This window comes from Amborella trichopoda, chromosome 8 (assembly GCF_054954075.1).
Source record: "Amborella trichopoda isolate Santa Cruz 75 chromosome 8, AtrichopodaSantaCruz75HAP2 v2.0, whole genome shotgun sequence".
NCBI lineage: Eukaryota > Viridiplantae > Streptophyta > Magnoliopsida > Amborellales > Amborellaceae > Amborella > Amborella trichopoda.
This window is the reverse complement of record NC_142343.1, coordinates 37,271,032-37,343,120: the sequence shown is the minus strand read 5'-3', so window position 1 is coordinate 37,343,120 and position 72,089 is coordinate 37,271,032. Positions and strand designations below refer to the sequence as shown.

Sequence of the window (72,089 nt, the reverse complement as noted above, 5' to 3'; positions counted from 1 at the left end):
TAAGAGGGAGGGCCTTCACCAAAACATTCATCAGCTTAAATACATGTCCCAAATATTACTTACGAGGAATAGTTTTAGAAAATTTACATGCCTCCCTCAAATCAGGATCTCCCTCAATTCAACCCTCACCAAAACATTCATAAGCTTAAATACATGTCCCAAACATTACCTATGAGGAATAGTTTTAGGGAAATTTACATGCCTCCCTCAAATCATATCACGGAGGACATCCACTCAAATCATAGCATGATCTACAAGGAAGCCCCAACCTTTTTTTTGTGTTTTTTTTTTTGTAGCTGATTAGTGGGAATGCCTTTATCTGAGGTAGAAATAGAATTCAAGACATCATGTTAGGACATCTACCACCTGATCATCTATACCTAAAGTCCATTCCTAAGCCTCAACCACCCTTCACGGATATTAAGGTAATGCTCAATTAGATTGGGGTCCAGCCACCCTTCATGGATATTAAGGTAATCCTCAGTTAGATTGGGGTCCAGTCCGCATGTCATTGTATGATCATACAAAAACATTCTGATACTCCATGAGAAAAGTCCGTATGTCATTGTATGATCATACAAAAACATTCTGATACTCCATGAGAAAATTCACCATATTCTCCGGTTCCTTGAGTGATAGGGAAGTCCTAATTTTGGTTATCTACAGGTCCTCCTTTGTACCTAGGTTAACATCCAATGTCTCTTTGGAAGTTAGCTCTATATGGGCTTTGAGTTCTTCTAATTCAAGATCACTTTTGGCTTCGGCCTCCTACTGGTCCGAGAAGGAATGGTCCGATTCATTATTATTGATTAAGTGTTCTCTTGTCGAGTTTTCTTGATTTGTTGAGTCTTTTATGTTTTCAATTAATTTTCCCTTAACAAAATTCGGGTTTTTACTAGATTTGTTACGGTTATTACTAGTTTTAGAGATGGTGCCCCATGAGGGAGTGTTGGAGGAGCATAGAGACATGAGAGTCCAAGGTGTATCTTTGGGGACACCCGCGCCTACTCATTTTTTTGGCACCCACATTTGATGGTACCGCTGGAAGCCTTCTAGCGAATTGGCAGGTAGCTGAGCGAAAGACCAATGCTGCCCCTGCCTTCTCGAGGGACCATGGTTGGGGCCCACTATTATACTTCCCAGGCCTAGCCGAGCAAAATGGTCTGCAATTCGAGGGTGATCGTGATCATAGAAATTTTTCTTAGCCATTCCTCTCGAGAGAGAAACCCTCCTGCCCTCTTCTCTAGAGTTGGAAAACTTTCTTGTACCCAAATTACCTCGCTTTAGAATTCAAAATACCCCAATACCCTGGGAAATAACCTAAAAATTTCTAAACAATTTTAAAAATTTCCATAAACCCTAGGGCATCCAAATTACCAAATTACATTACATGTAGAAAAGCTCAAAATTCATAAACACCCAAAGGGAGAACTAAATTGGGAGATCGGAGCGTAGCCCAAGTTCGACCCCTGTCGGATCCCTGGTTATCGCGTCAAGATGCATTTCCTTCCCACTTAAAACGAGCAAGGCGGGGCTAAATTCCGCGCTAGAAAAAAAGTGTTGAATACTTAACCAGATCTCCCAGTAGATTTATCCATCATTGTTTGGAGTCGAGAAAATAACAAAGTGCATGCACGAGCCATGCACTCTCGCGCCGGCAAAAGAGCGAAACAAGTGTAATTAAGATGAGTAATAGGACTTTAATAGATATGGTTAGGTCTATGATGTGTCATACCAACCTAGCTCTAAAATTTTGGGGTAAAGATATCAGTACTTTGAATAGTATTAACGATTTCAAATTCAAAGTTAGAATATACCCATTCAAAATGGGATGATTTCGAATTCAAATTCAAAATTAAAAAACCCATTCAAATTGAGATCTTGTTATTGTTATAACTATTTGTTGTTATCTCATCATTTCAAATTGAGAGTTATTTGTATCTATCTTTTATCTTGTGCAGCTATAAGTGGGACGTTTTGTTCATAATGAATATAACCCTTTCACATTTTAATATGGTATCAAAGCAAATTCGGTTTGCTCAGGAATTCCAAGTTTCTTTTAGCAAACAATTCCAACTCTCCATTTGCTCAATAGGTGCAAGATCTAAGGAACCTTGGAATTGCTCAGTTTGCTGGAATTGCAATTCAAGTCTGCCATTATCACAATTGCTTGGACCTGAATTGCAAAATGGCTTTATAAGTTTCCATTTGCTTTGAGGCTCACGTTTATCCCACTTGGTCTCTCTTTTTGTTGCTTATCTCTTGGGGTATTGGACTAGAGAGAGCCACTTGGTCTTTCATTTTGTTCCTCATCTCTTAGGGTATTGGACTAGAGAGAGAAAGGGCAGCAGATTCAAACCCAAATTTCAGCAGCGGAAACGTAGGCTTGAACTTCTCTCATAGCGTCTAACTACCTCAATAGTAATCAATAAGACAACGACTCTACGTCTGACTTGACAATTGACAGGATTGGAGGAAGTTTTGCCATCAATTACTCCTCACCATACTACCTGCATCTTTCGGATAATCAAGGTATCGTCTTAGTCTCTCAACGACTTACTGGCGATAACTATCACACTTGGAAATGACACTTGCAACAAAGAATAAGCTATGTTTCGTTGATGGAAGTTCGGAGAAACCAGATTCTCCAACTTCCATAGTTATGGCTTGGGAACATTGTAGCAACATGATGATTTAATGGCTGCTCAACAGTGTTTCCATTGACATTGACAACAGCGTGATTTACGTTGATTCTGCCGATGAGATATGGTTAGACCTTGAAAATAGGTTCTCTCTAGGGATTGGTCAGAGAATCTATGAATTGAAAAGATCTAGCAAGAACAATTGCCAGTCTGTGCTCCCTATACATCATTAAAGATGTTGTGGGATCAGTTGACTTCTTATACAAAGAAGTCATCTTGTTCATGTGGAGCAAACAAAGAAGTGCAGGCCCATCTACAATCTGAACATGTATATCACTTTCTTGTACGGCTAAATGAAACTTTTAGAACTCTAAAGGCCCAGATTCTGACCATGGAACTTATGTTAAACATCAATAAGGTTTATTTTTTGGTCCAACAAGAAGAAAGGCAAAGAAATCTCCAAGTTATTAATGCTTCTGCAGGAGAAGCTGCTGCTCTAGCAACTTCGCGTGCTCATCCACCTCAAAACCCATGTATATCTGGTCGTAGAAAACAAAAATCTACTGGTGCTCACTGTGATGGAATAGGCCATGACCGCAATAAATGTTTTGAATCGCATGGGTACCCATCATGGCATCCAAAATCTTGTATGGTCGTTGCTTCACGTGCTGCTGGAGCCTCCAAAGCAACTGTTGTTACAACACCTTCTACTAATTTTGCTGCTTCTTCTTCAAGTGGGGCTGTAACTCCACTTTCACAACTTACCACCAGTCAATATCAGGAACTTTTGTCACTCTTGAACACTGATGGACAACCCTCTGCAGCAAACTTTGCAGATATACAACATTGTAACTCTTCAGTCCACTCTCCACTTACCTCTTGGGTCATTGATTCAGGTGATTCCAGCCACTTTACACCCAACTTATCCTTGCTTTTTCATGCTAAACTTGTACGTCTTCCAAATGGTGCTAGCATGTATGTTACTCATACTGGAGAGTCCATTATTTCTTCCACTATTACGTTAGATGGTGTTCTGTGTACCATCTTTCAATTTTAACCTTCTTTTCATCAGTAAGTTAACTGATTTATTGAACTGTGTTGTCATTTTTTTTTTTAACATTTTGTGCTTTTCAGGACCTGAAAACGAAGAAGCTGATTGGATTGGGGGAGATAAGAGATGGGTTGTATCACTATGTTCAACCACCAAGAAATAAACAAGTTGCTCTTCCTGCACATCGTGGTTCAAACTCTGAACTTTGGCATCGAAGACTCGAACATCCATCCCGATATAGTTTGGCTAGTTTACTTTCATCTCATTTAGATATTTTTTCATGTTCTGTTGCACTTTGTGATGTTTGCATTTTGGCTAAACATACCCATTTCCCATTTACTTCTAGTTTGAATAAATGCTCTTCTCCTTTTGAACTTATGCATTGTGACATTTGGAGAGGTTATCCAACCCCTTCTCAGTCAGGTGCTCATTATTTTTTTAGCATTGTGGATGACTTCTCTAGATGTACTTGGATATACTTAATGAAAGTCAAATCTGAAACGTATTATTTTATGAAAAACTTTCTTGCCATGGTAAGAGCTCAGTTCCATTGTCATGTCAAAATAGTTAGAATAGAAAATGGCACTGAATTCTTATCTAATTCATGCAAACTCTTTTTCATGAGCAAGGCATATTATACCAACAACTTGTGTGTACACCCCACAACAAAATGGTGTTATGGAATGCAAGCACCGCCACCATCTAGAGGTAGCACGTGCCTTGCGTTTCCAAGCTAATTTACCAATTGCTTTTTGGGGAAAATGTGTTCTAACGGCTGCATACTTAATAAACCAAATGCTTACTCGTGTTCTTTTTGGAAAAGCTCTGCATTAAATGCTTCTTCCATGCAAACCCAAATATGACCACCTTCGCGTTTTTGGATGTCTATGCTATGCCCATAACAATGACATTCAAAGATGCAAGTTTGACCGTCGGGCAAAACGTTGCATTTTTGTTGCTTACCCACTTTGACAATGAGGCTACCAGGTATATGATCTTAGTTCTAAGAAGATTTATACTAGCAGGGACATGATATTCTATGAAAATACTTTCCCTTTTCCAACCACTTATACCATCTACCACCACCCCTCCCTCATTTATCCTTGAAACCCAATATGATGAAATTATTGATGATCTTGTTCTACCTAAACACCACCCATCTCCATCAACACAAACCACACTCCCTACACACTCTAATCCATCTCCCTTTGATGACCAACAACCAACTGATAATGGTGTTCCCTTGCCTACCCCCTCACCATCATCCCCCAATAACTTGCCGCCTTCCATACGATGCTCCCAACGAACATCTCACAAACCACCATATCTTAATGACTATATCTATAGTTCAGCATGGGACAGTGTGCCTACTTTCTCATCTCACGCATCCAAATAGTCTTTTTCAAGGCTCGTTGCCCCAGCTAAACCCTATCCTATTGCCCCCTACCTTTCTGATTATGTTTATTATGCTCTCCATCAAACTTTTTTTACTACTATATCTTCTCATAATGAACCTTCTAGTTTTAAACTGACCATCAAACATCGTCATTAGAGAGATGTCATGGTCGCAGAACGTCAGGCTCTTGAAGAAAACAACACCTAGACCCTACAACCCTTACCACCTAAAAGCACCCCATCGGCTGCAAATAGGTTTATAAGATTATGTAACAATCTTAAATTTTAAATATATATATATATATACATATATAATAATAATAATATTAATGGTGTTAACAGAAATAAATACAAAAATAAAAATAAAAATAAATAAATAAATAAATAAAATAATAAGTATATATTAGTAATGATAATAATAATAATAATACTAATATACCGTTAGGATATTGTTGCTTTTATATTAACAATAATATATATTAACAATAAATAAATGATATTATTGTTAATATACTTGAGGGTTCAATTATACTTGGGTGGACCTTAGGTCTACCACTTAAAGTTTTATAAAAACACCTCTTTAAGGTACACCTTGCATATGAGGTGTATCGTTTTTATTAGCCTGTCTCTCTCTTTCTCTCTCTCTGCGTTTTTGGGTCAAGGGGCTTCTTTTTTTTTCTCTCATTAACAGCTCCTCGACCCTCCCTCAAGAAGCATCCTCTGCTTCAACAAGAAAGGAGATTCTTTCGCTTATCTCCTCTACCCAACCACAACTCACTGTACTGGACCTTCTCCATTTATAACCTCTCTCTTTAACCATGGTCTATGAACCATACACACGAGACTACGATAACACATATGATAAGCCCACATCCAAAACGGATGCTCCCTCAATTTCAGAATTAAGGTAAGTGACATCGTCTTCCTGAAAAATAGTTTGTTTTTAATAAATAGTGATATTTCTATCCAGGATCTTTATTTTATAAGTTTTGTGTGTAAGTGATTTCATTATCTTGAAAAATAATCTGTTCTTTTTAAAAATGAAATGAAATAATTATTTCTGCTTATTATCATGAAATTTTAAATGCTGTAAAATTATTAGAAATAAATATGATATTTCTGCTGTTAGTAAAATTGTAAGATTTCTTTCTACTGTTTTTTAATATTTAGACATTGTAAATTTCATGTGTAAATGACTGCCTTATTACTTAAAAATTGATATTTTTGCAATTGATTATAGCATTGTTGTGAAATGTTCATTTGTAAATTGATATCCCATAAATTGTGATAATTCCGTATTATTGAATTTCTATAAGAGTTTTTCTATACATATTAAATTGGCAATCATGCTAGCATATCTTTACAAACTGCTACCTTTCTAAATTTGAGCCCAAAATATTTGATTGGTTATTTTTGAAATGTTATTGAAAGTGACTGTTATTAATGGTTTCAGTGAAATTCATCTTAATGATTTTAGTGATATGTGAGTACATGATAATTGCTGCTTTCGAATGTTTAAAGAGATTTAGAAATAATTTAAGTATGCAAGTGGACTCATTCGGTACGTCAGTGAGGTATAAGTGGACCTGCAGGGATTAAGTGGACCTATCTGAGACGCCGATAGGGATTAAGTGGACCTATCAGGACGCTGAAGGGGTATATAGGTGACCTACTTGGGACGCCAGTAGGGTATTTTGTGAAATCTTTTTAATTATGCATTGACGCTAAAATGTGATATGTATTTCAATTATTCGGATTATACTTAATTATTCATTTTTTAAAGTGAAATTGTTAATGCATTTCTGTTAATAGATCTTCTTTTTGAAAATATTGATATCTTTCAACCATGATTATTTTTAGGATTATGATGATCACTTACTGAGTAGCCAAACTCATCAAACTATGGTAAACATTTTTTCAGGATAACTGCGGATTCATTTTGAGTGCTAGTCAAGATCAACCTTGGAAGATACTGTTGTTGTGCTAGCTTTCTTTATTTACTTTGTAAGACCTTGCCACTGTAAATTTGTCCTATCAAGAGATGTATATATGTTTTGGACTGTCACATCTCAGGAATAACAATATTGTAAATTCTTGGGGAGTGACAGATTAAGTTTCACGCTGATGGATCCATAGAAATATACAAGGCATGTTTGGTTGCCAAAGGGTATACCTAAATCGTAAGACTTGATTATCATGAGACTTTTGCACCAGTTGTCAAGCTAGTTATCGTGTGATGTTTACTTGCCATTGCCTTGCAAGGAATTGGCCCTTACACCAATTAGATGCCAACAATGCTTTCCTACATTGAGACTTACATGGGGAAGTCTACATGACTCCTTTACTGGTTATACTCGAAAGGGGAAGAACCTTGTTTGTCGACTTCACAAATCTTTATATGACCTCAAATAGGCATCTCGTCAATGGTTTGACAAGTTCTCCACCGCTCTCAAGGCAGCCGGTTTCAAGCAATCCATTACAGATTATTCTTTATTTACACACTCCAATGGTCACCACTTTACTGCAATACTTATTTATGTGGATGATGCCATTGTTACTGGAAATGACACCCACTCAATTAATCATTTGAAAGCCTATCTGGATACAAAATTTCACATCAAGGATTTCGGGCGGCTCAAATATTTTCTTGGTATCGAGGATGCCCAACAAAGGGCATCTTCCTTAGCCAACAAAAATATATCTTGGAAATTTTGAAAGAAACTAGTTTTCTTCGATCCAAACCTGTCTGATTCCCAATGGAGCAAAATCTTCGGTTAAAGGTGGATGATGGAGTTGTTTTAGATGACCCTAGTTCTTTTAGACGTATTGTGGGAAGACTCGTTTATTTGACGATTACATGCCATGATATCACTTACTCAGTGCATGTGCTTAGCCAATTCATGCAGACACCTCGCAAGCCCCCATCTTGATGTCGCTCAACGAATTCTAGGGCATTTGAAGGTCGCTCCAAGGCATGGCATTTTGTTTCCATCTGCAAGTGACTTAAAGATCACGGCCTACTCTGACTTAGATTGGGCAAGTTGTCCAATGACTCGTCTTTCTACTAGTGCACTAAGAAGCAATCTCTTAGTGCACTAAGAAGCAAAACATTGTGGCACGCTTTTCAGTTGAGGCTGAGTATCGGTCCATGATCTTGGAGTTTCTCACTCTCGGCCTATGCATCTCTATTGTGATAACCAAGCTGCTCTCCACATTGCGGTCAATCTTGTCTTCCATGAACATACCAAACACATAGAATTGGACTGCCATCTTATCCGAGAAAATATACAATCCGACCTCATGTCCACTTCTTATGTGCCATTACGATTTCAACTTGCAGATATCTTCACTAAGCCCCTTAGATGTGCACAGTTTCACTTGTTGTTGTCCAAGCTGTTGCTGTGCACAATTTCACTTGTTGTTGTCCAAGTTGCACAGTTTCACGCGTCTTCACGCGAAATTCAAAGTTAGAAGACCGATTCAAAATGAGACGATTTCGAAAATCAAATTCAAAATTAGAAGACCCATTCAAAATGGGGTCTTGTTATTGTTATAACTATTTGTTGTTATCTTATCCTTTGAATCATGGGTTTGAGAGCTATTTGTATTTATATTCTATCTTGTACATCTATAAGTGGGACGTTTTGTCCATAATTAATATAAGCCTTTCACATTTTAACAAATAGAGTAACTAAGGCTCTAAAATTGATCCTTATTAACTATGGATAGGAAGAAAACTAGACCTAAATATATTAAAATTCGATGATCACCTGCGATATGTTCATCCCACATTAATAAAGTTATAAATTCTATAGTAAAATAAGTAAATGTTCATTTATTAGGCATTGCGATAACTCTAACCGATATAAGTCTCGTGATCATAACAACAAAAGCTTATTTGAGAGTAGGGATGCCCATTTTTCGAATAATTTAGTGAGAGAAAAATAAATAAAAAGGTTGACCTATTTGAAGAACACAATAAAGATCCATGCGACCCCATGGAATTTATACCAACAACTAGTGAGTTTGATGCCATTGAGTCCCCCAATCTAAATAGAATTTAGATATCTAGAGCTTTTCCTTTCCATTTAGATGTATGTTATGTATTCTTAAATGATGACATGATAGATGACCTATTTATTAAAGCAATCACCTCATGTAAATCATCTGAATGGATCAATGCAACGAATGATGAAGTTAACTCTATTGAAATAAACCAAGTATAGGAACTTATAGATCTACCTGAAGATAGGAAGGCTATGGGATATAAATGGATCCTCAATACGACATTTAAAACTAATTGAACTATTGACAAATACAAAGTTAGATTAGAAGCCAACAAGTTTACTTAGAAAGAAGAAGTGGATTATGTGAAGACATATTGTTTTGTAGTAAAATTTACATCTATAAGGATAATATGAGCATTAGTAGTATATTATGACTTGGAATTATTTTAAATAGATGTTAAGACAATTTTCCTAAATGGATAATTAAAAAACTATATTTATAAGAAACAACTAGAGGGATATATTGTTAAAGGTCAAGAAAAAAAATATAAATTAAAAAACATTGTATGGTCTAAAATAATCATCTAGGAAGTGATATTTAACTTTTCATAAGACCATTGCCCAAATTGGCTATGTAGCTAATAGATTGGATCATTGCGTTTATGTCTAGAATAGTGATCGTAAATTTGTGATTTTATCTCTATATGTAGATGATATATTTGTAGCTTAAAATGATACAAAAATGATAGATAAGACTAAATATTCGCTTATAGGGGAGGAGCCATATGTTTTATACATAAAGATTATAGAGGAATTTTAGGCTTCTCTACTTAACTCATAAAGAATATCTAGATAATAATCTTAAGGAATTTAAGATGGAAAACTAGAAACCAATGAACGCTTCTATTTGTAAGGGCATGAATGAGTATAAGGCTAATATGGAACATATTTCATATAAACAATCCAAGGAACCAAACAGTATAAATTTTGTTATCAGGCTAATAACCTGAAAATTTTAGGAATCTCTGATGAAGACTTTGCGGGAGATCCTTATGATAGGAAATTCACTTCTGGACATATTTTTCTCTTTGTAGGAATAGTAAGAGACATGGATGTGTTGCCCATTGCACAATGAAAGCACAATACATCACTTGTAGTATAGCCTCTAATTTCGTCGTCTCTATAAGCCGTTTTATTAATTATTTAAAGCTAGGAGTAACTAACATGTTCAAATATTTTGTGAGAACCCTGTTGCAATATCATTAATTAGAAGTGGAGCAATCGGCTCCAATGGCAAACACATAGAAGTTGATTATCACCATATCCAAGACAAAATAGAAAAAAAAAATGATTATAGTAAGTTAATTGCTTTCTAGTGATATGATAGTAGACCCCTTAACTAAGGACTTGACTACTAAAATATTCTCTAAGGGCATGTTTGTTTTTCTGAAAAATTTCTTTCAAAAAGAAATCTTTCTAATTTTCAAAAATTGTGCGTTTGACACACGGTTTCATCTAAAAGTTCAAAAAGTAATTTTCCAACAAAGTTCTCATTCATTTGTTAAAACATGAAAGATTAAATTACTAGGGGCGGGGGAAGAACTTACTCTTTCAGAATATTTTTGTTGATCACTATTCATTATGCATAATATAAATACTTAATATTAGTATTATTAACATAATATAATATTGCTACAACATAATATCATATAATATTATATTGTTGCAATATTATAGTATATTATATATTTATTTTATTAATGTAATTTATATAATATAGTATATATATATATGTGTGTGTGTGTGTATGTGTGTGTGTGTGTACATGTGTGTGTGTTACCAAACACAGTACCCATAACTTATTTAAACATTCTAGAACAAAACATTCAATATTTTAGGAGATCTAAAAATATTTAATTTTTCAGAAGATATTTTCAAAAAAACAAACGCACCCTAAACATGTAACAATTATTGGGATTTACAAAAATATAAAATTTCCTCCCAAGAGACAATTTAACTACAAAAGATCTAAGTCATGTGGATGGACATACCGTATACTAGGTCATGTCACAATGAGTAACAACTTTATATCAACAAAACTTTGTGGCCAAAGAACATTCATGCATTCAGCATTTTTGGACAAGTGGGAGGTGTTGGAGTATGACCATCAAGGCCTCATGACTACCATTTACTATCATGGTCCTTCACTTTTTTTTCTTTCTTGATAAATTAATGTTATTATTTGGTATCTAGATAATCCTTTTTTTTCTGCAATTGCTTTGACCATCTCTTGTGGAATGTGAGATTTTTTTTTCTCTTTTTCCTACATCTCAATAATAAGCCCAAACAGTTATTTTTTAGAGAGAGAGGGAGAGAGAAAATTATGGAAACCAAAAGGCCCAAGCATAGATCCAATTATGGAGAAATTAAGTATTAGATGTAAAAACATGCCATGTATTGCAATGGGTTAGACTAGCTAACCCATTGCCATATACAAGACCTTTTGCTTTGGTTGTTTTATGCTTAATAGCCTATTTCTTTCTCTAAATCTTCTTTCACCCTCTCTCTCTCCCCTATTTTTGAAAAACTATCATCAATAAGTTCAAATTACCAGCTCTTAAGCGAAATAACTGTCCGGACAAGATCAAATTGTACATTGATTTATCAAATGAATTCATCATCCTTGGCAAGGTAAAAGGAGCACAACATTTCCATCAACAAAACAAATTGACTCTCGTTAGCTTAATTCCATAAACTGTAATTATTGCAAATATTTTCTTAGATAAAAAAGGTAGTCAGTTTCATAGCCATGTCTTTAGTAATCTTATGCATATCTCCCTTTCTCGAAAGAATTCAAGGGGTAAGGTTACAGCATTACAATCGTTATATCTAGCGGGTCCATCACCACATACACATATATAGATGTGTGTAAGTATTAGTAATTACTAGTAAACACACCCGCTTTCTTGTTTAACATAGCCAATATAAAACTACCTCAAGACCATGACATTAGTATGGGAAAACAACATAAAGGAAAATTATCCAAAACCACCTTGTATATAAATTAATTGGCAAAGTTTATATAAGGTTTAGGCCCTAATCAATCAAATTAAGGTGCACTTCAAAAATCCAATAGAAGAAGTTGTTTCAATGCGGGAAAACCCTCAAATCCAATCATCTTGACCTTGAGATTATGGACATAAAAAAAAAAAAGTGGACTCCATGTTTTGAAAATAGTGCATCTTGTAATGCATTATCTATGCCGTCAATTTTCAAGATATTTAAGTGTTAATAGATTTGCTTGATCTAGTCTATTTTTTAAGCTTAAAATTTCATAATTAGATATGAAAGTAAATTTTCAGGCCATAAAAAAAAAATGGTGTTGAAACGACATCTTTTGATACCATTTGAAGGTTCGCCTTGCTTTGATTATTTAGGGCCTCTGCTGAATACAAACCACACCCTAAACTAATACCTCGCACTTTTTTTTTTGGGTTTCAAATACCCATCTAAAGATAGAATGATGAAGAAGTCACTGTAATGATGTCTATGAATAGTTGATGTTTTAAATGTGTTTTGATAAATAGGTAACATATTGAACTGTTGATATTTAGGCATATTCTAATCAATTTTCTTAACAAAAATTAATGACCTTGATTTTCTCTCAGGGCAATAAACATCCATCTAGATGGATCTTAAAGAATGGTGGCCCAACCGATATTTAAAACTAATGGTGTTAAAATTATATTAAAAATATATTTTTTTTTATTTTTTATTTTTTTTCTTTTCAGGTTCATGCTTATCTTGATTCAGATTTTCTACTTTTAAATTTTAAATCCAAAATCTATCTCCAAATTAGATTTTTGAGAATGGACTCATTTAAATAGATGAGGTGGGGACTCATAAAACCTTATCCTATAAATAATGGTCACTTTAAAAAAATAAAAACCTTTATTTACTGATTTAAAAGGAAACTTATAAAACAAAACTACGTGGAATATCGACTATTAAGCAATCCACTCATCTACCGATTAAGACCTATAATACCAACTAGTGTTTTAGAGGACTTATAGTCCAGGTAGATCAGCCCTCCATCATACCGATATAGAGTGCCCACGTCGAGGATCCATATTGGCTGAATCGACAATCTAGCCAAATATTAATAAATAAATAAATAACTTTTACATAGAGCACCTTCCTATTGATGGAAAAAGCTCTTGTCAGCTCATGGGCTCATGGAACAGTGTAAGCCTAACGATCCATATTGAATCTGGACTGATCCAATGATCATAATTGTATTTTGTAATTGAATTTTAATTTTTTTTTTACAAATCTAAATTACTTGAAATTTGGAGCATATATTCTTCAAGAACATTCGAATCTAATAAAAATATCAAAAAAATAATTCGTATAAATTAAATTGACCAAAATACTCTTAAAATGTTATGAGAGTATTTTGGTCAATTTATTTTATATAAATTGTCATTTTTAATATTTTATTAAGTGCGCATTGATGAGAAGAGTATATGTTCCAAATTTCATGCTATTTGGATTTATATAAAAAATATTAAAATTATATTATCAATATACAGTCATGACCGTCAAATCGGCCCAGATTCAATTTGGGCCATTGGGCTTACACTGTTCCATGAGCCCATGAGCTCACCCTAGCATCTTCCCCATCGATAATGCATTTTATGATTTAAATCATCAAACAAACATGTTATAGTACGGGAATAATGCATTTCAGAGAGAATATGGCCTATTTCTAATTCTAACTCATGATTATCTATCATTTCATGAGTTTTTGGAGTTAAATCAAAAGAATTGAGTAAGATTTTAAATTGTCCATATCTTAGGTAATTTTTAGTTCTCCCCCACTGACTTACCTAAAAAAAAGGTAACTTCTAATAAATTTCCCTACTTTAAATAAGAGTGTGGTTTGCATAAGGTTGCAACTTTAAACAATATAATTTTGGTGTCCAAACAATCTTTGGATGGTTCAAGAATCGAGTTTCATCTATAATTATAAAATTATAAACTCCATAAACAGTTCAAATCAAGTAAATCTATAAACACATGAAAATCTTGAAAATGGATGATCCGGAGCATGATAAACCATTTTGGGACCCAAAATGTATTTTCCTCTTCATATTCATCCATCTCAATGTCGTGATGATCAATTAGAGGGGTTTCCAACATCAAAACTACCATTTATGATAGATTTTTAAGATGGACCTTAATTTTTACATTTTTAAGGTTGTAGCATTATATAAATTTTCTTCTTTAAATAATCAAGCTTCAAATAGTTTTAGTAATATTTTCACTTTACAAGTTATTTTTATTTTTGTCCTCTATATGTTCATTTTTACTTTTTCTCAATTTTGTTTTTTTTGAGAAAATTATGGATACCCCCAATTCACTTTACAAGTTATTTTTATTTTTGTCTGCTCTATGTTCATTTTTACTTTTTCTCTTCTTCTTTTTTTTTGAGAAAATTATGATCACCCCCAAATTGTATTTTCTACGCATATCCCCGCAGCCCCCCCATCCCCCCCCCCCCTCCTTCCCACCCTCTTTTCTTCTTTTCCCAACCAAAAAAACAATTTTGAGGCCATACTATTTAAGGAAAGCTTTCTATGCTCCCCCTGCTGCATAAAACTTAATATGCTTCCCCCTATCCAACCATCCATTATAAGTGGATGGCTGACATGGTCCCAATCACAATATCATGCCCCTACACTATTTTATTTTTATTTATTGTTTTACAAACTATTTTGATACCAAAATTTAGGCACCCACTCCTTTATTAAATTCACATCTGCAAAAAATATAAAAAATATTCTCAATAAAATTAAATAACTAAAATACCCCTGAAAGATTCAAAGGGTATTTTGATAATTATATTTTATCGAAAATTTATTTTTAACTTTTTTTGAGGTGCAATCCATTGAGATGATGGCATGTACCAAATTTCATATTCATATATTTTGTAGAAAAAAATTAAAAATAAAAAACTCTGAGGCATTGGATCTAAGATCAAACGATCAGTAGCTCACTTGATCCAAATTGAACGGCTAGATGGGGAGGGAAGCATATATCTTCTATGCAATATGGGAAGTATGAATACCTTTCCCTATAATTAGGAAACGTTTCTATACTTCCCCTGCTGCATAGAAGATATATGCTTTCCTCCCATCTAACCGTCAAATTTTGAACCTCAACACTATTTATTCTTACATTTCTCACTCTCACAAGCCAAAAAGTTGATTTTTATTTAACCAAAGGCACCTCGACACATTTTGTGCTGGACCGTCAAAATTTTAATATTAGAAGCTTGTTTGGCACCTTTTTTTTTTTTTTTTTTTTTTCGTATAGGCACATTTTGTCAGAAACAGATTTGGCACATTTTATGCCAGACCATCACATTTTGAAGACAAAAGCCGGTCTCACAAATTTTGGGATAGGATTTTGGACTTGATTTTTAGGACATGTAATATCTAACACGTAGATGATGAATATGACTAAATAAATAAAATTTGAAAATTAAACTAATATTTTTGTTAAAAAAAAATTTTTGACCATTAATTTCAATTATTTTTAGATGTTCCACCTATTTGTATCCATCTTTAAGATGGATGCTTTAAACATTGGGAACTGCAAATGTAGAAATGCGGTCCCCGCCGCATGAAATAATTTTCCTTTTAATTTTACCTTTTTTTAACTACGATATTTTCATCTTTGTAGAATGCCAACTTCCCCTATATAACAGCTGTTACGTTATAAAAGAGAAATGGAACAGCACGGCCCAGTCCGTTATACAAATTTTTTGAACCATGCTCGCTTTCTAGGGAGAGATACTCTAACTTGGATGCATGGGTTTCATTAATGAAACATGTGTGTGATGCTGCATGATAACTAGCCACTGGGAAATAATGTACTCATTTCAGTTATTTTACTATTCATTGCCAATTTTATTATCCCCGTTATGATTTCTCTTAATGACATGCACGACCTCATGTGTATATCTCTGGGTCAATTCATGCTCAATAAATTACAAAATTCTACAGTAGAACTTATCAAATGGATGGATTGTGTTAACATGGTTTAGAAAACTATATTGAAAGCCCATTAGATGTAGGGGTGGCAAAGGGTCCAGACGGACCCAGGTCGACCTGGAACCAACTTGGGTTTAAGGTTTTGAACTCGGACCCAACCTATCGGGTCTAAAACCTAAACCCAAACCCAACTCGGTTTGGATCTGGGTCTAGAACCTAATAAAAACAAATTAATAGATATAGATATATATATTCATGTCTATGTGTATAGTTGGCTTTGGGTCAGATCAACTTGGACTTTGACCTGACCCAGATCTAACTCTGGTCTAGGGCTTTGGACCTAAACCCAACTCATCGAGTCCAAAACTTAGACTTGGACCCAACCTGGCCCGAATTGCCACCCCCAAAATTTAGATGCCCTCCTTTTGGCCATCAATAGTAAATGGTGAGGTTTGTATAGAGCCGAGGCTCTAAACAATCAAAGTAAAGCCCACCTTCAAATAGTATCGAGAAATATAGTTTTAATACTATAAATCTTTGTAATAGCCTTAAAATATATTTTTATATTTATTTATAAAATTTAAAGCTTAAGAAATAATGTAGATCCAACAAAACTATGAAAACTCGACAATATAGAAAATTTACGGTCTAAAAATGCTTTACAAGATGCACTATCAAACTTGAAATCTATTTTATTTTCTCATGTCTATATATCTTGATGTCGAGATGATCAATTTGAAGATATTTGGACATCAAAACAACTTTTTCTAGTGAAATTTTGAGGTGGGCTCTAATTTGATTGTTTAGAGCTTCGGCTCTATATAATTTTTTTCTAGAATGAATTAATAACTATTAGGACAAAATGCGTTCATGCGAGAGAAAAACGCAAAAAAAAAGAAAGTATAGAGAGAGAAAGGGCGGAGAGAAAAACAGAGGAAGTAGAGAGAGAGAGAGTGAAGTCAACATTAAGAAGCAGGTCTAAGGGTCTAAGTGAAGGGGAGCCAGGCGCAAAGGAGCCTTGAAAAGATGTCTTCCTCTGAGAAACAAAACAATGGGCTGTTACGGAACGGATTTTGCTGCTTTTTCACCTTCCCCGTCATCAATTTCACATGAGCCTCTCTCTCTCTCTCTCTCATGAGCCTCTCTCCTCCTTATGACTCTTTCTCTCTCTATGGGCTTTCTCCTATAAACTCTCACACTCTCACTCCCCTGTGAACCACCACCCCTCAAAGCCCCACTCCCTTCCTCTCTCTCTCTCTTCCCACCTTTCTCTCTCTAAAACTTTTCTCTCCATGGGAAAGAGCCCGGTCTTCCTCCCATCGTGGTCCCTCACAGGAAAGAGAGGCAGGAAAGAGCAGCAGGACCACGATTCTCTCTCTCCTCAAGACCACGAAACTGCCCACCTCCTCTTCATGCTCTCATGCTCCTCCCCTTCTCACTCCTCCACCAGGCCATCCCCCACCTCTTCCACCACCACCACCACCACCACCACCAGCGAACCGCACACGCACTCTCGGCCATACACAACCGCGTCATCATGTATAAAAGAAGACAACGAGTCGACAGGGACCATGAAGCTACAACACCTTTGCACAAAGTGTGGAAAGGGCTTCGCTTCACACCAAGCTTTGGGTGGTCATAGAGCGAGTCACCGTCGAGTCAAAGGGTGCTTCGCTTCTGAAGAAGAGAGAGAAAGTCCGGTACAAAATGCTCAAGAGAAGGACTCGGAAAAGCATCGGTGCTCTGTTTGCTTTAAGCTTTTCGCTTCTGGTCAGGCTTTGGGAGGTCACAAGAGGTGCCATTGGGATCGGAATCGGGTTCGAGAGAGGGAAGGAGGGTTCGAAAGTGAGGGTAGAGAGAGAGAGGATGGGTTTGAAATGGAAGGGGAAGGTAGAGAGAGAGTGGGGGAGTTTGAGATGGAAGGGGAAGGTAGAGAGAGAGGGAGTGGCTTCTTTTTGGATCTCAATCAGCCACCACCGATTGAAGACCTCCAAGACTGCTTCAGCTAAGTCTTTCTCTCTCTACAACTGCTCAATCAGCTTTGAACCCAGTTTCTCTCTCTTGATTCTCAGTGACTAATCTTCAGCTTTCTCTCTCCATGTTTCTTTCTCTCTCTTGTGGGTCTTTTTATTATACTTTTCATTGTCGAAGTGTGAAGACTGAGGACTGATACTGTGGTTCCCTGTCATGATTTTGGGTCACAACTGAAAAGTTTAGAGAGAGAAAGAAAGAGAGGATTTTCTTTTTAAGTGGCAGCAGCAGATAGAACTAAGTAACAGCAGAGCCGAGCTTTTTCCTGCGGGATACGGAATTTGCGTGTTTATCTTGTTCTTGCTCATTTTCTTTCTTTAATCCTAAGCATATCTATCGTGCATCTCTTTCCAACACTCTTTCTCTCTCTAAAAAAATACTCTTTCTCTCTCTAAGAAAGTTCCTCTTTGGTTTGGCCCTCTGTTCTCCAGTCTCGTGTTTGGACAGTCTTCATACTCTCTCTCTCTCTCTGCATCTCTCTTTCTCTCTCTACATCTCTCTCATAGTGGCAGTGTACTTTTTATTCTCTTGTTTTGTTGGGCTTTCTTCCAGTTTTCTGTTTGTTTTTCTTCGTCTAGAGAGAGAAAGAATGTGGGTGGATTGTTCTTCGCTCTGTTGTTTTTGGTCTCAGAGTTTGAGGAGGAGTGCATTGGAGTGTGAGGAGGGAGAGTTTATCTCTCTTCCTGCGCTTAGAGAGAGAAAGTAGGTTGGACTGTGAGAAGTGAGAGTTGGGGTTAGAGAGAGAAAGTGTGTTGCAGGGCGATTTGACGCATGACTGAGGAGTGTGTCTCACTCCTGAGTAACACCAACCATAGCAGTGCGGTGGACAACTCTAGTCAGTCAGTGATGAATGGGACGACGGACTAACTCGGGTTAAGCGATATATAAGCAAATATTAACCCGCACGCCTCTCTCTCTTCTCATAACCGAAGGAAACCGATCATAAGAATAGGAGGTGCTTTTCCTGCATGCACGCCCGCTCCGCCCATACATTCTTCATTCCCCCTTATTTATTTCTCTCTCTCTCTCTTCTCTCTTACGCCTCCCTTGTTTCCTTCATATCTACTTCTCTCTCTTCACATCTACTCACTCTGATCGCCCAAGGCCCAGGCCCACTTATTACAACCAAGCTGGGTCGGGCTAGGCAATTTTTTTAAAAAAATTAAATAAATAATTCAGCCGGGCCAAATCGGGCCTGTACTCGTTTTGCCATGGCTTTCGAGCCACATTTTGTAGCTCAAACCCTAATTTTATCGGGGTGAGCCCAGCAACCCTACTCTAATTCCTTTCTTACTTCCATGTCACTCTCTCTATCTCGTCGTTTCTCTCTCTCTCTCTCTCTAAATGTCCATTTTCCTTTCATTTATCTCCCCATTGCAAATTTTGTGATTTTTCTTTCCTAATGCCATTTGCCCCTGTCAATGATTTTCTCTCTCTACATTTTTCTCACTCTCTCTCTCTCTATCTATGGAGACGTAACTTACGACCAACCTTTATTCCCCGTCCTTATAACTGCGATCTCCCATTTCCGTTACTGAATCACGCGATCTCCACTAATGCTGATTGCCACTTGGCGACCGATCATAGGCTCTTAATTATTTAGAAAGAGAGGCAGAAAGAGGTATAGTACATGGGCATATGATATACATGTGGCGCGGATACCAGTCTCTTAAGTGCCATTTATTTTCGGTATTATCTAGGCTTTAAATTTCGAATTTTAAAACCAAAGCTTGAAAAATAAAAGAAGAAGCTTATATATTTTTGGAAAGAATTACAAAAAAACCCCCGAAGTATACTATTTATGGAGTTTACCCTTAGCTAACATTTCTTCTCACTTTTTTCCCTACAATCACATTTCCTCGCAAAACCCCCCAAAGGTAAAAAGTTATTTTTTAGAAAGAAATGCCCTTCCCTAAAAAAGAAAAAAAAGTTAATTGACGGTCCCATGTAGCGTATTGCCGGAGTGACCAATTCGACCGTCGGAACGATATAGCTCTAGTAGGTGTACTGCCGGAGCGCTTGTCTTTATTGTCAGAGCGACCTATTCAACCATCGGAGAGTTGTGGCATCAGAAAGTGTACTGTCGGAGAGCGTCTTTGTACTGTCGTAATGACCCATTCAACGGCCGAAGTACTATAGCTCCAGAAGGTGTACTGCCGGAGTGAGTCTTTGCAATGCCAGAGCACCTGTCTTCATTGCTGGAACGTTTAAATGGCCTGCAGGGGCACATGGAGAGATAGTCATGGGTAAAGGCCACGAGGAGAGAGAGGGGGGTAGTTTTATCTTTTTTTTTTTATTTTGTTTTGGATTGGGGTTTTTGAGAAGAAAGATAGTTGTGGGGAAAAAAGTGAGAGGAAAAGCTAGCTGGGAGTAAGTTGCATAGATAGTATACTTAGGGGGGTCTTGTAATATTCTCTATCTTTTTTCTAACGCCTATAGTAAAGCGTTTGTATAAGGTTGCAACCCTAAAATGTAGAATTACAAATGCACCTCAAAAATCCATTGGAAAAAGTTCATTTAATGTTGAAAAACCCTCTCTGGATAACAAGATGTATGGATATAAAAATAAAAAAGATTTTAATTCTCAGAAATAGTGCATCTTGCAACACATTATCTAGACAGTTAATTTTCAATATTTTCATATGTTTATAAATCTGCTTGATTTTAAGAGTTTAAAATTTTATAATTAAATATGAAAATATATTTTGGGATAATCCTAAGAATTTTTTATACCAAAATTACATGTTGTGATAAACTTTGGAGTGCGCCTTAATTGGATTGTTTAAAGTTGCAACCTAAAACCACACCTTTTTTTATGTACGGTTGCAACTTAAAATGTAGAATTAAAGTACACCTTAAAAATCCATCAAAGGTTGTTTGGATAATGGAAAACCTTCTAATTGATTATCTCAACATCCTGATATATAAGTATGAAGAGATAAAAAGATTTTGAGTCTTCAAAATATTGCATCTCGCAACATATTATCTAGACATACATTTTCAAGATTTTCAAATATTTATAGATCTATTTGATTTGAATCATATTTAAAGTTCAATATTTTATAAGGGATTGTCTACAAAGAGACCATTTATCTTTGGAAAATTGTTTCATACGAGCTGGACTGCATTTCTACAAACATTTGTAACTGGTGGTCCAAATGATTTCTTAATATAATTATTATTTCTAGTTTTCAAATTATTATTTTTTCAATGTCCATGATTTCCATGTTAAAGATTATATAGTCTCTAAAAATTAGGATCAAATTATATTTAAAAAATATATTTATTACCAAGCCCATATTTCTACAATGTACGGGCTCGTCATATAGAAACAGTGTCGTTTACCTTTTACATAAGGAGGTCACAATCATTATTGTCTCTTAAGTTTCAAGCCATTTAAATTGACGTCTAATGAACGGAAATAATTGTGACATAAAAAAAAAAAAAAACAATTGTTTCATGTGGGGCTGGACCGCATTTGTACAAATATGCGGTCCGAAGGTATAAAGCATCCATCATGGATGCCAATAATAAGTAGTCCTGAAACTACCAATCCAAATACTTTTCAATAAAATTATTATTTTTAATTTTTAAAATTTATTTATTTATTCATATTCATGATGGCTATGTTAGATATTTTATTAAGGGGCCCACATTTAACCGCGTCCCTTTATTAAAATCGGAGGCTACAACTCCTGAACGGAAAGTCTGGACATGGAGCATGGATTGAGAATTTGGTTGGGCACCCAAAAATTATGACATTTTCTGCCCAAATTTTAATCTTTTTTGGGGTAATATTTGGAGGGAGGTGGCAGATATGCCTCATTGAGGCAACGACACTCCTGCAGGAATTAGGGCTCGCAATGGGAGTGGGCCACAAGCTGCGGTCCAAGTGCCAGGTTAGGGCACTGCGTGCCCGTTTAAGCCTGGCCCGGCCCTTTTTTCTTCTAGGTGTTCCTTTGGTTTCTCTTCATTTGTTTTGGGCCCTGCTCAGCCCTAACAAGGTTAGTTGCACGGCCCGCATTGCCACCTTTAGTAGGAACAAATTGTCCATTACTCAATGGGGTATATCTCAAAAGATTTTCGGATCTGAGAATTGGGAAAGGCTTTTATGTTTCCCTTGCCGCATAGAAGTTCTATCCTCCCCCTATCATCCAGCCGTCCAATTTTGATCAAGAGAGCCACTCACTGTTTGATCTTAGATCCGATGTCTCAAAGTATTTTATTTTTAATTTCCTTATGCAAATTGTATGAATATAAAATTTGGTAGGTGTCATCTTCTCATTGGGGCGCAGCTATAAAAAATATTAAAAATAATTTTTCGATAAAATATAATAATCAAAACCCCTTGAAACTTTCAAGGGTATTTTGTCATTTTATTTTATTGAAAATGTTTTTTTTTATATTTTTCTCTAGTGCAAGTTTAATAGAGGAATGAACGTTCAAAATTTGGTGGCAAAATAGTTTATAGAAAAAATTAAAAATTAATTAGTGTAGAAACGTGACATTGTGATTGAGGCAATCTTTGCCTTCCATTTAGAATGGACGGTTGGATAAGGGGGATGATAAAACTTATATGTTGTAGGGGAAGCATAGAAAGCTTGCCCTCGAGAATTTAAGATCTATTTAAAACTCATCTCATGATTATTTCAAAAAAAAAAAAAAAGATTTTGAGCTCTTTATGGTTATTATTTCTAAGGTGGATTTGGAGGAGGAGGAGGAGGAGGTTGGTGTTGAGGTAGTTTTGTGCAATTCTATGAAAAAGTTTAGATCAAAATTACCAATTAAGATCAAAATCAGATGGTCAGGCTAAACTATATAATCTTTTTCACTTTCCCACAAGTTCAAGTTATTTGACTCAAAATTGATTTAGAGCTCAAAACAGGTCAAAATCTATTCTAGCCAAGTCATTACTATTACTTTTTCTAATTTATCATTATTAGGAACTTGATGGTCCCTTGTTGTAGTGAACTCCTTGTTACAACAAATTCAACACCTTAAAACCAACTCGTCTATTACTGGATTAATTTCAAGAAACCAAAATAGCAAAGAACAGAGCATAGTGCAATTAATTCAGGAGATATTTTATAAAACCAAGAGAAAAGAAAAACTCAAAATCCCAATCCAAGCACCATCAACATAACCCTAATTAGGCTAATATAATGTAAATGGGCAATTGGTAAGAAATATATTTTATTATCATAGAAGAATTATAAGATTCGATAAATACATGTGTTCAAAACAACGGAACAAGCCAGCTAGTTGGTCCTGGCCCAATCCGATTAGTCCGACCAATTCCGACAAAATCGGCCGATTAGTGCCCCGAATTTTTTTGAAAAATGCAATTTTGGTAAAAAAATCCTTAAAACTCAAACAAATCCCAAAATTTTATAAAAAATTTTAAAAAAATTGTTAAAATTTACATGTATTGTTTTTTTATATTGTCACATAAAAAAGTTTAAAAAATAAATATTATAAGCATAATTGGGTTTCGGAGAAAATGATTAGGTACCTAAAGCGATAGTTTTTTAGTAATCAATATATATTAATATTATATACTATATATAATATGTAATCTATATATACTATACAATATAAAATACTAATAAAATAAATATAAATATATAATATAATATTATAATATTTCAACTTAAGACCATGTTTGTTTTTTTTGGATATTTTGGAATTTGATTAAAAATGTAGGGTAGAATATAAAATTCGTCTCTTAGTGACAATTTTGATAAATTTCCATCTCTATCTCATATTTGTATCTATGTGTATGCCTATGTGCCCCTCAAGAGGTTGTTGCTATAGTTATTAAATTAAAGATCCAATCAGATGAACAACGAATAAATTTTATATCCCCCGAGTTAAGGGACCTACGGGCTTGGCACCCTGTCGGGCCTGACCAACTATGGTGTGTTTGAGTCTACTAACCAAAGCGACAAACCTTGCAGTTAGGGAATAAAAAGTTTGCAATAATATATAAAGTTTTAAGTAGAAAAATAAAAGAAAGAAAATTGTTTCATGCGGGCCAGAGATATAAGGCATTTATCTTAAAGATGGATGCAAATAGGTAGTCCATTAAAAATAAGTTTAACTAACAGTCTAAAATTTTTTTAATATAATTTTTATTTTTAGTTTCAAATTATTTTTAGTTTTTTCATATTCACGATATCTATGTTAAAGATTATATATTCTCTAAAAATTAGGATGAAATTATATTTAAAAAATATATTTATTTCCAAGCCTGCATTTTTACAATATGCGGGCTGGCCGCATAGAAACTGTGTCCATAGAAAATTAGAATGAAATTATATTTAAAAAATATATTTATTGCCAAGCGCGCATTTCTACAATATGCAGGCTGGCCGCATAGAAACCGTGTCCATAGAAAAATAGGCAAAAGAAAAAAAAAAAAGGAGAAATATATAAAAAAAATGTTGTAATGACAGCTTTGCAAATTTTACACTGTGACAATGCACTTATTGGCCGATTTGTGGAACAAATCGTTGATTAGTGCCAATTAGTCGGCCGATTAGTGCATTGCAAAAAATTCATGCATATATGACCATTAGAATCGAGCCAAATAAGAATCGACCAGTAACCAATTCTAAATTAATTGGCCGATTTTAAAAAAATCGGCCGATATTTTAAACACTTATGATTACAAGGATGATCTCACAAGCGAAAAAGTAAAAACACTGATGAATACAAGGATTATCTTACAAGCGACAAAGCACAACTGATTCTCCTTTCTACTACCATAAAACAACCACTAAACAAACCTTAATTGTCTACACCTTTACCATGGCGCTATCTATAATGAAATCACCTATAAAACCTTCCAAAATAAGGTACAATGGTAGCTAGGATTTTGCTTTAACCCCAATCACAACCCCAACAGCTACTTTCCCTCGGAGGCACATGTTTTTCTATCTACAAAATGAATTATCAAGCCCATCACAAGTGGTTTTTATAAAGGAAAATTATAGGTACCCCCAATTTCAACTTTCTGCATTATTTATCTCGATACTTTTTGTATTATATTGTAAACTCCAACATTATTTTTTGTTGTATTTATCTCTCAGTAAAATCCTCAAACCATTTTAAGATCAAAATGCCCTTTACCTCTTTCTTCCCACTTCCATTTTGTTTGTCTTTGTCCTTTTAGACATGTGACCCTATGTCTTTCCACCCATCCTCTCTCTTTCTATCTCTACCCATTACTCTTTCTCTCTCTACCCTCCTTCACTTTCTCTCTTTATCTCTCCTTCTCTTTCGACCCTCCCTTATATTTCTCTCTCCACTCACTCCTATCTCTCTATCTCTCTCTACACTCTCTCTCTCTACCCCTCTATTTGCAAGTGGCTACAGGGGCTATGCAGACCTCTTCCAGCTGAGCCACCACCTCAAGAGATGCACCAACCTACAAAGAGCCGAGTGTGCCCCGTACATGAATAAAGCCATAACAAAAACCAAAATAATGAATTTCACTTCTATCTCTTTCTCTAACAAAATCCATATCATCATAAACTAGAATTCCATCTCCCCTATCTCTCTCTAAATCCTAAACGAGATTTACGTCTCTCCCCCTCCACTATAAAAAAAAGGAAAACTTTTGTATAGAAACTTAATTTTTTGTATCATTTTATGGGCGACTCTCCAACTTTTATCTTTTTCTTTTGTTGATTTTTTATTATAAAAATTAACCACAATAAATTTTTTTATACCATTTCAATTCAAACACCTTTTTAATGGATGGAAAGGGAAAAACGATGGTTAAAAATGTTTTTGAGATAATGAAATCTTTAGGGTTTTCTTGTTCTGCTTAAAAGAAAAAAAGAAAGAAGATCTACTATGAAATAATATGACCAAGTAAGATTCTTTACGAAATTTTCACTAAATAAAACCCATATCAAAAATGAAAATTCCACCGCTTTATCTCTCTAAACAAAACCCATACTTCCAATACTCTCTCTAAATACAACCTATATCAAAATCATAATTCCATCTCTCCCTTTTCAATACTCTCTCTCTAAAAATCCCAAACCCAAATCAAAAACATGAATTCCACCTCACTAAAAAAACCCAAACCCAATATAGTGGTCAGACGCAATAGGCCAAAAACTCAGCAGAAAAATTCTCCTGTGAGTTCCAGGGTATGAGAACCCATGATCAGCTACGAACTACTGAAAATTCAAAAACCATAAGAATGGCCACTTTCAATGCTGCTATGTTTCAATGGCACAAGCAATTCCAAAGTCTCTCTCATCAAAGGAGAGCATTAGAGAGATGGATCTCAAGGGGAAGTCTTTGAAAGATAGGCCAAAGAGCTTTTTAAAGCAAAATTTTGAATGATCCTAATGAGTTCTCTCTTTCTCAGCTATACAAGTCCCAGGGTTCGACATTACGGATCTTATTGAGGAAGGGTAGAGAGAAAGAATGAAGGTGGGTAGAGAGAGAATGAGGGAGGGTAAAGAGGGAAAAAGAGAGAGGGGGAAACGGGTGAGAGAGAAAGACGGAGGATGGGTGAGAGTTTTTCTTTTTTTTTTTTTGCTAAGTAGAGAGAGAGTTTGAGAGAGAAATATAAAAAAGTATGTTTGAAAAGGTTAAGAGAGAAGGAAAAATAGCTTTTTGGTCTCAAAATGTGTTTTTTACAATTTGAACAGGGTATAAATATAACAAAAAAGGAGTCTTGGGGTTTAACGTATATAAAAAAGGTACTTGGGGTAGGACGTGTAGAATATTAAAATTGAGGGTATCTGTAGTTCCCTTTTTTATAATGACAAGGAATCCTTTCACAAAAAGAGAAATCCATTAGGGTTGATTTGGTGTCACCTACTAAATAATTTTATGTTGTTTGAAACTTATTTTAGAAATGGAAAAGTATACCAAGAGATCATTTATTTTGGTACAAAGAGATGACAATTACTCTTGTCACGCAGATTTTTTAATATGGTGGTTGTAAGGGTACAATTAAATTCTAAATTCAAAATTCAAAAAAAATATTGAACTTCATTACACATCTTAAACCATCTAATTTAACATCTAATGGCTATAAGTAATTGTAACCTCCTTGTAATAAATATAAATATCTCATAATATACAATCCCCTTTACAAATTTTTAAGTTATAGATCCCTAAATTTGTATTTGTCCTTCGGACCACGGTATAGTTTGGTTCCATTAGGACAACCACTTACGTGGCATACAAAACAAGCATATAACATGTGTATCTCGTGTACACGTCAATGGATCCTAATTCATATCTTCCTTCTTCAATGACTATTCCTAACGAACCCCACACCAACCTTCCTACAAAGGCCTAAAGCAACAATGGCTGAAACAAAACCTTCACCTAGGCCAGAATTATGTAACGTCTAGCATAGAAAACACAATTATATCAATTAATAAAATTCCACGAAAGAAAAAAAACCGTGCCGAGATATAAAAAAGGTGCTTGAGAAATCATTGTAAGCAAAGTGGTTTGGGTCTTAGAGAAAGTAGGCTTTCAAGCCTCCTTCCCAGTTTTTGTGATAATCAAAATCATGAAACCAATATTTTCTTTAAAAGATTAAAGGTATTATTGTGGAAACAAAAATGGTCTATTGGGAAGCAAAAAAGAAGCCTAAGTGATCTCAGTAAAAGATAATTAATAAAAATATAATGCTCATCGTTTTTGGAAGTCATGGGAAGAGATCTCCAAGAAGGAGATGGGCCTCTTAAATAGAGAGGCATGGCCTCTTAGAGAGAGTCAGTATTGCCACAGGAATTTGGGTTTATTAAACTTTCATTTTTATAGAGAAAAAATCTTTTAGTTGCTCTCAAAGTTAACTTTCCGGTAGCAATGTTGTTGTAGGAAATAAGATGTTGATCTATGGGTTTGTCCGCTCGAGAGAACAGGTTTAGAAGGTAAGATTGATGAAGTTTCTTATTGATGAGAGAAATGTATATCTCTTAGAACCGAAAACTGTAATTTTCATTGAGATAGTGGATTTCCACTTGTTGAGGTCGTGAACGTAACCCTACAGGGTGAACTGCATAAATTGTTTGTTTTTGTAGTGTGATTTTGGTTTTGCCTTATTTATTGCACTCGATTTATAGTTGTATTCATTTATTTCGCATCTTGTCAATTATGTATACGATCTTGGGTAGGATCCTAATTTTGGTATTCCTAGTTCTGTAAGTGAGAAGCTGTCGAGGACCCTACAATTGGTATTAGAGTATAAGGTGCATACAATGCTAAGATTTAATTTTTTTGGTGAAGAAAAGATGAATAGAAAAGTTAGATAGACACATGGTTTTGGGTGTAGAAATATATAGGCAACATGTTTGTAAGAATTCTATAATAAAGGTTAGAAAGAAGAAATCAAAAAATATATTCAATTAAGGTCAGCAAGGCAATTTTGGTGATTTTACTTTCAAGGTAGAGGTTGTTAAGTTTGGTGATAGTAAAAATCACCATACCTTATATTTCCTCCAAAAAATTAAGAACATAATTGTAAAAATTAAAAATATTATTGTAAAAAGAAAAAGGAGCTTTTTTGAGAACCAAGAAAGAAACAATAGTGATCAATATAAAAGAGGATCAAAGAAAACACGATGCTTATTCATTTAATTGTCACTCTTTTGAGATTCATGAAAAGGAATATCCAAGAAAGAGATGGGTCCTTAAGAGAGAGAGGGACATATAACCTCTTAGAGAAATGCAGTGTTCCTATAGGGTTTTTGGTTGGTTTAGTTTCCACTTCTAGAGAGAGAAAATATCTCGATAGCTCACAAGGTACTTTTTCCAATAGCAATATAGCAGTGGGAAGATGAGGTTGAACGATGGCATTGTTAGGTCGGGAAATGGATTGAAAAGGTAAGATCAATGAGGTTTTTATATCTAGATAGGTATATCTCTTGTAATCTAAAATTATAATCTTTATTGAAATAGTGAATTTCTACTTATCGAGGCCGTAGATGAGTCTTTTGAGGTGAACCATATAAATTGTGTATCTTTATCATGTATTTTTTGTTTTGTTTTATTTTCCGCACTCAATTTATTATTGTATCTACCTATTTTGCATTTATCCATGTATACAATCTTGGGCGAGATCCCAATAATAGGGGTAGGGGTTCCCAGTTCTACAAGCGAGGAATTCTAGAGGACCCTACACTACTCTTTAAATTTGTACAACAGAAGTTATAGGTTAGGGGTTTTGTATCTTGCTGGATCAGAAGATTTCGTCATGTACTTAACACGCAAAAACAGAATCAACAAAAATGTGTTTTATCTTGCCTCTTATGAAGTCCACAATGCAAAATAAAAAAAACTCTCTCTAGAGTGAGTGGTCTAGGTTTGTGACTAAAGAGATTTATAGTGAGCTATCTGATTGTGGTTTAGATTCCAATGATTTTTTTATTGCGGGTTACATTATGGTGAGGAGTCGTATTATTTATTTTGTGAACATGAAATTTGCTAACTAGTCAAGCCTAAGCCCGATTCTTAAGTCCTATTGTTTGTTACAGTGTTTAAAAAACCGTCGAGTCGAACCAGACTCGTCCGGTTTGACTCGAGAATCGACAGTAGCATCTCGAATCGTTCAAAAAACCGAGAATCGCCCGGTTCTAGAGAGAACCGGGCGAGTCTGTACAGTGAGTCGCCGATTCATTGTACGTAATCGGCGAGTCCCGTGAAGAACACGGGCTGCACAGTGTTCTTCATGGGATTCTTCAAAATTTGTTATTTTTTTTATCATTTTTCTTATTTTTTTTGGCATGTGATCTAATATGCAGGCTTTAAACAGCTTTTTTACGGATTAAATGGTTGAGAAATTTTGTGTTTTTGGATCACGAAAGTTACATTTTTAGGGTTTCCGCCTTTCCTTGTGTTTCAAGCCAAATAGGGTATGAATCTGTCAAAATTTGTAGGCATTTTGATCGTAAAGTTATTCATCAAAACCTTCTGTTACGAATTTGTGATAATCGTTGAGAAAAACATAGTTATTTGGAGATGGAAGGTTCGGGTTCACAAAACCAGGTAAGAAGTTTGGGTTTTTTTTTTTTTCCGCCATATGATTAATTTCACTACATATTTTGAAGATAATGAGTTCAATTTGTAGGGTTTTAAATCTTTATTGTGTCTATTATGATTTAACATATTCAATTTATGTAATTTGGTCAATTACAACATGAATTTTTAGATGAAACATTTCTGCTGTTTTTTTTTTTTTTTTTTTTTTTTTTTCCGCCTTTCGATTTTTTGCTCATGATATATTACAAATAATATGTTAGATTTCTAGCGTTTTTAATTGTTATAGTGTTGTTTATAATTAGATGTATTCAATTTGATCTGATTTATTCAATTTGAGCGTCATTTTTTAGATTCAACGACTGATGTCTGTGAAGAAAAGAATTGCATTTTTTTTTTTTGCTCAATTTAATCGATTTGATTTGATTTATTGATGATAATGTGTTCAAAATTTAGGGTTTTGATTCATTATATTATTGTTTATCAGAAAATGTACTCAATTGGATGTAATTTATTCACTTAAACGTGGATTTTTGAGTTAAAATGGCTTATGTAAGATGGCTCTGTGAATAACATAATTTTTTTTTTTTTTTTTTTTTTTTGTAATCCATGATCGAATTTTTTGTAATACATGAGCGAATTTTTTGTAATCCATGATCGAATTGTTTTTTTTTTTTTTTTTTGTAATCCATGATCGAATTTTTTGTTTCTTTTTTTTTTTTGTTTTTGTAACCCATGATAGAATTTTTTGTAATCCATGATCGAATTTTTTGGTTTTTTTTTTTTTTGTAACCCATGATATAGTTTTTTGTAATCCATGATCGAATTTTTTGTAATCCACGATCGAATTGTTTTTTTCTTTTTTTGTAATCCATGATCAAATTTTTTGTTTTTTTTTGTTTTTTTTTGTTTTTTTTTGTTTTTTTTTGTTTTTTTTTTTTTTTGTAATCCATGATCGAATTTTATCTAATCCATGATCGAATTTTTTGTAATCCATGATCGAATTTTTTGTAATCCATGATCGAATTTTTTGTAATCCACGATTGAATTTTTTGAAAATTTGTGATTCTATTTTTTAATCCATGATCAAATTTTTTTTGGTAATCTATGATCGAATTTTTTGAAAATTTGTGATTTTTTTTTTGAATCCACGATCGAATTATTTGAAAATTTGTGATTTTTTTTTTAATCCATGATCGATTTTTTTGAAAATTTGTGATTTTTTTTTTAAATCCGTGATCGAATTTTATTTTGTAATCAATGATCGAATTTTTTGAAAATTTGTGATTTTTTTTTTTAATCCATGATCGAATTTTTTGAAAATTTGTGATTTTTTTTTTTTAATCCATGTTCAAATTTTTTTTTGTAATCTATGATCAAATTTTTTGAAAATTTGTGATTTTTTTTTTTAATCCATGATCAAATTTTTTTTTGTAATCTTTTATCAAATTTTTTGAAAATTTGTGATTTTTTTTTTTTAATCCGTGATCGAATTTTTTTTTGTAATCAATGATAGAATTTTTTGAAAATTTGTTAGTTTTTTTTTTTAATCAATGATCAAATTTTTTGAAAATTTGTTAATTTTTGTTTTTTAATCCATGATCGAATGTTTTTTTGTAATCCAGGATCGAATTTTTTGAAAATTTGCTGTACTTTTTTATTTATTTATTTTTTATCCATGATCGAATTTTTTGTAAAATGAAGATTTTTCAAAAGGATGTGAAAATCGTGATAAGGTTTTGATTATCATGATGTATTAAACCCAATTTTTAATTTTTATTGTTTGAGTTAGCTGTACTTTTTTTTTTTTTTCCATGATCGAATTTTTTGAAAAATGATGATTTTTTGAAAAGATGTGAAAATCGTGACAAGGTTTTAATTATCATGAGGTATTAAACCATATTTAAAATTTTTATTGTTAAAGTTTTTGTTGAAAAAATTGTATGTTGATGGATTATTTATGCAAAAAAATGCATGTTATTATATTTTTAATGCAAAACTGTATTTTTTTAATCTGTTGTTAATGCATTTTTTAGTTGAAATGACTGTTGTTAGGTGGCTCTGTGAAGAATTGTTTTTATTATTAATTTTTTAATGCAAAAAATGTATGTTCTTGATAATTGAGTTGTAGCCATGTTTGGAGCTTGCACTTTGTATTATATTATCCTGAATGTTTGTAATTGATATGTACGAAAATATTATTGTCAATAGAGGTATTTTGCAATAACAAATAACAACAAATATGACTACATGAACTACCCCAACATATTATCACTACACATGGTGATTATTTTTCTTGTTGAACTGTCAGGTTAATTTTTAGCTTTTTACATCTTAAAACAGTTAAATCATGTCAAGATCTGTAGAAGACCCTGCATGGCAATATGGGGTCAAACTTGATCCCAACAAAAAAGACAAAATTATTTGTAATTACTGTCAAAGAGTGATAAGTAGTGGGGTACATAGGTTCAAGCAACACATGGCAGAGGTTAAGGGAGATGTTTCTGCATGCACTAGTGTCCCTAGTAATGTAAAAAAATAGATGGCGACAATTCTTAATGCTAACAGAGGTAAAAAAAATTGCCAAACATAAGATGAATGAGGAGATAGCTAGTTTATATACGCCATCAAGCAGGAATGATACAGAAGAGCAAATATAATAATGACCTACAAGAGCAATATAATAATGACTTGGATTGGCCACAAGATTAAGTCGTATGTAGCATGAACAAGTGCACGATATTCAACTTCGGCACTTGAATGAGCAACAACATCCAGCTTCTAACTTTACCAAGATATAAGTGAATTGCTAAGAAAAATAAGAAACCCACTCCTGGAACAACAATCTATAACCTCACACTCTCAATCAGCATCTGAATAAACATGCAATTCCAAACAAGTAGATTAAAAAGAAGACCTTGAAATAAAGTGTCACAAAGATACTGCAAGATATGAAGTACTACAACATAATGAGCAGAATGGGGTGCAGGTATTAACTGACTAACTATGTGAACATCATGATTAATATCAAGCCGAGTAACTGTTAAATAGTTAAGATTGTCAACCAATTGCCAATACTGCGTAAGATCAGATACAAGTTCACCATTAGTGGGCCATAGTTTTAGTGTTAGTTAATCCTCCCTTATAGAAAATTTGAAATACATACTGGACCTGAGATAAAACATAGCCACGTGGGGAAGAGTCCACCTCTATTCCCAAAAATAATGGAGCTAACGAAGATCATTCATTTCAAAACTATTACTGAGATTAAGTTTGTCACAAATGCTATCAAGATGTTGCATGTGATAATCATATCATCAAAATATAATAAGAATAGAACAACGCCCTTAGATGGGCGTCAACAACCATGGCTGAATCATGGTAGCTTTGAACAAAACTACGATGGATAATAACATAAGTGAATCTCTCAAATCAAGCGCGAGGTGCTTGTTTGAGTCTATAAAGGGCTCGTCAAAACCCGTATACTTGATGAGACTGATGAGGTATTCCAGGAGGATGCTTCATATAGACTTTTTCATGCAAATCTTCATGGAGGAAGGCACTTTTAACATCCACGTGATACATGGACCAACCACGAATAGAAGCAACAACAATTAAGTTCTGAACTGAGGTCCTACGAGTTATAGGTGTAAATGTTTCTTTATAGTGAATCCCATATTCTTGAGTAAATATTTTTGCCACTAAGTGAGATTTATATCGATCAACGAATCCATCAGGGCAGATTTTAACTTTATAGACCCATCTGCATACAATTACATATTTGCCAGGAGGAAGATCAACAAGATCTCAAGTATTAGTTTTATGTACTCATCTTCCGTAACTTGCTTCCATTTTGGATCCGAAAAAGCACCACGATAAGATTGAAGCTCATGAAATGCAAGAACTAATGATAAGAAACAATGGAAATCTTGAAGATATTTGGTTGCAAAATGTGAGCGCTTAGGGTAACGTCGCTTATGTTGACGAGTGGGATCACTTTCAGGAGAGACATATTCAGGACCAGCCACTGTTGGTATTGAAACAATAGATTAAATTTTTTGAGTGTCTAGAAGGGAAACAAGTGATCCAGTGTTTGGACTTTCAATAGTCTCTAAATGTTCATAAAATATATCAAAGAATTGAATTGAATTAGTTGATGAAAGGATTGTAGGACGAAACTTAAGAAGATAATAAAGTGGAAGGTGTTCCCAAAAGGCTACATGACGACAGATACGAAGCTTTCATGAAAGAGGATCATAACATTGAAAATCTTTTTGCTGAAAATCATAACCTAAAAAAATGGACAAACTTATTTTGTTTAACTTGTGGAAGAAGAACAAAACACGTTAAAACGAAGACGCAAAATAATAATAGTTAGGAGGAGAAGAGTACAATGCTCATAAAGAGATATACCCCATACAATAAAAAAAGGAATCATATTGATGATATATGTAGAGATATGAACAACCTCTCCCCAAAATACTTTTGGAACAAAGGAGGAGAGAAGAAGGGTTCTTATAATTTCTATAATTTGGTATCTCATGGAAAAATAACTACGCAATGGTTCCATGAGACGTCAAAAGACTTTTAAATGATTTAGAGTAATATTCCCCACCAAAGTCAATGAAATATTTTAATATTTTTGAAATACTGAGTTTTAACCATAATGGAAAACTCACAATAAGCTTGACACAAATCAAATCTATTGTGTAACAAATAAATCTAAATATATAGAGAAAAATCGTCAATAAAACACATATAGTAGCGAACAGCACCCATTGAAGGAATACGGGCAGCGCCCCACACATCAAAATGTATAAGTTCAAAGGTTGAGGTGGTAAGAGTCTCTAGCAGAGAAAGGCAGTGCAATATGTTTTGTCAATTTACAAATACCACAATTATGAAAACTATCAATATGTACTAACCCTAATTTTCCAAAAATATAAAAAACTTGAAACGACAAAAAGAAATATGTCCTAACATGCTATGCCAAAGACAGAAAACCGATGTAGGACGATCAGTTGAGGAAGCATCAACAAAATGTGAAGCACCAGGTTAGCAAGGAATATGTAGGTATTCCAAGACAAATAAATGACCACATTTATGGCTTGTTCCAACTTGCTTCTCCTTTAAGTGATCCGGCACAATACAACCAGATGAGGAAAACAAGATGTATAACCTTGTTCATCTAACTGAGCAGCAGAAATCAAATTCATGGAAAGAGTGGGAACCAAGTTTACATTGAAACAAGAAATTAAAGGTTTTAACAGTACCACCATGACTTACCGACATCATAGAGTTATTAGCAGTGCAAATGGGAGAATGATTGTTAACAGAAATAGGAGAATATAAGAGACGTTGAATAAATGCCATATGATTTGATACACCAGAATCAATATACCAAATAGAAAAATATGTGTTTGGTTACCTGAAGCATGAGATAGGGTAGAAGCCGCAACAAATCAGTGAGTTACACCATAGATAACTTGTTTGATCATTTCCTAGACATCTTATATAGTAAGACATGTGACAGATGTGGAGGTCTGAGTTGAAAGAGTACATCAAGGAGTTGCAAAAGCATGTGCTGCTCTAAAACCATGTGAAGGAACCTTCTTCTTGAGTTTAATAGGCAAGTTGTAATTTATATGCCCAAGTCCTTTGCAATACTTGCATTGGACTTGAGACATATCATTGAAGGGTTTTCTAGTTGCAATAGAAGACTTCATTCCAAATTGGAGGTAGCATTGTGAAGAGGAGGAGCTAAAACATAGTCACTCACATCAATGGAGATATCACCAGTTCCTTTATGCATTTCTTCTACCTTGAGTTCAACAAATATTGCATCAATAGTCAGAAGAGGAGTCTGGTAAAAAATATAATCTCGTACTGATTCAAATTCATCTTGTAATGCCATCAGAAACTGTACAAAATGAGATTCATCACGATATTTATAATAGATCTCAGCATCAGCTATCCACTGAGGTTCCATAAGTGCCAATTGATCCCAAATAAATAGTGATTTTAGAGTGAAAATCCGAAATTGATTGTCCCTTTGATGCCAGTTTCGTCTGTCCATTTCAACTTTAGCTGTCTCAAATTTTCCCAATTGCATACTTATAGAGGAAATGACAAAATTGACAATCGAACCTTATGATTATTAACTTCCCACTCATCCAGTTTATATTCAAGTTCATCTTCTCGTAAATTTTCTAATGCTTTAAGGCATTGTTTTACACCAATTACATATGCGAAAAGTTTCAATGCTTCCCCAACAACATAGAAGTTCTATCCTCCCCCTACCATCCAGCCATCCAATTTTGATCAAGAGAGCCACTCACTGTTTGATCTTAGATCCGACATATCAAAATATTTATTTTTATTTTATTTTATACAAATTGTATGAATATGAAAATTAATACATGCCATATTCTCATTGGGACGTACCTATACAAAATATTAAAAATAATTTTTCGATCAAATATAATGACCAAAATACCTTTTGAAACTTTCAAAGGTATTTAGATCATTTTATTTTATTAAAAATATTCTTTTTATAATTTTCGTTAGTGCGAGTTTAATAGAAAGAGAATAAACGTCCAAAATTTGGTGTCAAAATAGTTTATAAAAAAAAATTAAAAATAAAATAATATAAATACGTGGCATTATGATTGGAGCAATCTCAGCCCTCAATTTAAAATGAACGGTTGGATAAGAGAGAAGATAGAACTTGTAGGGAAAAGCATGCCCATCACATATTTTTAGAGCACCTTTCTTTAAGAAAACTAAACATCAAATACAACCAATTATTATAGTTTGACCCATTCAGCTTGACAATAATGGGTTGAACCATGTCCGATGATGCCATGGGGGTAAGAAGAAAATCAAGGAAAAGATGAATTAACTTAGAACTTAGGGTATGTTACCGATGGGTCTGAAGAAAAAAAACAAAAAACAAAAAACAAAACAAAACATAGAAAGACGGGAAGAGCAGCGTTCAACAAAGTATGATATTAATGGCCCTTGTGAGACGTCAGACAACAAAAATATACATAAAAAAAAAGAAAAAGTTTATATACCTTCTAATGCAGAACTACAAATGCCCCTCAAAAATCCATCGAAAAAGGTAGTTTTAATGTTGAAAAATCCTTTGATTGATCATCTCGACATCGAGATGTATGACTATAAAAAATAAAAAAAAATTAATATCATAAATAATGTATTTTACAACATATCATCTACACCGTCCATTTTCAAGATTTTCATAAGTTTATAAATCTATTTTAACCATTTTTGAAATTTAAAATTTTATAAGTAGATATAAAAATAGATTTTGAAATAATCTTAATAACATTTTGAAAAATAATCCTATAAAACTTTCTCTCACTCATTTATGTGTGTAAGACCCTAAAAGATCACCATTAAATTTGACACGGATTTTTAAAAAAATCAAATTTTGTATCCAATAAATTTTTTCAAGATTCGTGCCAAATTTAACGTTGATCATTTATCCTAAATTTAACGATGATCATTTAAAATCCAACACACATGGATGAAAAAAAATCCTAACATTTTCGATCAAAAGTATATACCACGATATAATTTGAAAAATACCGTACTATATCTACGATGATAAAATTTTGAAAAACACCGTACCACACCTAAGGAGGCGTCCGCATGCCAACTACACCCAAAAAAACCATAGAGCCAAAAGGTTCTACAAAGCATGATATTAATGACCCATATGATATTAATGGCCTTGTGAGACGTGAGACTCAAGAGATAGTGAGACGTGAGACTTAAGAGATAATGAGACGGCTTTGCGAAACGTGAAACTCACAGAGAATGGGACAAAAGAAGAAAAAAAAATTAGTTGAAAAGATAACTGTCCATATGAGAGAGAGAGAGAGAGAGAGAGGGTTATGGGTGCAGCGTCTGAGAGAGAAGGTGTGGATTTGTCGATAAGCCCGATAAGCCGAAAAATTGAAATCCTATTAATGTTTTATTTAGATGGCAATTCAGCATCAATATGATACGTTTCTTAATTTGCATCCAAAATGCAACCAAAAATCCAAATCTACCCAAATCCTTGGAAAATTCCATTCAATTGTCATCCTCAAAATTTGTGGAACCACGGTGACGTTTAGGTATTTTGATGGTTTATCCCATGAAACAAGTGGCACCAAATTATAAAAAATACCTCTTATTCAACTTTATTTTGATGAAGAATCACATGTACTAGATTTGGAACCGGAACAAGTAGTAATAATTTTATCATCTGGCTCATCAAAATACCTTTGCTGGTTTAAGTCCACATCAAGTTCAAAATTTTCAGTAGAAAAAGCTGATTTTGGACTTGGAATCGGGGTATTTTCATCCATTAACCCAAGACAAATAAGTGAGATAAAATACCAAAGAGAGCATCTCTCTATGTTTATTGCGGGGTTCTCGGTAATCTTAGCTTGCGGAATCATTGAAAAATTCGAATACCCAAATCTCACTCAAAATTATGTACGTAATGGACTAAATACAAAATATATGAATAGAACTATAAATCAAGCACATGAAATAAAACAAATATAAAAAACACACCACCCTAGAAATCCACTATCTTAAATTCGATCACATCTCTCCATCATTATTTTAATGAAGAAATCCACTACCTTCCAACAATGATACCTAAAAAAAGTTGATTATGAGTTTATAAATGTTTACATATCAAATTTCACCAAACACGGTGTGAATTCGTTATTGGAAGGTATCATTTTTTACGATATCTCAGGCACAAACAAACCGACATGAACTCACTTCCAAATATATAGATCGTGAAAAACGGGTAGGGGGGGCTACTCCCCCCTCTGATTTACCCCAAACAAACAAAATAAATAAATAAATACAAACCCTCAATCTTCTTATTGCTTAATATTAGTACCTATAAATGTCTGGTAAATGCGAGAGCTGATATATATGAATGGTTATCCACTGGAAATCCATCGAGAGCACGACACCTTAGATTTGCATAATCGCTACCGTGTCAAAAATACAGAGAAATTCTTTTGTCAGTTACATCCATATCCTCCCAAAATGAATATATACATAAATGTGAAATCCAATAAACAGCATCAATGCAGGCCCATTAAAATAACACCAAGAAAAATACGGGACCCAACCAAAAGAAGTGTAAAAAATGAGGAAAAATCATCATGAGCAGTTAAGATCGACTGCATGAATCTTGTTCTGTAAATCTGCTAGAAGAAAAATAAGGAGGGAGGAAAGAAAGGAGATGAGCCTAGTCATGTACAATGGAGATGAGAAGCAATGCCTCATCTGTGTCCGGCGCCGCTTCTTCCGCATTGCCTAGTAAAATATACAGTAACATTAACACAATGGGAGAGAGAGTGTGAGTGAAAGAGAGGTTTTCTTACTGGAAAGAGAGACGGGCAAGTGAGACATTATCTGATTGATGAGCCCACCACCACCACCACCACCTCCACTCGACTCAATTGCTTCGGTCCCGGTCGCTGCCACCGCCGCCTCCTCATTTTCTTCTATTTCTCTCACTGCTCGTTTCATTTCTTTGCTTTCTTGTGCCATTTCTCTCTCTCTCTCCCTCTCCCTCTCCCTCTCTCTTGTTTCCTCTTCACTTTCTCTCTCCTCCAAATCCATTTCTCTCCTCTCTTCTTCACATTCTCTCTCCTGCACATCCATGGATCTCTACTCCTCATTGTTGAACCACAAGCAGCACACAAGTTTATATGCACCAAAACGAAAAATTACTAAAGTGCCCCCAGTGACGCCGCAATCAATGTGGCGTCACTAAAACGAAATTTCGGTCCGAAATCTGCATGCCCTAAACAGAGAGGGGGTGACAAAATTTATGAATTCCCCACCCCAATGTAACACGAAATTTCAGTCCCTAATCCTACATTTATGTGTGAATTAATAGCACGAGATCACCGACCCCCCCCACGTGTTGGCACTCGATTCTCGAAAATGTCGGCCCCACGGATATATTCTTTTTAGCGAGTTTCAAATGTCGGCCGGCAAATACATTGTTTTAGCGAGTTTCAAAATGTCGGCCCGAGATATACCCTCGTTAGCAAACATATTCGAGTAGGAATAGGGATAATATTGTAATTTTAAATCCCAAGCCTTAACAAAAAAAAATAATGCCGCTTGTCCTCGAATTACACCAATCTTTATACGTGTTGGCATTTAGTAGTGACGCGTGTCATACAGGATTTGGACACCAGATTTCGACAAGCGGAGCACATGGCCTCTAATTTGTAGATTGGAAGATTTTCGGTAGCGGTCTTTTACCTTAATGGCTTCATAATCGTTTGAGGTATTTTCAAGTGAGACAGTCACCGTGTGTTTGTTTTTCTTTTTTTTTTTCTTTTTCTATGTTTTTTTTTTTTTTTTTTTTTTTTTTTTTCAATCATGTTTTGTTATATTTTTAAATTTATTTATTTATTTTTTTGAATAGCTCCATATATTAATAAACTCAAATTTTGAATAAAAACTTATTATGTCAAACTTTGATTATATCAAAACCTGGTTAATCGAAATAACATAGAAATTCTAATTTGTAGAGAGCCAAAATTTTATTTTAAGAAACCAAATCAATGGACACACATAATTGTTCATGCACCAAACTCGAATTATATGACTAAACTTTTACAGTGATATTGGGAAATGCCATTCAATTCCCAGAGTGATACAAGCACACAGATCAGTCTATTAGGCCCTTCTGTTTCTCTAGGAGGGAGATGAAACCAAGGTCCATTGCAAACAGGCTCATGTGAGAGAATAAAGGAAACCATTTAAGTCAAAACTGCCAAACTTTGATGGGGCTCACGTTTTTTGAGAACATGTTACAGCTCTGCTCGCTCACCGGACTTTGATTTTTCATCCCCCTTGAGAAAGACGAGCCTACTGAAAAACCTTATGAATTTACATGCAATGGAACAGATTTCTGTTGTCTCCACCCTTGCATTGCAGATCAAATTGAAGCTATGCTTAAGATGGGGATCAACAACTTTCTCCTGAAACAACATGAACATGTATTTGTGAAAAAAGGAATGACCAGTTTGTACGAATATTCATTCTGAAAATGAACAGACGTACCTTGAAAATGTCAAAAGGACACAAGTAGTTATTCCCACAGCCCTGGCCATAAATCACCACATCAGTTCTCATTAGCACCTCATCACCATACAACTAAATTCACATACTAAATTACTGTTTAAAAAACCAGATCAAGTGGCCGAACCAGTCACCCACTGGTTCCTGGTCGACCCGGTGAACCAGTTGACTAGGATTGGTCAACCCTTCCGGCCACATCTAGCTAACAAAAATTTTGAAAAAAATTTAAAATTTTAAATCAAAATAAGTTGATTTATAACAAAAAATTGACGAATTTGTTACGCATTTTGACCAAATTCTCCAAAAAGGTGTGAATATCGTTCCCATTTGAGTACCACACAGCCTAAAATGCAGTAAATCTCAAAAAAATAAGAATAAAAAGAAAAAAATAAAATCTAAAACCCAACAAAAATACAATAAAAATAAAATCTTAACCCCAACTAACCACAAAATAACATAATATTAATTGAAAATTTCAGATTGTCTCAAAGTTATCCAAGAAAAAACTAAACAAAAGACAACTAAAAATATTATTAGAAAAATAACTACACCCTAATAAGAGAGATTAGAAAAAAAAATGAATCACAATATTTATACAAAATTCAGATTTCCTCTAACATTTTCAGGGAAGCCCTAATCGACAAAAAAAAAATAAATAAATATATCTAAAATCCCATGCAACAACCAAGAACATACCCACCCCCACCTCCACAACCAGAAACAACACACACACATAAAATTTCTAATTTTTTTGAATTCTTCATGAAATAAAATCAAGGCATATATTACTAACAATTGTCTAAACCACACATAAGAGAACCTACAAGAAAATTAAATTAAATTAAATTAAAAAGTATTGCAAAAAAATTGATTTCCTTGAATTTTTTTAGGTATTCCCTAAATCACACAAAAAGGAATACAAAGATTATTAAAACTCATCTAAACCTACATAAGACAAGAACAAATTATACCAAGGAACATTTTCTAAGAAAACAAACGTAAAAATATAGAAAAATACATAAGACCAAGTATTCGAAATAAAAAAAATGATCTGATATATGATGTATAAATCAAAGTTAAAATCAAAACATTCAAATCAAAAAACCTTTGGAAGGATAGATGGAAGAAAAAAATAACAAAAAATCAATTTTCAATATTTTTGGTTTTTATTCAAAAACGTTTGTTAAGACCTCTTTGTACATCGATGTGTTAGAAACAATTTGAGACAATTTTTCAGGACCATGGTTTAAAAATGAGAAGAGAAATCAAAGACTATCGATTTTGGATTCAAACAAGCACAAAATTTGGGTTCTTAATTTCTTTTATTTTGCAATTGATGAAACAACTTGCTATGGAGGTTCAATAGAGAGGCCACAGATGAAAAAAATGATGATTTTCCGTAAAATAAATCTCTGCCAAAGTCAAAACTCAACAAATATTACTGTGATCGGGATTAATAGGAACAAATTGAAAATCGATCGAAACATGGCTAATTCTAGCCTTAGATGAATAATCAATCAAAACACTTCTAAAATCGAGCTAAAACAAAAATATTTCAAAAAACTTTTACCTTGAAAAAAGGGTACCATGGGACTTGCCCAATTCCATGCAAGACTTGGACCTGTACCCTCCATTCCGGTTTGACTAAGCCAGTACCAAGTCGAACCGGCTATTTCTTAATCACAGTACTAACTCATTAAAAACCAATCTTCATGTTCAAATGCAACTCAATTACACCATGCTAGAACCTAAAAGGGCAGATCAGAAACACATAACGATCACATAATTTACAAGAAAAAAAAGAGAACATAGCAGATTTCTTATTAATTATTATTTGAATAAGTACCGGCATCAAAGTTGGTTTCTCATTGTGCAAAACTTGCACAAAATACTTGCCACTGCTGTCGACAAATTCTCTTGTGCTTTGAGAACTGTTGCCTTTACACTCATACAGCACAAGCATGTTGTTTCCGGCAAATGGCGCAACTATGCTTCCCCTCCATTTTCTTTCTTTGGGAGGTTTTGGAGGTAGCTCCAATGGCTCCTCTTTCTGTATTTTCTCAAACTCTAGGAAAAACCCAACATGTAATAATATCATGAGAAGAACTAGAGTAATATCAATGTTACAAAATCCTATTTTTGACAGGCAATAGAAAAAGGTGGGGCATTCCAGATGACAAAATTATTTAGGAAAATCAAACCATAATCCAATAGACTTTGGAAAATCAGAGTCCACTAAGTCATCATTGTCCATTGAAATGATGGGGAAGTGAGGAAGAAAGAGGGGTCCTGAACATTGGATCTCATGCCCTTTTCTAGTGGTACCACCCTCTCTTCATCTCCATCTTGGGAATGAACCAATGAATAAGGGTTTCCCCATGGTTTGCTGGATTATAAAATATTTCTCACTTAACTCACCTAAGCCTTCTAGAAATAGTCCAAGCAGACATGTGAATGGTATCACAGTCTCCGCATGAGCAAATCTTAGTCTTGCTTTTTCATAAGTGCCCAAAGGACAATTCTCTGTAAAAGGAAATACTACATTATCAGGGAGATGACTCAAAAAGGAGAGCTGTTTTACAAAAGCAAAAAAAAAAAAAATCCAAGGATTATTATTGCCACAATTAATCCAAGTGCTATTTTTCACTCAATATTTGGTTTCTTTTCAAGATGTGGTCATTGAACAGACAATGCAGAGTCAACAGTATAATACATCCTAGTAAGGAACAGCCAATGTATCCACTGCTGAAGTGATAGGAAATACATAAACAGAGATCTAATACAACCACCCTATGCCCAATAGTAATCTGGCCATTTTTTTGTTGCTTTCAGTTTGCTTGTTACGTGTGCACAAGCAAGCTAGTCTCCAGGTTATAGGACCGCACTTGTCTTAGGGTTTTTAACTGCATATTAATGAGAACACAATAAATTCTCTATCGCAACCACCTGGCACAAAATATGAGCAACTCCATCATGGGAGATGTTTTTTTATCAGCAATTTGATCAGCACCATCCATTGCAATCCAAAATCTTCATTCTAGTAAATATTTGCCTACAACAATTTGTCCCATAGTTATCCGAAGCGATTCGGAAACCGAATCATTTTAAAATCAGAAGCCCAGAATCGCCGGTTGGAAGATTCCTGCTTTTGGAATCGACATCCATACAAGAGGAATTGTAGGGGATGAGATTCTTATTTTTAAAAATTGAGACTCAATTAAAATAGAATCTCGATCCCTACATAGATGGAATTGAGATTCCTAGCTCTTTGGAATCGAATTTCCAACCTAGTTAGAATCGACTGCTATGGAATCGAGATCCATTCATTAATAGAATCGAGATTTCAAACATGAATCGAGAGGGAACTGAGAGGGAAACAATACATGACTCAATGCCATTCATTGACCAACATGCCATACATATATGTTTACATTATTTGTATTACATTATTTATTATATCTTGGAGTTGCAATCTCTCCATTGGATCAATACAATGCATAATTAATAATTAAGTAGAGAATATGGACCACCACTTTGGTTTCTATTGGTGATTTCATGCCAAAAATGATGACTACATCTTGTAACTTGAGACTAGAGTGTCTAGCTCTAGTAGTTTGATGTCTTGAAAACTTCTAAACATCGCATCTCATAAAAAGGAAAAAAAAAAAGGGAGGGGAGTGATAGAATTCCGATAAATGTGGAAACTATTTTCAACAAGAGGAGAATTGAGATTCACCAATTGCCGAATCGAGAATCAGTAAATATTGGAAACGAGATTCTATTAGTGCTGGAATCAAGATTCCTAAGAATGAGGAATTGAGATTCTAGATTTCTGTAAAGAGTCCTAATCGAAATCATCGAATCGGGGTTTTGAGTCGGAATCGTACCTTCGGTGAGAGATTTGGGTAACTATGATATGTCCCAAGCACCCATCATCATCACGATTTCAAGAGAAGACCCTCACTCAAGAGAAACTTTGAAGATCATCAGAAATGATGTGAGCAAGAAGATGACTCAAAGAATCCACAATCTGCTTGTAGAATTTGATACCGAAATAAGTAAAGGAAAATGGTGAAAAGATTGGGACTGGGGCATAACAGCACAAGTCCCAAATTGAATGTCCAAGCGCGTTTCCAGGAAAGACGTTGAAAGAGGAAACTTAGTTCAACAACTGAACCAACAAAGAGTTTAAAGGGAAGTTAGGGGCAAGAAGATATCAAAGAATCTAAAGGGAAGAGAGTTACAGGGGATGTTGAGTTATCCAACTCAACCTGATTTCATGTCATAACTATAACCAAACACTGTGTTACATAACACATTGGAGAATGTTGTGATGCAGAATCCTCCTCCCACAAGGAGCTTGGAGTCCCTTCATCAACAGGCATGAGTCCAAAACTCAGATGTCACATTTGGGGCAGGCTCCAGGTCCAGACTTTTGTATAAAGGAAATATGTATTTATTAGTCCACTTGCCAAGTTTCTATGTGCTTGCATTTGTGCACTGATCTTGTTTTAGTACCTAAAGATACTTTCCTGCTTTGAATAGGTACTCACAAGATGTAGGCGACTGTAAGTAAAAGAACACTAAGAATCTCTTGTTTACAGTGAGTTCTCCTTGCCCAATATTTTGAATATCAAGATCATCAAAGAAGGTTTGGTTCTAGCCATCCAGTATGCATTTCAGTAGCTTGCTACCAAGAGCAATTATTTCTATATAAGCAGATTCCTCTAAATGCCTTAGATGCTTGTGCATACTATTGCTATGGCCATAAGTTCACAATGTGTCTATTCCAGTAAGTATTTAATGTGTCCGCAACTTTCAAACATACAATAGAAAGCACACCCTGCTATCATCAATCTATTTGCGCATGTGGTGCATTAAATTACTGCACTCCTGAACTGACCGACGCCAACCGAAATCTTAGTATTAAATAAGCTTTCGGTTTCCAAGAATAAGATAAACTTTGTTGGACCTAAGTGGAAATGATGCAAAATCCTCAGTAATAAAAAAGTTAAAAAAATTAGAACATATCATAAATTGAGGAGGGCCTCTTTTTCAAATTCTCCATACCTTCCCTAGCCACAATGGCTTGTTCCATGGAATAGAAAACATCCCGGAGCAATGGTACTCCCATGCGATAGTTCAGTGATTTACCATAACCCTTCAATATGAATATCTCCAGATCATCTGTCCACTCAAGTAATGCAACCTAAATATGTCAAGCGTTCAACAACCCAGTCAGGGCATGTTCAGGATTACTAATCCAACAACAATAATGCAATAAAAACAACAAATACCAAACATCTACCTTACAGGTGTAAAATTCATCTCACCTCAGTGGGGCTGAAAAGGGCACAAGCTTGATCAGTTTTGTCAAGCAGAGAAGCTTCCTGCAATTTTCACTTTATTATTTTGTGGTTAGAAACACTTGCTACATAAGACAAAAGAATTTCAACCATTTTTGTGCAGGAGGATTAATTTATTTCAAAGGAATGCAAAAGCAGGTTTTCTGGGACTTCCCCAATTTCTTTAATTCATTCTCAGAAGAAAAAATAAAATAAACCATGCGTTCCCCAGCAAGTTCTGAGACATCAAGATCTTAATGGAACATTAAGATGGTGCTACATACGAAAGTTGATAGGGCAGAATTAAACCATGCCTTCCCCAGCAAGTTCAAAGGAACATTAAAATGGTGCTACATTCGCAACTTACCTGCTTACAGAGAAACCAAAGGGAACAAATATCCTGTACGGTGAAGTTTAGGTGGTAGCGTTTCTTTAAGGCAGAGGAAACCTCCAACAAAGTAGGTTCTTTAAGCTTCTGCACAGAAGGCTCCTGACTTTCTCTGTATTGCTATTCCAATGCCAAGAAATTAAAAATACAAAATAAAAAATAAAAATAAAAATACGTGACAACATATAAGGAAAACGCCACCATAAGACGAATAAACTAAACTGGAATCCTTTATAAAGATTTCCACGCAAGCTCAAGGAAATTAGTCTCAAGGTCATAAGTTCCAAACGTTACTCCATTGATCAGACTATTTATTTTTATTTTGAAAATGAATAGGAAAACCTCAAACAAGATGGCTGTGTATGTCATCCTTCCATTCAACAGATGAAGGAGCAAACATTTCTGAACCATAAAAACGACTAGGTTTCTTGCACTGAAATAATTTAAATCCTGCATGAACGTAGAGATGCACTAATACCCATTTCATGCAGCAATGGCCTGCCCATGTTCAAAAACTTTTAAAAGTCAAGAGGTAGTTGGCACTCAATTAATAAGACCATATTTACAACTTTGAAAACAAAATGACCAAATCAATTAATGCTGCATCTAAACTTTGAAACTGAATGAAATTACAAACTCATCAGTTTTAGATCCAAAAATTTCATCACCCAACTGAATGATTTGATATCCTCACCTTGTATGTTGTACAAGTATCATAGAATCTCAGATGAATGTCACTAGCCCGACTCTCACTTGTAACTACAAAGGCACGATGGCGTCCTGGCCCAAGACTTCCCCTTTCGGAAAACAGACCTATGCCAAATGCCACAGCACTAGCAGATGCTCGAGGGACCTGTTAACTTTCACTTGAAGCATGAGCATCCAAATAGAGTATCATGTACACTGAAAGATATAAATAAAAAACTAATATGTCAAGCCAAATAGAATATCATGTACCCATAGGAAAAATGAACATTTTCTTCAGTAATAAAGTACAAAAAGATTTATATTATATTAAACACCCGCATTTGCACCCTAAAAATTTCTACGCGCAAGAGAAAATATAAATGGTGATGGGTATGCGCCACCTTCATTAAAAGAATGGCCACTCAAAAATTCAAAGAATTCAAGACCCCACAAATGAAAAATGAACTTATTTCAAAATAATTGGATTTTAAGTTATTTAAATTAATTTTATAATGATTGGTATTTCAAAATCATTTGATTAAATATTTATTAGTACAAAGGTTTTTTATTTTATACAATTTGGTATTTGGTAAAAAATTTGAATTTATTTAATATTCTATTAAGGACAAGTATATAAAGAGTCCATTTACTTTTAGCATAAGGAGGTCACGATAACTTTTGTCCTTAAAATTTCAAATCGGGTGGTGGTTGTGAACATGTCATTGACTAGACTTATAAAGTTTAAAAAAAGATTTCTCGAATTTCGTGACAACCCCCAGCCATCCAATTTGACATCTAATGGCTAGGAGTAATTGTGACCTCCCTGTAAGAAAGATAAATGGTCTCACAATATACAATCCCTTCTATTGAAAGATCATGTTCATTCGGACCAGTGGGTATTCTAAAAAAGGAAAGGATTTTTGGTACTTAAAAAGTTTCAGAGAGTAATGTAGTAACAATTTCCAAAAAGAGTCGCATCATATGCTCTCTTACATGTGCATCAAGTGCAAATGGTTGAATATGAATCCCCACTTATTTTTGAATGCTATGTGAAAATATTTGATTGTTTAGAATGGTTGTGGTTTATGAGTTCATACTTTAAACCATAATTAAAGGAAGGGTTGCTGTCCCATCGAGCCAATAGGACCAGTGGCATCCAATGGGGACCACCACATGAGCCAATAGGACCGGTGGCTTCCAATGGGGACCACCACATTCCACGGATGCACTTTTTCAAGGTATCCATTCATTCCTCATATAAACTCAACTCATCACCTAGAAAAATCACTCTCTTTCAACCAGGTGCTGTCTATCGCTCTTATGATCTCTCTTTCAACCAAGTGCTCTCTATCTCTCTTACATTCTCTATTTACTACATACTCCCTCTCCATACCCTCAAAGCTCTGGTATGTCAAGTTTCCCCCCCTTTTGTGATATACATTGGGTATATTATTTCAAAAAGAAGTTTTATTTTTTTGAATCTTGAGAGAGTCAATTCAAAAGAATAATGTATCTTTTATCCAGCACTTTTGATAAGGTTCGAGTTAATTCAAGTGGAAAGCTCAAAAAGAAAAAGGGGTAGGCCCTAAAGGATATGGTTGGAAGTAGTGAGAAAAATTCAGGGACCTATAGCCTCACTACAGGTATGGCCCTTAATAGAACAGAATGATGAACCAGGATTCGTGTAGACGACCCCAATTAGTTGGAAAAAGACTCTAACGAGGATGATGATATTATAAAGTACTAGAGTGGGCACATGGATTGCACGTGGTCAATGACACTACAAAATGTGATAATACGATAATCACTTACATTTTATAAACTGAAAAATGCACATCTTATTAATTTTTTCTTGGAGATGATTCTAGCTATCAATTCAATTAAAAATAGATTGCATATGGTAAACAAGCTATCTTGTAAGGTTTGGCAAACCCTTTATGATAAGTAGACACCAAGCAATTTAATGATAGAATTTTTTTTGAGAAGACTGAATATCATGCTTTAACACTGTACATTGAGGAAAGTAAAATAAATTAGCTATTAAAGGTAAGAAGAAGATAGATTTAAATACGATTGAATTTAAAGCGTGCAATTTTTAGATTTATCGAAAGATGTGCAACTGAGCAAATTTTTCCATACATAAACTTGAACACTTTACAAGTTTTTTGAACACTTTCTATTATAATTTACAACTAGATGGAGTATTTCCAATTTTGAGCCCGATTATGCACTTCTCTCATACTCCAATTTTGAGCCTGATTATACAATTCTCTCTCTCTCTCTCATATCAATTCTAAGCCATTTCCATGAACCATCTAATATGATCCATATGGTCATCATGAGATTATGATGATGAAGTTATAATACAGCGATGGTGGCAGAGCAGGGATGTAACACTCAAATCAATTGAATATATATTGAAAACCACTACCGCCATCATTGTCCAACCCATTGACTGCATGATCACGTTTGTGACTATGATCACCTGGCTCATATAATGTTTTATCTATAATATTGTTTAAAATTAATTATACTAAGTCTTATGAGCGATATAACCATATGGTACGGATTTCCATCTTTTGGATCTCTTTAAATATCTTTAACACTACACAGATCCCACAAGTCATTTTTCATAGCCCATATGGTCATCACAAATTTCATGATCATGAGGTTAGCATCGCGTAAAACCGTATGTAAGAGTAATTTTAGGACCAATCAATCCCGAGAAAAAAGAATCATAAACACTCTATATGTGCTTGGAAAAAAAAACATCCAAAGATTGATTTAGATACCATCCAATTTTGTGACAAACTCAATGTCTATGATTTTGGATTTTTAGATTGGAAATTCATCTTTCTGACCCCTTCATAAATGGGAGGTAGCTACCCAAATCTCCTCTAGTTCATTAAGTATCGCATCCATACTAATTCCATCTAACCAACCCGTGCATTATGGTTTAACATATGTGAGATAGATAGATAAATATCACAACCTTTCATAACAGAAACTGGAAATCTTTTTAACTCATAAAGAATGATGTTAATAATGTTATTTAAATATAAGAAGTTTGCATAACTAAAATGGTTTAAAAAAGTACGATTACAATTATATAATTTCATTAACTTTATAAAGTTACGATTTTTTTTTTTAACCAAGGTCAAGCTAGAATTTTTATTAATACTAAATTATAAAGTTTATTGTATCTCACCTATTGAGTAAAAATTTGAAATTCAAAACTATAATAGCAATAATGACTAATTTTATTTCTATACAGTAAAATTTATAATTTCCATTTGATTTTGACCATTTTCATGTAATTGAAATTTGAAAATAATAGTAATGCCCAAATTTGACATCAAAATCCTAACTACGAACTTTATTAGATTCAAATTTTCATTACCATTATAATGGAGGATCACATCTATAAAGTGGATATTTATAATTACAAATGTTTAATTAATTTTAAAAGTTTAACAATTTGGCCAATGAATTTTCTGTTTATTGCTTCAGATTTAAGCAACATGGGTGCCAATACTAACATAACCACCTAAAGTGCTGGGTAGATAATAAAAAATATGAACGACCCTACCTATTGCTTTTATGATTTCTAATTTATATTTTATTTCTCTTATTAATTAAAGATATTTCTTAATTATAATTATAATTTATTATTGTTGGAACTCACTTAAATTTATTTTTAACTTTTTGAGAATTTTACCTTTTAAAATTATTCTCATAAAATGAAATTATTAATTTTTATATTTTCAAAAATTTAACCTTTAATATCAATGTACATCTTTTAAAACAAATATTAGAAAATAACATGTAATTTAAAATTCATTTGAAATTGATTTTTATTTCAATATAAAATTTCAAATTTATTTTTGATAAGTGAACCTTTTCAAGAAATTAAGAAATTAGCAGGATATTTTATACAAAATTCATTTTTGCACAAAGATTTGGTGATTTCTAATAAAAAGGAAAGACAAAACTAAGCTTTATTATTCCTCCATGTGTCGATACAAAGGATTAAATTTTAATTATATGCCAAACTTTAGTTTCAGTGCAAAAGGAATGGGAAAGCAAGAGAAGAGAGAGTGACGTGAACTCCCACGGGATCAAACCATATACTTATACTCTCGGATAACTGATATTATTGAATAAAAACACATAAGTATTGATGTAGGACATGGTGCCTCTTATTTTTTATTTTTTTAATTAAATTTGAGAAAAATATTTTTCAAATTTCAGGGTTTTTAAGTTTTTTTTAGGGATTGTTGGTTTCTTTATATTTTTACGATTTTAGGACCTGTTTAGAAACCTAGTTAGGGATTTTGCAAAGGAAACCCAGCTTTTCTACAACTTGTGGTTGTACTTTGTTGTATTTTGATTATTTTCTGGTTTATTTCTCAAATCCTTACAATCGGTATCATAGTATCGGATTCTTGCGAAGGGCAGAAATCTCCAGTTATGTCTAGGGTTTACTTAATTTTGGCCAGGGTTTGCTAAGTTCAACCAAGAATTTACTTATTCCACCCAGGATTTGTTAATTCCCGCCTAGAATTTGCTGATTTCATCTAAGAATTGATGATTTTTTGCCTAGGGTTTATGAATTCGATGAACCTACGGCAGCAAGAAGGAGTCGTGGAAGGGGGGCTCTCATAGAATTACCCCGTGATGTCAAAGATGAAGAAATTGAAGATCTCAAGAGGCCAATTCAACAGATTGTACAACAACTTGCGGGCCATAACTCATGGGCAAGATAGTTATCTTTCTACCCAATAACGTGTAAAGTATGACCCTTTTCACCACGGAGCTCCATGCGAGGGAATCGATCGAAGAGAAAAGTGATGGAAGACATAAAAATGGGTGACATCACTCTAAGGTTTCCGATTTGAAGGTGAATGTTCCTAATTTGGACACAGGTTGTATCCAAAATCAACAAGCTGTAGATTGGGATTTGCAACCAATCTTCGATACATGCTCAAATAAACAACAAGATCTTTTTGGAGATCTGATCTATGATAAAGTTCAAGATGAAGATGAAGATGTTTCGGAATAGGATCTTGCTTGCGAAGAACAAGGAGAGGAGGCAACAGTGGAACTGATCAAAATCGACGCCATTGAAGATCCCAAGGATATCAAAGATGTCATTAGAATTAGAGTAGCACAGTGGAAGCATGGTCGACTCATAAACCACAAATTGTGGCGCTAGATTCAAAGAGTGACTAACAAAGATGTTGTGAAAGCGTCTGAAGGGCAAAAAATTGAGTTTGAAGTTTCCTACACGATTTTCAATGCAAATTCAAGGAAAGTCAAATTTGATAAATTTGTATCATTTCCTCAATATACATATGAGGATCCGTTTCTTTTGGATTTCGTCTTACCACAAATATTATTTGAGCCAACAAAGAACAAAAAAGTCGAAGGAGGTTTTGATCATAGTTAATAGAATATCTCTCCCAAGGTCGCGATTCCGATTCGGAATCCTGATTCTATGACTCCAACAAGGATTATTCACAAAATCCATTTCTATGAAGTCAGCAATCTCAATTCCTTATTTTAGGAATCTCAATTCCAACACTTGTAGAATCTCGTTTCTAATATCTATTGATTCTCGATTCCTTAATTGTTGAATCTCAATTCTACATTTGTTGAATTTGGATTCCACATACAATGATACTCGGTTAGATTTTTTTCGAATCTAGATCCTAGAACATCAAGTACAACAGTTCGTCGATGCAAGAAACCATGAATTAATCAAACATCGAATCTTACTTCCACCATCATAGAATCTCAATATGATTTTTTGGGAAATGTAATATCACAAAATCAGGATACTAATGTTCTAGGTGCACACATTTGTACATTTATGGATTTCGATTTGAGTTATTTGGAAATCAGTATGGAGAGCATTGCCTCACATACTTTACATGTGCTCCGATGCATTGTTGAAGCAATGGTTCCATAAATCAACTTTCAAATGCAAATGTCTGAAGTCAAATTCTTAACAAGTATCACTCCAATGTCGTCTGCAGGTAAACTTGGGCGTTGGAGCATTAAAATTAGGAGAACTTGAGCCTCGCAACATTAAAAATTGAATGCTCCATGTCTTCACCCCCCGTATCAAAGGCATATACTACAACACAGACAACACCATGGCACATATAGAATCCCATTTTGAACTATAATAATGAAGTCAAAATCTCATTTTAAAAATACATGAGACAATATTATCTTTTGTAGGCATTTGTCCTAAGTGGACTACGAGCATCTATTAATTAACCTTAGTTCTAATACTGTGTCTAAGGCTCACTAGTCAATACATTGATTTCAAATCTAAGGACCATTTTTCGAGTGTTAGAGACCTCTAATCTCAATTGCTTGATGAGGTTCTAAGTTGTTGAGGCATGAGATGATGTAGGAATCAAGAGGGGTTGAACCTCCACTCCATAGAATTACAAATCTTGATTGCCAAGTGGGTCAAAAACCGATTCCAAAATATTATGAATCTCGATTCCAAATACATCATATCCAAAGATATCGGAATCTCAATTCCATATATGAAGGAATCTCGATTCCATATGGGTTGATTCCAAATAGGTCAGAAACTAAATTCCTAAGAGGTTGGAATCTCAATTACATATAAGTCAGGATCTCGAGTCAATTTGGGTTATCTTGATTCCTGTAAAGTAAGAATCTTGTTTTCCGCAATTCCCATTATACAAACATTGACTCCATAAACCAGAATCTTCTAGCCAGCCGCATTCCGCGATTTCAATTTCTAAAACGATTCATAGCAATTCCAAAAATGCCAGATGGCTCTTAGACGGATTTTGGGGGGGGGGGGGGGTGTCTAGGCCGCCCAGACAATGTTGGGTTTTTGTAGCCATTTAAAAGCCTTATGAGAGCATGTATTAAAATTTCATAATAGTGGAATAATGAACTCCAATGGGAGTATGGTCAAGAGGAGCCGAAGTGGGCAATACTGATGGCATGACTCAAACTAGGCAAGAGAGTTGAGTTTTAAAACCCTATGATACCTAGATATAGAGCACAACCGAGAAGGGTTTGCACGGTTACCCCTTGATGGACTTTGTGACCCATGTGTGTGATTGGTCGGCCTGGAAGGACGAGGGTCAAATCCTCATCATGACCATCACACAGAATGTACATATGATAGCCATATTGAGAAGTAAACACCATTAAGGGTGTTACATGTACATGTGTTAGAGATATCCCCTATGCACCAATTGAAATGTGTGCACAGGTATGTGTGACCTAAGCTTGTCCCTAGAGGGAACTTGTAATCCATAGACTGGGATTGTGTTCTCATCACCTATTCGCTGGCTTTGGTAGTCCAATCATAAACCCCCTGTGATGGATTGTGTGGGTCATGGGAACTATTGGGTCAGTTTGAGAAAATGAGTGCGGGACATAATTATCAGTACTCAATATGTTTGCATTTTTCTTAACAAAGTTGGATCTGATTCCCATTAAATTAATTTAAAAATAATTAATATTGTTTTAAATTATTTTTAGAATATTAAAATAATTTTTAAAAGTCTCTAGATATTTTATTTCATCAAAATTGATCATTAAATAAGATTAAACTGAATTTTCAAGTATTTAAATATTCAGAGAGAAAATAAAACTATTAATAATTTTCTAAAAATTATTTTATGTTTTAAAATTATCTAATTACTATAAAGACCAATAATACATAAAGGCCCACTATGCAACAATAAGTGGGACACCCCACTATTCTCACCTTCCTAATATGGTGGCTTGTGTAATAAGTCATGCAACATGATTTGAAATGAAATAAGAAGGTTTTGTAAAAGAGGCTAATTGTTTTGAAAAAGGGAATAGGTAGAGATTTATTGAAAATAAAAGGAGAGGCTTGATCTCTACATATAATATTTGATGGTATTAGGTTAAGGAAGCTGAAAGAATGTTCTAGCACCTTCTATTAGAGAATGATGGCTGATTTATGGATTATATGGCTAAGATCTCTAACCCCAAGGTCACCTTTGATCAAAATCTCATAAGGATGGCCAAACCTTAAGAAACCTTAACCCTAGCCTCACTTCTATATAAACATGTCAATGAGGGGTCCTCAAACCACAACCTAGACTTGAGCGCTCTCTCTCTCCCTCAAGGTGGCACGCCACCCTGACTCTCCCTCAACTCTTCTCTTTGTCTCTCATAGCACACAAGAAATAAAAGAAGGTGCACGCTCCTAGCGTTGACGCATAGAAAGGGGCATGCCCCATATAGATTTGAGAAGAAGAGAAATCCCATGTTCTATAAGCATGCTCTCAATTGAGTAAAAAGTTTGGCATTACTTCCCATTTGGTGAGATTCAAGAGAGACCTAGATCCCGTGCACCATCGGTGGAGAAGACCTAGTGTGGGGTGTGCAAAGTCCATTAGAGATAATCTTTTGGCACATTGTTTTTTTTTTGTGTTTTCTAATGTTTTCCTGGCCCCAATATCAATTGGTCTAATTCTTTATTATGTAATGAAGAGTTTTGAAAATGGTAACAAGTGATAATCAATTTATTGTATTTTTTTTCATTTATTTGAGTTTTAATTGTGATATTTGGACATATGTAAGTGTTCCAGCCGTTATCGCAAGAGAAAATTTTAAACTCCATAGACTATGCTAGTTCACATCGTCCACTTTCAGACCATAAGTTCAAAAGGAGCCAAGGGTGTCCAGTAATCTTATTTTTGGTCCATATTTTTATAAAAAATGCATATTCATGTCTTTTTTATAACCCAAACAAAAAAACACCAAAAATGCCCCACCCGATGGGTAATTTTGCACCTATGTGGGTGACTATGGTCCCTGAGCGAGAGCCCAAGGACAGCCTGCCTAGTTGGTCCACCCAGGCCTCCCTAGCCCACTTAGGCGCTTGGCAAACTGCTTTTTGAATCAATGATTCAAAGTCTCAAGTGTTTCCAACAACTATAGTTTTGATGCTGAATTTATCTTAGCCTATTTCAAAACTCAATGACGACGAGAGGAAATTGATGCAGGACATGGTGCCTCTGATTTTTTACTTTTTCTTATTAAATTTTGGGGATGTATTTTTGGATTTTTTAGGGTTCAAATTTAAGGGTTTAAAGTTTTTTTAAGGATTGTAAGTTTTTTTTTATATATTTTTATGATTTTAGGACTTGTTTAGAAAAGTAATTAGGGTTTTTATGAAGGAATACTAGGTTTCCTTCAATTTGTGCTTGTGCTTTGCATGGAACTTATTAATTTTATGGTTTCTTTCTTAAATCCCTGCAGTATTTTCTTTATTTAAATTTTTATGATCCACTTTATTTTAAAAACAAAGTTGGATATTTAATATTTGGAAAGGCTTTTTAACAAACATATGCTTGCGGAAGCATAAAAAATGCGAGGCATATACTGAACGACTATGATTTTATGTCAACTGAAAGGACCTCAAACGATGAAAGCAACAACATTTTGGCGGCTAAAGTCTTGGGCTCAGGCAGTAGGTTATATATGCTTATTTAATTTAAAAGTACAAACTTAATGTCGAACCCCTGTAACTTGGAACAAACCTCTAGGATGTTACTAACTTGACGAGTGGTTCCAAAGGGAAGTCACACTTTATATATACTATACATATTGAGTAATTTTCTTGTTGATCATTTACAAAAAATGTTATTCCACGTTGTTTTATATATTTGGGCTATTAGCAGAAATACATTATGCATTTTTTATTCGCTAATAATGCAAATTAGCAAACAAGACTCAATCAACAAGTGGGTTAGTTGTATTTCAGAGTCAGAATTGCCTGCAACCCATTAAATCTAGGAGAGATCCACATGGGGGAAATCATCGCCTTAAATAGGATCTCATCATGCCTCTAATCCAATAGATTGATCAACTACATTAAAATTATTTTACAAAGAATTCGATTGTCAATCAAAATTATTTTTTGACAACTGTTATCTCAAATATCAAGAAATATTTTTGCTTAATAATTTTCCATCAAAAAGAAGTTCAGGTTTCTTCAAACAAATTTTACTATGAAGGGCTCTCATCTTCCAATCGCATTGCTCAAAAAAGTGCATACTGGAGAGAATGGAATAAAATTTATGCTTTATAACAATTTATGTGTTTACCTTTTTGCCAAACAAAAAACATATATTGCTCTAAACTAACTGCTAATTCATTCTCCAGCTGACTAACAAAAACAGTTCAACAAATATCCAATTAAATTAAGAATGACTTAAAGATTAATTAAGGAAATTTAAAGACAAACTCCACTGATATCATTGTTAGGACATGTGCGCTCACCTGTGTTGTTTTGATTGGAAAAACATCAGGGTGATACTCCTCATTGAACAGTTCTGGAAGCATTTCCCTAACTCTTATGGCAAGATCATAGAGTTCATTCTCTCCCAGGGATATTAGTTCTCCACCTTTTTTTCTCCCTTGCCATGGGGACTGCCATCCCCTTAACCAAGTAGGGATGCTCTCAAGGGACTTGTCACCATCAGATGCTTTCCTTTCTGCATCATTTAAAAGTTCTTTTAAACGATAAGACAGTTGATCCAATTCCTTGATACGTTTCTTGGTAGGAGCACGTGTCCCGTGCCTTGCCTGAAAATGTAGAGCAAAATTATAGCAGCATGATATGTTCCGCAGATCATTATACGGCATGTCACTTTTCTAATTTTCATACAAAAATTAGCACTTTTTAAATGACTACTAGACATTGCTAGTGTTGTACCAGGTGCCACTAGAAGTATAAACCAAAATCAAGCTGCAAACCGTCACAAACTAAACAATGAGTTAAGTAAAGGACTTGAAAAATTACACAATCTGTACAAGCATATAGATACATATTTACCGAGCGATAAAATGACGGTGGGCATATTCAAGCATAAATGTGACATGAAATGTTCAAATTGAAAATATTTCAAGCAAAATAACAAAAGAAAAAAAGAAAAAACCAAAAATGACATATATAAACTGGGGGAAGGAAAGTGAGCATCCACTACTCACATGACTTGATCTAATGCAAATGCACACATGATATATAAAAATTTCGAGACATCAAATGACCCCTCATAAAATTATAAATTGGGTATGTGACGAAAATGGGAATAAGTGATCAAAATTAGTACCTAAAAGTATTTTACAATGTGGACTCGGTCTCGGACTCTCCTGGGTTCCGATCCCAAGTCAGAGGCTGACTTGGCCGAATCGGACGGCTAAGGCTGACTGGCGGAGTCGGACAGCCTAACTCTGTCAAGTCTCGATAGAAAAATACATGAACTTTTAGGACTTGGGTCAGATTCACCCAATTTCAGGGTTATTCATTCACACCCGGCACCCTTTGGGGTCCAAGTGACTTGGATGAATCCAAGCACGATCAGTGATTTTTTAATGATTGGTACGGCCCATCCTTACCACAAGGTTTAAGTGAACTGCAGTACATCCATTTGGAACACTAAGATCCATGTAGTTATCATCACTGACATCTTTAACAGCTCCATATCTGCAGAAAAAGATGAACTAAAATTCTTAAACATTTTGGAGTTAAACTGCATGCTATTCCTTCATACAAAAGGTATTTTGGTGGATTAAGTGCAATGATCTCTGCTTCAAATCACTCCAATACATTTGTGAAAGCAAGTGTGTGCATGTGAAACAAACACATTAACTCCCAATATTTAGTCTTGCTCGAAACATGAAAACATAAAAAGAGGCTAAACATATAAAGACCATCCCCCTGTCCTTCATCGTATGCTGCCCATCATGGACTTATTAATGCATTGGTATTTTATATATGATATACTGTTCAAAGTCGCATCTTAGATCCTTCTCAATTATAACTCAGATCCTTTACAGCAAGGGAATATGACAACCAAACTTTTTTCAGGTAAACACTTGAAGATTTCATAGAAAAATAAGGATAACTATACAGGAAAATGCGATGAATTATACAAGATAAACTCAAAATGCAGGTAAACAATCAGTAAAACCAAATAAAGAACCCAAATGCATCCAAAGCTGCCTGTTTGTCCTCCACCTTCTTCCTCCTCCAACTGCCCTCCTTTTCCAGTTGCACTCCCTCCTCTGTATCACAGTTGCACGCATCTCCTCAAGCCCTTCTCCTCCCGCAACATCTCCTTTCCACCTCCCAGCCCATCCTTCTCTAATCCCCCATCCTCCTCTGTTCCTGCAGTGAACCTCCCATCTCTCGACCCCTCTTCATCTGGAGCTCCCTCGTGTGCCCTCCCCTTGTCTCCCCTCATTTCTATCCTCCTCCGAGTGTAAACCGTAGTGTTGCTTCATCCCTCTATGAGAGATCCACCCCTCAAAATCGGCTCTTCAGCTTCGCTCCTCGCTCATTGGCCATTTCCATCCTAGAAGAGATGATATTCGTGGGATCGAAAGATGGGGCCAAAGCTTCTAGAAGGAGACAGACCTCTCCTGCCATCGGCTCAACGATGGCTGTATCCTTTTCATTTTCCCGTCAACAACCTTGGCCATGGCAGCTCTCCACTCCCAGGCTCCTCTCTTCAAAGGTGCGACCATCTGGTTGGCAGAACGGTCTCCTCTCTTAGATGCCTGCAAACCTTGGAGAATGTGGCTCATGGTAGATAACATCCCTCTACATGTCTGGCACCCCTACTTCAAATCCATTGGAGAAAAGTGTGGGCACCTAGTAGCCATTCACTGGAAATCCTGCAAATTTCTTCCACTAGGATCCACCTTATTACTAGTGGAGGACATGGATCCACAGTCAGTTCCTCTTGTGCTCTGGGTCAGTCTTGCCGAAACTTTCTTCCGCCTCACCACGTCCTGGTCCTCCACCTCCGCAACTGTAGTTTGCCAAGCCCAATCAGCAAGAGTTTCTGCCTCGGCTGTGGACCTTGAAGGATGGACTATGCTACGCCGCAAGGACCAGGGCCGGACCAATCGTAGCCATGCTCCTCAGTATCACCAGCCCTGTAATCCACCCTTCCCTGGTCCATTGACCCATTTGACGACCCCTGCTCCCACCAAGGACCTTCACCTGGGGCCCAAGGACACCATTCGAGTAGAGGCAGCAGGCTCTGAATGGTCACCACCTAGCTGCCCCCTCGATACACCTATCACTTTCATCACCTCACCCTACCTACAACCATCCTCCCTCATCTCCCTTTCGCCACACGCCCCTCCTTTCCACTAAACCCCTTGACCTTGCTTCACCACCGGCCACATTTCCCTTCCACGTGGCGTCTAACCCATCCCTCCTACCTGCCTCTGGCATCCTTCCCCCATCATCTCCCCAAGTCACCCCACCCCCTCATCATTCCATGTCTCCCCTATCCCTCATCGATGTACAGCCAGCATTTCTTCTCCTTCCTGAATCCAGGATCCCTTCTTCCAGCCCACCGATCACGCTGTCTCCTTTTCCTACCCCTATCCCCCAACCCTCCCCATCGTCCTTTCCAGTCTCCTCTCCCGTCACCGCACCTAGGCTGCTCCTTCACCACCCCATGTCGCCTCATCATTGCCCTCTTCCTCAGAGGCACCCCTCCTTAACTTCCCCGTCCCACCACCAACTTCAGATGGGTTCTTCACGCTTCCCAAGTTGTCAACGATCTCTCACTCGATCCCCCCCCCCTCTAGTTCTTCCCCTTTCTTCACCCAAAATAGCGACGACCTTCTTCTCCACCTGGACGCTCCCCCTATGGTTCCGACAACAGATCTTCAACCTCGTTCCCCACCTATGGCTCACCGCAGCAGACAAAGACATGCCGCTTTTGCTCACTATCATATAGCCTCGTAACCCCCGATACTCTCTCTTAATCCCCTCCCTCTTCATTCTGATAACCTTCTCCCCAGCCCTACCTTTCCTCCCCTACCTTGGCATTAGCCCATGACCCCTCCTTTACCTCTACCAATCTCTCGCAACCACCCTTTCTTCTCTCCCCCTAACCCCATTCCTCCCCTTTACCCCTTGCCTTTTCTCACCTCTTTTATCCCCCACCCATTCTTCTCCTTCGCCGCTTGCCCTTTCCCCAACCCACCCAGATAGCCTCTTTCTTCACCTCTCCACCTCTTTCTGTTCCCAACTTCTTCAATCCACCACCATTGGCGCCTATCCCAAGTCACCCACACTCTAATTCTCTCACTACTCCGTCCTTTAGCTTGGCTACCCCCACACCCGCCTAACCTACAACCTCAATCATCCCGGGAACCCCAGTCCCGCTACCTAGGGCCTCCTCGACCTTCCCTGGGCCGGCCTTGACTACCCATCTAGCATTATCCCACTCTCAATAAACAGTTTCTTCATCCCTGTCGTCCCCCCCCTCCCCCCCTGTGGGATCCAGCTTCGTCTCAGCTATGGACGGGGCACAAGGCAATGTTAATTAGGTTCTCCACATTGTTGGGTTCAAATTTAATGGCTGGAAGGAAGATGTAAAGGCGTTCTTTTGCTCCAATGCTCAAACAAGACTCAAAGTAAGTTCCAAAGGATCCAAAGAACTCACAAACCTAGCTTTTGGCAAAAACTATGACCACAGACTTCCTGCTTCATTCAGTGTTCCATTTTCTCCCGTGGCTTCTCCTCCTAGAGCCACCCCAGACGGTCCACTAGAAGGACTCTCTCCCTTCCCAAATCATGAAACTCCCGGTTTGGAACATTCGGGGCCTTGGCTCCCCCTAAAAAACTAACTCAATCCGCTCCTTTTGCTCCAAGTACTCCCCGTCCCTTTTGGCCTTAATCAAAACAAAGCTACCCGCCCCCACCCTTAACCAAGTTAGACAAGTTTGGAGCCTAAGGCCCTGCCAGTTGGTCACTGTAGAAGCCGAGGGAGCCTCAGGAGGAATATGGGTCATCTGGGACTCTTCCTCTCATGCCCTTACTTGCTCTTTAGTCACTCCCCACTTGGACACGATCTCTCTCCCTAGAACCTCTGAAGGGCTGTCGTGGAAATTTTTGGCAGTGTACAGACCTAATTTTGATGCCGCTAAGAGCATCCTTTAGCAAGAATTAGATGATGTCGCTACCCAAGTATCAGCACGATGGTGTCTTAGGGGGGCTTCAATGTAACCAGATAGTCTTACGAGAGAAGCACCACTTCCAGGATTACTCCAGCCATGCTCGATTTTGCCGACCTCATAGCCCGGCACGAGCTCCTTGATATCCCCCTCCAAGAGGCGCTATTCACTAGGTCAAACCACTCTTCCTCCCCTTCTCTTTCCAAGCTTGACAAATTTCTTTGTAGTCCAGAATGGGACTCCTCATTCCCAGGCACACACTCCCTTAGCCATCTTAAAACTACCTCAGACCATAAACCCCTTTTGCTTGACACTACACCTACCTCCGAGGGGCCTAGACCCTTCTAGTTCAAAATGGCTGGACTAGAAGAATCTACCATTTCATCCCTCTTGACCGTCTAGTGATCATCCTAATCCCATATGGAACAAGGTTGGACAGGATACCGACTCCAAAAGAAACTCTACCTCCTCAAAAACTCTCTAAGTCTTGGAGTAGGCTTCTACTCCATAACTTCCAGCCACAAAAACACTCCCTTATCACCTCTATCCATGAATTAGATGTCATTGAAGAGACCTACCTTCTCTCGACTAACGAATCTCTCCTTTGCCTCCAATACACAAGTGACTACCACTGTATACTTAAGAAGGAAGAGATTTATTGGACGCAACGCTTCCGGGTCAAATGACTCACAAGTGGTGACTTAAACACAACCTTCTTTCATAGGATTGCCAATTGTACAAGAAGGGACAACTCCATATCCCAAATCAATCCCAGGGGGTTACCATTGGTCATCCCCTCCCCCCCCCCCCCCCCCCCACCCCACATCGAAAGGACCATTATTGAATATTTTCATAACCTCTTCCGAGCCCCAGCTCGTCCAACCGCCAAGATATCCGACCTTTCCTTTCTTACCCTTACCCTTGAGTAAGCCTCTAGCTTGAGAAACCCTTAGCCGAATCAAAAATCCTCTCGACTATTAACGATTTGGGCCAAGGCCGTGCCCTATGTCCCAATGACTTCCCAGTGGCCATCTTAAATGCTTATGGGCACAACCCTGACATTCTTTCCTTCTTTATCGAATTCCATGGAAGAGGGATCATACACGACGGCATGAATGCCACCTTCATTGCCCTCATTCCCAAGGTGGAAGGTGCGGAGGAACTCAAAGATTTCAAACCCACTAGTCTGATTAATAGCTCTTACAAAATCCAGGCCAAAGTCCTCGCGACCAGGCTCAAAGCCATACTAAGCACTGTCATCTCCCCCAACCAAAGTGCCTTTGTCCAAGATCACCAAATCTTGGACGGAGCTTTAGTGGAGCATGAATGCATCCACTCCAGAACCACCTCCAACGCCCCAAGCTTAGTCATTAAACTGGACTAGGAAAGGCATGTGATCACGTTGATTAGAACGTCTTAGACGAAGCTAAAAGGATAATGGGCTTTGGTGATCGTTGAAGAAAGTGGATACGGGGGTGTATTCGCCACCCCCATTTTTCTATTCTCGCCGCCCCTTGGGGTTTCCTTTCATCAACTAGGGGTCTCAAGCAAGGCGACCCCCTCTCTCCCTTTCTCTTCGACATAGCAATTGAAGTCTTTAGCAAATCCATCTCTAGGCTTTACCAAGTCGGCTTAGTGGAAGATTTTAAGTTTTGTGCTGACAGTCCAACCATCTCCCACCTCCAAGACGTCGTTGACATGCTACTCTTTTGTTATGCCTCCACCAATCAATTCAACACCTTGCTCCTGTTTGTTCATTGTTTTCACTTCGCCACGGGCTTCAAGGTGAATTTGGCGAAGTCCAAGATGATTGGGATCGCCTTGGACCCCCACAAAACCCAAACATTTCCTGATAGATGGGACTATAGCATTGAGTCCCTCCCCTCCGCCTATCTAGGCCTTCCTCTTTTGCCATGGGAAACCTAAGAAAGCCCAATGGAGTCGTATTATAGATAAATTTGAACGCAAATTGGCCACCTGGAAAGGCAGATATCTCTCCCCAGCAAGCAAAGCTACCCTCATCAAAGCCACTCTCTCAAATGTTCCCATCTTCCAGATGTCCCTCTTCCACACGCCCACCTTGGTGGCTCACCCCTTGAATAGCTGATGCGCAACTTCCTCTGGTCTGGAGATGGGGCATCCAAAAAATACCGCCTCATAGCTTGGAATTACGTTTGTCAGCTAAGGCTTCCGGGGGCTTGGGGATCTAGAACCTACAAAAGAATAATCTGGCTCTATTAGGCAAGTGGTGGTGGAGACTCACGAATCAGAGGGGCCAGCTGTGGCACCAGATCTTATGCCACAAATATCGCATCTTTTCCTCTCCCTTGTTCTTCCCAAACAAGCACTTTCACTCAGCCTCAAGGGTTTGGAAATCCTTGCTTCGTAGTCTTCACCTCTTCTAATCCTTTATCCGCTTTCACACTAGGGAGGCGACGAGAGTTAGGTTCTGGTCCGACCTCTGGTTAGGCCACCTGCCCCACTCACTTCGCTTCCCCAATCTTTTCCACCTAGTTAGGAACCCCGATGCCTCAATAGCTGAGCTATTTGGGCTCGGGCTTGTTAGAAGCTCTAGATCCTAGATTTCTGATTCTTGCAGACCTCTTCGGGACGAAAGCTCCCCGCCATTCTGGAACTCTTCTCTTCACCACTACTTTTCCTTCTCAACCAACATGGAGGACAAAATCATTTGGACCCCGACCCCCAAGGATTTTCTTTGTCTCTTCTTTCTTTCACCAACTCACCTCTCCTCCTATCGTACAACCCTCGCATCTTTCCACCACCAAAGCCTGGATTCCTTTTACCCCCCCAAGATATAGGTCTTCAATTTGATTGCCTAGTGGGAGAGAGTCCTAAATGTAGACCAACTCCAAAGAAGAGGCCTTCAAATCCACAACAGATGTGTAATGTGCCTTTCAGAGGAGGAATCAAACTCACTTGTTCAATCATGGCAACTTTGCAATCTGGGAGGACCTACTTGAACTTTTCGGTTAGTTGTGGGTAACACAGGAATTCATTCCACAACTGTTCCAGCAATGGTCTTCCCACCGTGGCCCAAATCCGGAGCTATGCTTTGAAAGACAGCAGTCGCGGCTACCCCCGGGTCCATCTAGAAGGAACGCAACAAGAGAATTTTTTTGGGGCAGCATTCTCACCATCATAAAGTTAAGGAGTGCATCAAATCCATGGTGATTTTTTGGTCCACCAATCAGAACAGTTTCAAGCTCCACTCCACCTCGGATTTTTACCTCAATGGGACTATCATCGTCCACCATAGGCCCAGGCGTGAGTCCCACTCCTCCCTTTGGAGGCTCCAGGAACTTGGGCACATCAAACTCAACTTTGACAGGTGCTCTTTGGGCAACCCATGTCCGGCAGGTATTGGAGGCATATACAAGAATCATGAAGGAATTTCCCTCCTCTCTTTTGGCTCTCCTATTGGCATTGCGGATTCCACCAAGGCAAAAGCCCATGCCCTCTTCAAAGGCCTCAAACTTTTCAACCCCTCTTGGAGCCACAGCTCTGGTTGTCGAGGGTGACTCAAGAAATGTCATCATCTGGGCCTCACGAGAGACTACTCCACTTGGAGACTCATGGCTATCTTTGATAAGATTTATGCCATTTGCAGGCATATGCAGGTCTCTTGGACGCCATACCAGGAGGGAGGCCAACCAAGTGGCCGACGCACTAGCTAAGCAAGGCGCTTCTATGGATATGTCCTAAGCTGTGTTTTGCATGCAGGTTCTATCTCTCGGTTTCAGCGACTGAATTTTTTCAAATTTTGTAATTTTGCTTGTATAGTTTCTTGTTTTGCCACTCTCCTCAGTGGCTGTTTTTGTGCCCCTGGTTTGGCAGTTTTTGTGTACTGTATACGATCACATTTAATACAAGGTTAACAGTTTCAAAAGAAAATATATATATAAAGACCAAAGAAGACTGTAACAGAGACCCGAACTTTATTAGACATGCTTTGTTAGTGGACTTAGTCCATTTGATCAGGGTACTAAAATTATTTATGCTATGAAAGATGAGTATAAGGAGATGCAATGTAAACATACCTCAATAACTAACATGTTGTAGAGGCAGATTATCAATGCCTAGTTCCATATCATAATTCAGGTCCAAGTAATAACAAACAATCACCTAAGAAACGCCAATGTGCCTTGGTACAAGTTTTCCGCTCCTTGCCCCGTAACAGTTTTCTATTGTAGCTTATGCGTGACTATGACCTACTGTACAAATTTTCCAATTTCACCCCCTGCTCCCCTTGCTCCCTAACAATTCCCTTGTCCTAGCTTAAGAATGACGATGACTTAATTTGCCCCATAACAAATTTCCAGCTCCTTAAGTGTAATTATGTGCATTGTGACCCTCTTTTGGCACGTGTTTTCACTGAATTCATGTACTTGAACCATAAAAATCAGATACAAGAATGTTCCATTGTTTGTGTTGTCGAATATTAGAAATTGGATGAAACATTGTATCCTTCTTATAGAGCGTGGTTGCTTTTGAGATACCATTCTGCAAATGATAGAAGTTTTGCTACTCAGAAGAAGTGCTTATAAGTATCTACTGACATACTTTTTGTTCATCAAGTGACAACTTTGTGTTTGCACTTTCCACTATAGGCTTTTAAATGGTGCTTCCTGAACAAATTATCATTCACTCAAAAAAATGCAGTTTCAAGAAGAATGGGTTCAAAGATATGACCATTTCCAGTGAAATCAAGCATATTATCAAACTCTGGATGTTCCTTATTCCAGATACCATTCAGCTTCACCTTTGGCCAATTCTCATCTCAGCAGAAGCTTCATTGCCCCATTCACATACCTCCACAGTTATTACCTTGAAAATGTGATTCACAGAACAAAATATAAAATTTCCATTTATTTTGATCATATCATAATATTTTTGGCCATTTTTCCAAGTGTGAACAAAAACTACCTGAGCTAGAAAACAGGTAGAGACCTATGCACTTCATCAATTTGAAACATATTTAAAATTCAAATTTTTGAATAAATTGAATCAAAAGCACAACACAAAATGGGCTAGGCAAGCCAGAGCCAAAAACTAGGGCTTGCAACTTAAAGGGAAAGGTCCACGCTGAATCCAATGACCAATAGACTCTCATGGTCACAAGACATGGCAAGCTTTTAAATAAGTATCTGATCTTCGGGCTTGAAGTACAAACGATATTTTTGAATTTAAAAAAGAAGAAACTGTATGTGGTGATTTTTAACAACTTTCTGTTAAATTGAATAAAAGTGTCAATAAAATATAGGCTTTTCCATCTGAGGAAAAAATCTTCCAGTTCTCCTTGAATTCTAGTAGGGATCTCTACTAACTTTCTAGTCCTCTGATGAATGTTTTACCAAATATTCACAATATTTTACAATATAAAACTCTAGTTTTTGCTCTGTGAAGTAATTATCGAAATTTCGTGCATTTCGTGACCATGGTTTGATTCCCTCTCCTTTCTAATTTACAGCTGTGGAGTTCGATCTAATTAACTGTAAAAGTTTCACTAGTTTCCAAGATCTCAACATCTAACTAGATTTGGATATTTCACAGTTATCTCATAATCATCACGCCATACTAAAGGAGACAAAGTTATTTCCACTATAATAGCAAGACAATGCCAGCAACAAGATGAACTGCCTGACTTAAAGAGGAGAGAGAAACCATGGATTTCTTCCGATGAATCCCGGAGCTTTAAAAGGAGAGATGACAAAAAGAGAAAAAGACAGAAGCAGCACAAAGAAGAGAGATACGGGAAGTAAGGAATACCTCGTAACAGTTGAGAGATGCTGGCGAACATCGAAATCCTGAGCGATGGAAGAGCGAAGGAGAGCAGCAATCACAAGAAGAAACAGAGGTGTCATGCTCAAGGCCTCTCTTTCTCTCTCTAGTTTTTGGTTTTGAAGTGAGAGAGGGAGAAAGTTAGCGCACAAAGAGAAACGCAGAGGGGTAGAGAGACAGAGAGCCGGAGTCCTTTCCACGTCGGGAACATTCGCAGCGGAAGTTCGTTATTGCCCCGACTTTCCGCACACACATCACATTTTTGGGTTCCTTTTTTTTTTTTACTTTTATTTTCACTGCGCGCATTTGGTGATATTGTCCACTGAACACAATATCTTGAAAATTATTACAATAAGACTATTAAAATGGGCGCTCAAAACCATTAGATTCAAATATATTTTAATATGTTAATTCTTTCGCTCCCTCCCGTTGAGCCACAAGAAATTCATTAAATATTTAATATCTTTATTTTGTGAATTATCAACCTTAATATCTCTTACTCTTTCTAATCTATCTCTAGACTGATTAGGTTTTGATATCTATATTTGGTGATTTTTTTATTAAATGATCTCTCTGTCATATTGAGAGCTAAGCACAGGGCATCACACAAGCACCACTTCTTATGATCAAACTTTTTAGAGATTGGATACTACGAGATCGTTTATTTTTTGTACAAGGTCACAATTTTTATTATCATTGGATATAAAATTTAATGTATTAAAATATATCACAGCTTTTAAAAAAAATTCTTTTGGATTTTGTGTTCAACTTGTTTTTGTACTTTTATAGCTACCAAAAATGCATATCCAAAAAAGCAATGGAGCTGAAAATAACACAGAATCCTTGGCAATGCAACTTATCAAACATAAATGTAGAGTATACCAAGTCTGACTTTCAATCTAGGAAATTCAAGCCTTGTGAATCCTCGATGAAAGCATGATATAAACACCCATCCACATCAAATATAATAAAAGATTGATGTCCCCTTGAATGTTGTCCCAACATTTAAAGAAATTTACAAAAATGGAAATAAAAAAGAAAGAACAAAAAGAAAAGAAGAGGTACACCTGCAGACTAAGTTCCACCTGGTAACAACAAGAGAACTAGCACTAGAGATGCAAAACAATATCCCATGATCGAGCAGCAACTGTCTGGTTTTTTCTGTCAGCTTCCTCCTGATGAGCCTCAGTATCTTCATTGTCCTCTTTCTTCTCCTTTGGTCCCTTCTTGGAACTTGATTTCCTTGCAAGCTTACTTTCACGCTTAATTTCAGGGGTTTTCATGGCCTTCACCTTTCCTTATTCGTGGAGATCTCCTATGAGTGTCAACTGTGCAGATCACCCAACACACCAAAAAGATAAAAAGATCCAAGCCAGCAAGCTGGGAAGGCACACTCATTGCAGGCCACAAATGGCTCCCCTGAAGATGTTAGCCAAGCAATGTCTCCATATATTTGAAATGCTTGCATTGTTCGCAAAATTGGGTTAGATCGGAACTGGCCAGTTCCGGTTTTGGGCAGTTAGGGTGATCAACTGGTATTTAAAAAAAAAAAAATCAAAAAAATATATATAAATTCTTAAAAATAAGGTTTTTGATTTTTAATGCATTTTTAAATATTATTTACATTATGATAAAGGTTAAAAATTGTTTTGGTCATTAAAACTCACTTTTATATTTCCCATCTTTTTAGAAAATTTTAAAAATAACCTTTAGGAAATATAAAGTGGGTTTTTTTTCATTAATTCTCAACTTCATTTGAATGTGTTTTGTTTTAATCATTCTTATATGTTTTTCATATTTTATTTTTTGTGGTTTTTTATTTTTTTTCAACACTTTTTTGACTGTCCGGGACTTGCCCAGTTAGAGCAATTGAATCGGCCGGTTTACCGGTTAGGCCAGTTAAACTGCTTCCAGGCCCATGTCCAGTTCACACTGCATACTTGGGAGTTCAAATTCTGAATAATCTTATACTGCATACTTGCAGTGTTGATTTTGCCAACACTGCATACTTGGGAGTTCAAATTCTGAATAGTCTCAGACTGCATTCAGGACAAATGAGAAGACCCAGTGAGAATAGCGAAGGAAACTGCAAAACATAGAGACAATTAACAAGTTACCGATCAAATGCAAACCCTTGACTGTATATTTCATTTTTGGCTTCTGATTTTAGCTCAAGTTTTAGGCATTATTTTTGTGAAGTGAGAGACTGCATTAAATGGTAACAAACATCTAATAGACCATAAATAGATTGCAAGAATAAAAATACAAATTACTGCTTTTTTTCCACAGTGGGAGTTGGCTTCCACAAAAGATGACATTTTTATTGATCAAGTGGATCAAAAAGACGAGAAATAATCAATTCTGAAATCCATCATAAACAAAATCCAGGAAAAAAGAGAACTTATATCTGTAGAAACACTAACAACATAATAAATAAGCACTGGACATGAATGAGAAATAATGGGTTGTCCATGATAGAGAACATGCATTCTCAACTAAAAAATGGCTCAACATGATTCAAAACCCATATCACGCATCAGATCATCCAGAAATAGCATGATCATGACCAACAACCTGTAAAAAGATAAATCCAAATAGATAAACGAGGAGAACTAAGATCATGAAAAGAAAAAGAGACCAGCAAAGAATTCATCGAAGAGAAGCCCAATATTGATCTCCAACTCTACCATACACAGCTTAAAAATCAGCTGAGAACACCAAAATTATTTTTACAATTCACTAAATAAGCTCAATGTAGTTATGGAAGATACAATACCCAGAGGAAAACTTTGCAAGATGGGAACCAGTACATGGCAACGTTACACTATTGTGCTTCTTGCATTGGGGCAGTCAGTGCCTGCAGCAACTCAGAGTCCAGGTTTGACTTCAAAACCATCTGACTAGCTCCCTAGCATGATTCATTCATTTGTTTGTGTGTGTGTGTGTGAGAGAGAGAGAGAGAATTTTTTCTTCTACCTAATACATGTCAAAAAAATGGCTCAAGATACCCTCCTGATATTCATCTATACTTCTAGATGACAATTACTTTCAGCCAATAGAATACCAAGAACAAGAATCAAGACCCTGCAGCAATAAAACATACATTATTCATGCAAAAAAAAAAAATTGTCAGGCACCGTATACGATCAAACAACTCAAGACCACTTGTCTGAACATGAGCTTGTGGTCATCCAAGGTGTTGATCGAGCTCTCCATCACCAACATGATAATGAGGTCCTCCAAAATTGATTTCCTGGCCCCCCAGCTATCTGATTCAGTAAACAACATCCACGAAGCCTTGAAAATTTTACCCCAACAACTCGAGAAGAGGCAGCAACATCAAGAAGGGATACTGGTAACTAAATGTCTCGCCTCTCATAGAGGTGCTCCCTCTTGTGACAATGGCGTCTCTTCTCGTAGAGATAGGGCTTAGGATTGAGATTATTGTCACAGCAGAGGAGAAGCTAGCCATCCTTGTTGATTTCAAGCCGTGTTTCCA

The 72,089-nt window shown here is 36.0% G+C and overlaps 1 protein-coding gene and 1 long non-coding RNA gene across 18 annotated transcripts; both read right to left on the bottom strand.

Annotated features, from left to right (window-relative positions):
• Nucleotides 1–38,872: 38,872 nt before the first annotated feature.
• On the bottom strand, nt 38,873–39,899 carry LOC110007197 (uncharacterized). Of its 2 annotated transcripts, none has more exons than XR_016061156.1 (2): nt 39,625–39,899; nt 38,873–39,556 (listed from the first exon to the last, which is right to left on the bottom strand). It is a non-coding gene; the product is annotated as an uncharacterized LOC110007197 (long non-coding RNA). The 2 variants fall into 2 exon arrangements; XR_002280863.2 differs by having other exon boundaries at nt 38,873–39,225.
• A 939-nt stretch (nt 39,900–40,838) lies between these two features.
• LOC18433376 (uncharacterized) lies at nt 40,839–68,925 on the bottom strand. 16 transcript variants are annotated; one of them, XR_016061149.1, is made up of 13 exons: nt 68,579–68,925; nt 67,572–67,636; nt 59,207–59,294; nt 58,088–58,393; nt 47,772–47,930; nt 47,057–47,197; nt 46,678–46,734; nt 46,415–46,553; nt 43,763–43,867; nt 43,191–43,411; nt 42,915–43,092; nt 41,327–41,368; nt 40,839–41,244 (listed from the first exon to the last, which is right to left on the bottom strand). XR_016061149.1 is itself a non-coding variant. In XM_020666864.2 (12 exons), the coding sequence occupies exons 2-12, from the start codon at nt 67,586–67,588 to the stop codon at nt 41,074–41,076; spliced, it is 1,446 nt and encodes a 481-aa protein (XP_020522523.1). In that variant the 5' UTR covers nt 67,589–67,636; nt 68,579–68,925; the 3' UTR covers nt 40,839–41,073. The 16 variants fall into 16 exon arrangements, 7 of the variants coding, with proteins under 7 accessions (XP_020522523.1, XP_011623005.1, XP_088730461.1 ...); XR_002280867.2 differs by lacking the exon at nt 67,572–67,636 and having other exon boundaries at nt 68,579–68,924; XR_002280868.2 differs by lacking the exon at nt 67,572–67,636 and having other exon boundaries at nt 43,241–43,411; nt 68,579–68,924.
• Nucleotides 68,926–72,089: the final 3,164 nt, after the last annotated feature.

Excerpts from the sequence above, each read along its gene's own strand:
- LOC18433376 (XM_011624703.3), bottom strand. The coding sequence starts at position 68,673 with ATGACACCTCTGTTTCTTCTTGTGATTGCTGCTCTCCTTCGCTCTTCC. Across the intron at positions 43,868-46,414 it reads AGCCATTGTGGCTAGGGAAG|AGAATTGTCCTTTGGGCACT; the intron begins GTATGGAGAATT and ends TTCCTTTTACAG. Across the intron at positions 43,412-43,762 it reads ACTATTTCTAGAAGGCTTAG|AGTTTGAGAAAATACAGAAA; the intron begins GTGAGTTAAGTG and ends GGTTTTTCCTAG.